The following is a 60,948-nucleotide window of genomic DNA, read 5'->3' on the forward strand; positions in this document are numbered from 1 at the left end:
AAATTACATTCAAGCGTAAGAGTTTATATTAACGTTTTCTATCCATGTTATACTGCGACCAAATACAATTGGTTTTGTGATTTTTCAATCAAGTGCTATTAACTAAGGATGACAGCTGCACTTTTTTGAGCATGAGAAAATAGTGCAACTTTTTTCGAGACCAGTAATATTAACAGAAGCGTTTCTTTTGAGAATTGCGCAAAATGATGAGAAGTGTTTATATTTCTAGTAGCTTTAAGCCACCAATGTATGACTCTGTATGCATGCTATGGCGAACGCTTGTTTGGCGCTCGGTTTACGTTGTACGAACGATGCCTAGAGGTGCAATTGCACTGAGGCAATACTAAATAACATGTAGCATGATGTTTGATACTTGCAAGTATTGTCATTGTTGTTGTTTCCATTCGGTGCCAAAGATATATTTATGTAGTTATGAGATGTGAAATAATGGTGCTGGTGCAACAAGTATATAATCGACTGTAGCCGAGTCTATGTCAATTGTGAAAAAGGCCACCGAAATAGCGTTCGAGGTAAATTTTCAATGCAATGACATGAAACGAATTGAGACATACGATCAGCTAGTGTATTGTTTTGCGAGGGCGAGAATGAATCATCAATGATCGTCAATTATTTCTACTAAACAGTTATTTCTAAAATTTTACAGCATTTTAAAATAATATCCGAAGTTATACACAAGCGACTTATATAAAATAGCAGCGCAGTTTTACGCCAACAATGCGGTCGTATCTTGGATACAACCTCCTATAATTTTTGACGTAGAACTACGTCTTTCAGGAAGGGTGCCAAATCAGAAAACAGGTCACATTTTTATGAAATAAAGTTAACGTCAATAACTATTTTCACTGTGAACGAATTCTCATGACTTGCATACCAATCGTATCGGAAATTCTTTAAGATTTGTTTGATATGCTATACATTACAATTCGCTAATCTTTTTTTTTTTTTTTTTTTATCTGTATTATAGTGATTTTCAACTCATTTGGCTGGTTCGTCACTTTTACTTCCATTTTAGGAAGAATGTCGGGAGTGAGAATTGAACTCGTGACCTTTAGCGTGAGAGGCATGGATGTTACCACTACGCCAGATCGCCTCCTCAATTCGCTAATCTCTAAACGGTCTAAATTCATGAAAATTGAAAGAACTTTCTTTTTCCCATACATTTGCTCTGCCGTTTTATGTGCTAACCCTACCGTATTTCGAATGCTTATAACTCGAACATTTCTTAACAGATCGGAAAGTTGTTTGCATCTATTGATTGGAAATATTTCTACGCGTCTATCACAATTAATAAAATATAGTATTATGTTTCATGAGATGAAAAATTGAATAACTGTAAAATGTCAAGCGTTATCTAATCGCCCTAACTGCCAAGTTCTGATTGGCTCGATTTACGGTTTCCCCAACACAGACTTAAAAATCGATGTACCTGTGGAAATTCGCTCTGCAAATATACATGCAAGTTAGTGGTATTTTCGTTCCCACCGAGCTGTGTTTCCCTAACACAGACTTCAAAATCAATGTGTCTGGGGAAATCCGCTTTGTCAAAACATGCAAGTCGGGGATATTTTTCCCCACTGAGCTGTGTTTCCCTAACACGGACTTCAAAATTAATGTGCCTGGGGGAATCCGATTTGCAAATACATGTAAGTCGGGGGTATTTTTTTTGGTGTTGAGTACTTTTGTACTCGCTTGTCGTTGTGCAGACCGGAATATGTTTCACTAAAACGTACTTTTAAACTGAGAAGCCTGGGAAAATCGTCATTCCAGATACTAGAGGTGAATGAACTTTCGCGGTTCGAAAACTACGTAAACGTGAGAGATGCAATAATTTCAGAGGGAAATGTAAAATACAATGATCGTTTGACAATTCTTGCGTTCACATATTTTGGTAGTCCTAGGCATAATATCAAACGCAAAAGAACGTTCATCAAATTTATTTGTAACAAAGAACATAATCTATTACAAAAATTTCGATTCATTCTGAAATCATATTCGAAGTGGTAAACAAGTGGATTGCATAATGTAATTGCGTAGTTCTACGTCGAAAATATGCGGTCGTGTCGTACATACAACTCCTTACAATTTTTTTTTTCAATAATATTATCATGTCAACGCTTGGATTCTGAGAATTTTATCGATTTCCTGGACAGGGTGATGCCGTCTTCTTTTAGTTGATGTATTGAATTGGATCTATAAAAGAGAGTTGAAAGGAACAGTAGTTATTTAATTATCAATTAAAGAATCGAAACAGTTGAGTTGTGTTCTAAAATTATCAGAAGGTGAATTTTAACAACTCGCACCTCTATTACTGATGATTCTCGCCATGATGTAGTTATGCTGTAATAACACAAGATTATCATTTTACCGGCTCTGACTCATGATCGTTCCTAAGTAAGCTGACGTGAAACCATTATTAAAAGTTTGTTAATATCAAGATTATGTTGATTACCAACGAGGATCTGGAAGTAAAATTTCAGAATTGATCTGTCTTTATAGAACGAACCTTACCGTAAATTCATTGCCTTGCAGATGGAAACGACGGATTCTTTATTGTCATTATCTACAATTAAACAACATGTTTGGCACTCCAATTGCTTAATTAATTTTCGAAGCATTTCTATAGAATGGATATTCATTGAAGCGTTTCGGCCGGCGTCTTCAATGAAATCGAAATAATTTATTTGATAAACTCGTGGATCTGGAGTAAGTGCATTCAACGGCTGGTGTTCTTTGGAAGGCTGATTTTTTTTTTGTAATCGTTGCGAACATATTTTTGGTGTTGTGGAAACTTTGGCAATTACCATCGTGTTGATTTCATTGTAAACAATACATCGTTTATAGCTCGCTCGAAATTGAACGGTGCTGGGGTTATTGTTCGATCCATTCTCTAGATAATCTTGGCTTAATCGATATGTGAAAATATGATTCAGTTCTTTGGTTCCCTCCACATAAATTTGATAAATGGCCTTGAAACTTACTAAGTTAACTAGAAAGCCCAGAAACCCGGTGTTCGATAGCGGGCGGATGCTGGAGTGGAATGGCGGAGAATCGGCGCCACTGTATGTAAAGGGTTCTTCAACGTCTTGAATTGCTAGAAGGTTTTCGGTTTGTTGGAGTTTTCTGAGTATAATTGGACTCGCTTTCAAAACTAGCTGAACACAATTTTATTTTTACGTCTGATACTATAGTTACGGCTAACAAGAATTTTCACATATCGCCTCCTGCGACGCCTTTCCTGGATTCGCTCTTTATGGGGTAACGAACGAGTTTCTGGTAATTGATGTCGTCCTCATGTATCATAGAGTATGTGATACGAACACCCTGTTTTGCATTTCGCATGCAAAATATCGGATCCATTCGGTAGCCTGAGTTTATTTATATAGTCTTCGATGTATTTGAAGGCGCCGCAATAAAGGTCGGAATTGGACAATGGTTTTTTAAAATGATTTGCGCTTTCGTCCATGCTATTCATGATCTCGAATAGATCGTTGAATAAAAATACAAATTCCACGGTTGCTGCACAATCTTCAAAATCTGAATCTATATTTTGTAATTTATCAAGTGCAATAGCGACACTGCTGCTCAAAGTTTGAACAGCCAATCGCACATTCATCTTTGAATTTAAAAAAAATGGGCTGGTCAGTGAGTTTGGGTGCTAATTTAATTTTGCTGGTGTTTCGATAATCGTTCAGTTTCTCTACATATTCCCACTTCACTTAGCTATTCTGTGACACCAAAACCTGATGTGAGTGGAAGGTGTTTCGCACTAATTTAAACATGTGCACTGCATCAAGTAACACATACACATTGTTTTCTGATGCAGGATGTCGGAAGAACGTTTTCAAGGTTCGAGAATTTGCACGAATGTTGCACCCTAGAGCGTTTGCTATCGCTACGTTGGTAACTGTGGCATGAAATGTAAATGCCATGATTGTGACACCGGCATCGTGACGGTGAATCAGCACAGTGTCGACTATACCTTTCTTCTCTTCTGCAGAGAGTCCGTTGATTAGGAAGTAAGCAACTGGGATTTTCCAGGAATCCTGAATCTTTCGCCGCATTATCGTTGCAACAACGATTCTGTGTCCGTTCCTTGGAGTTTATGATCCCGAAATTGAAAGGGACAAAGTGGCAAACATAGGGTGTTCGAATAGAATAGCTGTTGTGCCGAGAAAATTTATGGCAAGTCATCGTGGACGAGACCCTGAAGAGAATGCAGTTGATGGCGCTGTTTTCGCCGAGTGGAAAGCCGTTGATCGAAAAGCGCGAGCCACGCTAGTGCTGCTGTTGGAGAACAGCCGCTCGTGAAAGGAAAAGTGACCGCTAAAGATGTGTTCAATGCTCTCAGAAGCTACCATCAGAAAACTTCCAGATCTCTCCGTGTGAGCTTACTCAAGAAGCTTTGTTCGACCAATCTTCCGGAGAACGGTGATCTTGTGCAGCATTTGATGGTGATTGATGAAACGATAGATCACCTCAGCGCTGCGGGTACGGAGCTGGACAAAGATACAAAAAATATGCATGCTGCGATCGAGCGATGTGACGTGAAAATAAAATCGGAAAAGGCGATGAAAACAACGGAAAATAAGTCAAACAATGGTAAGGGAACCCGAATCTGCCATCACTGCAAGAAGCCCGGTCATCTGCGCCGGAATTGTAGGAAGCTGATTGTCTCCAAGAAGGAGGGCGCGAGTAAGGTTGAGGACATAGTAAACGAGGTGCGGTGCGACGCGGAGCGATGAATTGGGGTTCATCGCGTGCTATGACATACTGATCGCTTCAGATCGCGCGTTTTTTAATGTTTCATTCCACATGTAAACAACCCAGCACAAGGATGCCTTATGATAACATGGCTTCATTTTGTAAACAGTTGAATTGTGAAATCGTTTTTATCTGTGAACATGGTAAATCGAAAGTCCTTAACGTTACGTAACGTAGCGTTTTGATTATATGTATTATGTAAATTAGAATCAAGTTACATGATTTATCGAACAAAATGAAAATAATAAGTTAACAACTCAATCTTCATTTTCGTTCGATGAGTTCGATTATGAAGATATACATGAAAATCGTCTGGCAACCACCACTTGCGTTCACTCGCGGCAAAACATTATGTCAGGTCCGAGCATCGCATCGCATTCACTATGTCCTCGGTCTAATTTGAATGGCGAGTCGAAAAACGAAGGGGCAATAGCCGCCCACAGTGATAGCCGCAATGTAGCGTTTACTGTTGATGAAAAGTGTTCGTCGTGCGTCATTGATAGTGGAGCGAGCGCCCACATGACCATGTTACCATGTTATGGGTTACCATGGCGGATGTAAATTACGTACCGGTACTGTCTACAAGTCTAATATCCGTTCCAAAGCTAGCACAGAAAAAGCTGTCGGTGTGTTTTGATGATGCTGGTTGTCGTGTAGTTGATGCTGCGGGTGACGGTGTTGCTGTTGGTGGTCGTTGCGGAAGTTTATACTATCTGCGATGCGGAGAATCACCGTTGAAGGTGAGCGGAGGGCATCATCGCAAGTACTGTAAGCATCAGTGGCATCGCCGGTTAGGCCACCGCGATCGGCTAGCCATCGAGCGTCTCAACAAGGAGCGAAGTTCCTGGAACTCGGAAATGATACGTCTTCTGTGAAAATGCCAATTGCCTCGGTTCCCACAGAACGATAAGCAGTGGATAACGAGATAGTACTGATACCATTTGAGGAGGAGATGAGAAACATCCGGAGTGTAACAACTCAGACAATGAAGCTGAAAATTAAGAAAACGAATCTGCTGAGGACGTTCGATCCTGCCGACGAACACGAGGAGGGGTGTGGAACTTGGAACCTTGTTCCGTTGCAATCTGGAAGGAAGGCTGTGGGTTCGAAATGAGTTTTTCGACTGAAGCAATACGAACGTGGTGAGGTGGTGAAACATAAAGCCAGAATAGTTCCACAGGGTTTTTTCTCAACGCCATGGTGTTGATTTTGAGAAGACGTTCGCACCGGTTACGTGTCATGCCACGTTTCGTACGTTTCTTGCTGTAGCAGCCAAAAGAAGACTAGTTGTACAGCACTTTGATGTGAAAACAGCATATCTCTATGGAACTCTAGAAGGGGAAGTTTATATGAGACAACCTGTTGGATATGAAGCGAAAGGAAAGGAGGAGCTGGTATGTCGGCTCAGACGTAGCATATACGGTCTGCGGCAGTCGGCGAGGTGTTATTACCGCAAGCTGAACGAGATCCTGACGAAGTATGGATTCAAAGCAACAGATTTCGATCCATGGCTTTATATTAGGCGAACAACTACAACTACTGTTTTACTGTCGGTCTACGTGGATGACCTGCTCATCGGATCATCAGAATAGGCTGAGATCACGAAGTTATTCAAGACTTTGCAGCGAGAGTTTCAAATGACCCGTTTAGGTGAAGTGCGCCATTTCCTTGGCATGGAAATAGAACGTGACGAAAATTGTTTCAAGATGCGTTTGGGAACCTACATCGATATTGCTGATGCAAAGCCGGCGGGATCGCCTATGGAGGTGGGATACCAGAAGACTGAGGATACAAGCCAGCCTTTTGATAACATCACGAAATACCGAAGCCTTGTAGGAGCATTGCTCTATTTGGGTGTAGATCCAACGCAAGATTTAATCGGTTATTCCGATTGAGATTGGGCAGAAGATTCAAGCACAAGAAGATCGACGTCGGGGCTTGTGTTCCTGTACGCTGATGGACTTATTTCCTGGGCCAGCAGAAGACCATCGAGTGTTAATCTTTTGAGGCGGGGTATGTGGCGCTCAGCGAGGCCTGCTAAGAAGCCATCTGGCTGAGACAGCTGCTTCAAGATTTCGGAGAACTTCACGACCATGATGGAGGACAATCAATCCTGCTTCACTTTTGTGAAAAGTGAGAGACAAAGTCGTCGATCCAAACACATCAACGAAACAGCGATTCGTTCACGAGCTGTGTGTTACGAAGGAGATAGAGTTGCAGTATTGCCCTACAGAGGAAATGTCTTTACCGATGGCTTTACCAACCCTTTAGGTCCGCTGAAACATAGAAGATGTTGCGAGCTGTTAGGATTTGGAGACCATCAGTGAAGCAGTTCCACATTGAGGAGGATTGTTGAATATGCACTGTTACACTGCTCCACATCAACGCGCCCCTCGGTTTGCAGTGTACGGCAAAGTACGTAGAATAAGAAGGTAGTCTCCTCCCTGCTTTGTTCAAGTAGTGGTAGGCAAAGAAAAAAAGCAAAAAATAGTAATAAACCATCGATCGAATCCATAGAAATTTCAAACATATTTTTATTTTTTTAAATTGTAACACAAGAACTGCCTAAAAATATGTTTCGAAATGATGAAATGGCAGTTGACTTAATCATTTTAAAATTAAAAACAGTGAAATTATCGCACCTATATTATAACAATAATTCGAAAACCGATAAACAAATGTGTGGAGAGGTTATATCGAAATAGTGTCGTTCCCGTTCCCGATCCAAGGAGGGAATGCATCTTCTTCTTTTTCTTCTTAAATGTCACAAACGTTCCTAGAGCAACTTCACCGCCTCAACGTAGTATTACTTGCGTCATTTTCATTAGTACTCAGTTGAGATTTCAACGCCAAATATCACGCCTTGAATGCATCCTGAGTGGCAAGCTTTAGAATACGCGTGAGCACAGTGCAATTTTTTTTTACGAAAAACTTCCCCGACCAGAACGGGAATCGAACTCGAACCCCCGGCATGTTAAGTGTGACGCTAACCACTCGGCGACGGGAGCACAGGAGAGAATGCATGGGATAGCCGAAAACATCTTCGATTAGAATATCTCATTCAAAATTATTGTGCTCCGTCATCGCGGACCGTGGCACTCCGACATTTTACTGAAGTAAACAAAAACTGTTCAGCATGAAATCGATAAAAAATCACATAAAACCTTACTTGCAGTGAATATGCGGTACGTCATCGTGTTCATCGTCGGCTCGACTTGCGATTTTGTCACTTTTTTATGAATTTTAGAACTTTAAAAATCAAGAAATATTGAAAATACTTCAGAACTGCGGATTTTTTCATTACTAACTTCGTTGTGTGTGTAACACAGTAATTCATTCCAGAAGTTTTCATCGCCGCGTGTGAACGCGTTTTATTCTAATCGTCGTTTCTTTTCAATAAACTTATCGTAAAGTATTCTAGCGTGTTAATTCCTTTTTGCACTTCCTATTCCGAATTCCGATATGCTGTTTCCTCTACTGCTGTTTTCACCTGATCCGCCGTCACGTCTAAGGTTTCTTTCTTAATTCCTGGCTTCCCGTCAAGGCTTTTGTACCATCTAACTAGAGTTCGAGGATGTGGTAGTGTGTCATTAAATACGCTACGCATGTATGAATAGGCCTTGGGGGAATGAAAATGAAGTGTGGTCGCGAAGTTCCGCATGCTTTCACTACAAGGGTGACTTTTCGTTCGCGAGTGCAATTCCTCGAATACATCCTGATTGGATGAATATTGCTGAAAGATTCATAGAAATGTTTAGCTTTTTTATTCATAGAAATGTTTAGCAAGTATTCCAACCAGGATTATTTACCTGTGAAGCAAAATTGCTTTCATCGGATAGGAAGCTCTTCGATGCGATATTGTTTAAATGTTCCTGCATACTGTTCAATTTATTTCTCATACGTTTGTTTTCGTTCCTCAATAATTTGATTGCTCTTCTAGATTGTAAAAGCTTTGATTGTACTTTGGGCAAAATTATAATAGCTTCTTCAGGTGTTATTTCTTTATTTTTAATATCACCGGCATATCTCAAGGTCCTAGTAATGTATATATAAATATACAATATGATTAGAATTATTCATCTACTACAGTCAAATCTCGATATTAGGCAACTTTGTTTTATATTTCCTTATGTAATGGCAGATTTTTTTTTCAAACCATACATTCAGGTAAACATTGCGTTATATCGAGGTAAACCTGTAATTGAAAGCTCAAATACCTTTTACGTTTCAATTTTTTATCCTCGCTCGACTCTCCAACGTTAGGAGTCACTTTGACATCCGGTACACGAATTTCGTCACAGCTTAGAAGTTCGCTGCAAATGGATGAAAATAAAAGAGTGAACCGACATATTCGACAACATCAGGAAAAACATCTAAAACATTGACATCAACAAATCTTGAATCATGAAATAATAAGGAATAATTAATATTTTAAAGCATAAATGAATATAAAAAAGGTATTGCAACATACGTTCCAAAATCTCCGTCTCTAGCCTGATTACTTCCAAAAACAACCGGTATCGCAGTTTTTTTTAGCTGCCTTTTTTTATGCAAAACATAAAAATCCGCATCGAGGAAGTGTTTCGAGCATACCCGATGCGCATTTAAATTAATTTCATCGACAACATAAGCCTTATTCTCAGCATTCGCTATTGACTGCAACCAAGCAATACGTCGTTCCAGTTCCTTGGGGAATCGGTGTAGGGAAAGCGACTCATTTTCTGTACCATCCACGTATTTATCTTTGGGAAAATCACTAGCACAGGAAGATATGAAACATTTCATTTCGATTTACTATTGTTCCGGACTCATTAAACTACGACAACGATATAAATTTCACAAAACTCGGCAATCAAAAAAAAATTCATTCGTAACTTTCACAGCTGATCGAATTGTGTCGATCAAAACAAATAAAACGAACAAAACGGGAAACACGAAGAAAACAAATACTTTTGACGTTTAAGATGTTGGCATCAAGATAAGTGAAGTGGAAGGTAAAACGTAATGTCAGAATTGCCGTTCGGACGTATCCCGTAAGTTTGAACTTATTTACATAGATGGTATCCAATCAACACTAAACATTGACTACAGTTTCGCCGGCACGGTTGATTGCCGTTATGAACCAACACAAAAAACAAAGCTGCAAATTATGCGCCAGTGGCGGTACCACGATCAAAGCATTCCTTGAATCACATTAGCCGAGCCAGCTGGCGGAAGCATATGTATAAAGGTTACTAGGTTACAATTTTCAACGACAACTGTTTATTTATTATACTGCTTCAAATACCTTCGACGAAATCAAATGTAACCATATCAACGTAAGTAATAATATAAACAAATCCAAACTTTTCGTCTTGCCATTCCTCATACGTCTTTTCTAAATAGTGTAAATTACGAGCCACCTGTTAACTCCACCATCTTGGTTGGCATCAAAAACACGGCGGCGTGCCTTACAGCAAGGCGCCTAGAAGTATATCCTAAGGTGAGGCCGTTTCGTCACTAAGTTGGTTAGGGGAGCGGTATATGAAAACAGTACGGAAGAAAGCAGAAGAGGAATTATTTGCCTGTAGCGTGAAAGAGACAGACTGATCACGAGCGGGCTTCGGCACTAGCGTATTGTGTTTTGTTTACAAACAAAACACAGTAGACTTCCAAGATGGCTGAAGAGTGGTTTTAGCAAGTTGGCCCACCTTAGGATATACTTCTAGGCGCCTTTCCTTACAGCTGAGATGTATTCAAGAGCATTGAAAAGTTGAAAGGTAAGGTTTTACGGTTTGTCGGGATCGATTAAAAAGAAATTACTGAGTTAGACAGCTTTTATTTTGCGTGCTTCAAAACTACAAAATATAATAGGTTTAGTTCACAAAATTGGGAAAAAAATAAATTCAAAGCTTACAATTCGGTAACCTTTTATGAATTCAATCCCGATATTTAATGAATTCACCGTGTGCTAAATTATGTAATTTTTATCTCATACGCAATTGGACCAATCTACAATATTTAATCCAAGCTTCTAATGTTTTAGATTCTGCGTGACATTTGTGGTTACACCGTAGCTATCGGTGCTATCTCGACACGTTAATTGTTTGCCAGTGTTGGCAACTCCATTGCTACTGCGGCAACACGGTTAAGGTGCGATTCACATACAACATCCACGTCACGTTCACGTTCCGTCCCGTCACGTTGCGTCCGGTTCCAAAATCACTGTTGTACGGTTCCTCGTTCGCTGCGGTGGCCCGATGAAGATGATGCGCCGCAACGGTTTTGTGAGAGTAGTAGTGTTTATGCGCTTTTGAAAGGTGTAAATAAAGCAAGCTTAGAGGCGAATGAACTGCAAAGTTTAAAGCCTCTTAAAAACAAAGAAAGAAGAAGTAAATAAAGCAAGGCAATAATAAATATACTATCAGGTGAACCAATACGTGAAAACCACTCTGCGGTCATGTAGCTGCGGATACTCGTATTCCATCCAAATTGTCGAGAAATGCAATATTTCAGACGTTTGTGATCAACTTCTATCTCCCTCTCGTTCAAGTAAACATCCACTCTTCCGTTTTCCTCAATTCTGTCTTCATATACCACCCCCCTAATCGACTTACTGTCCCAACAGTTGTACCTTTTACCACATACTCGTCTTGCATCCGTCTATAAAAATATAATAACGACAGATAGTGACACCGTCGAAAGTCGCTGAATGTGTTTTACATGAAGCTCCTGCTACGACTTGTCATTGAAAAAATCGCGCGGTAGAGCCGTCTAGTGTATTTCCACGCATAGGTAAGGGCTCCACGCCCAGAAAGTTTCATTAAGTTCTGAGAGGGTCATGCCAATCCCATGGACGAGTTGGCGCGAAATCCGTCTATATCGTCTTCTATCTTTATAAATAAAAATGGATCACCGAATGTGTTGATGAGAGCAAAACTCGAGAAAGGAATTGTCCTATTTAGGGCTGTCTTTATTCTATCATATTTTCTTTATCAAACATTTATTCCATGTAACGGAGAAACATGTTATTTGCAAGTGGTTAAAAAATCTTGAACGAGATTTGTGTCTAAAAATAATGTGATAGTACTAGGAATTTTATAGTACAAGGTAATTTTAAAGGGTACATTAGAAGAGTTGGACGTGCGCTTAGTACACTGAGAGAAATAATTAGTAAATATAACGAATTTTTTGAAAATACTACCAATCTATAGTCATTTTCGACCTTACTAATAAACACATATGTCAAGCAGAACCATGATTCGGAAGCCCAATATCGGCTACATTTTCTCGCCGAAAATGCACGTATCAGAATTATATCCTTATTATACCTCCGTATTGCCTTATGGGAACAATGAAAATGGTTAATAAGCGCTTTTCTCACCAGTTTTCAGATTTGACAATATCCAAGCTTACTAATGTTATCGAGTAAAATATACTAATCTCTGGTAGGGATGCGGGTTTGTTGACAATATGTACAAAAAATATGTACATTCTACTAATTTTGCATTACCAAATGTATTTGGTAGTTTTCGACCGAGGATTTTTCTAAGTGTAAGAAAACGTGAATGTGACAACGAAACATAAATTTTGGGCGGGACGAAGTTTGCCGGGTCAGCTAGTTTAGAAATAAAAATGGTATCTTGTTACTTAACGATCATGATGAATCTGAAATCACCAACATTGTTTTTCGTTATCACATCCACGTTTTCTTACTAAGCGCTGTTCATGGGTCCAATCACAGAATTATTCATTGATTGATCTTCTAATCCACCCTTTAACATGACCTTTTACTATAAAATTCCTAGTACTTCTACCAAAACTCGACATTATAATATCAGATTATTTTCAGACACAATTCTCGTTCAAGATTTTTCAACCACTTGCGAATAACATGTTTCTCCGTCACGTATGCACACCCACCCCGCCCCCCTTTTAGAGAGGGGGATGGAGTGTCTCACTACCGTAAAAACATTTATTGCACCCTATAACCTCCACATGCCAAATTTGGTTTCAATTGCTTGATCAATTCTCGAGTAATGCAGAAATTTGTGTTTCATTTGTATGGCAGCCCCCACTTAGAGAGGGGGTGGAGTGTCTAACCACCATAGAATTATTTATTGCACCCTTAAACCTCCATATGCCTAATTTGGTTTCATTTGCTTGATTTATTCTCGAGTAATGCAAAAATTTATGTTTCATTTGTATGACAGCCCCCCGTAAGAGAGGGAGGAGGGGTATGACACCACCATAGAATCATTTATTGCACCCTAAAACCTCCACACGGCAAATTTTGTATCATTTGCTTGATTAATTCTCGCGAAATTTAGGAATTTGTGTTTCATTTGTATGGGAAGCCCCCACCTTAGAGAGGGGGGAGGGGTTTCAAACGGCCACGAAAACCTTCCCCGGCCCCAAAAACCCCTACATACCAATTTTCATGTCCATCGGTTCAGTAGTATATATAAGTTATAAGCGAAACCAGGCTTAACCTTCAAAACCATCAACACAGAGCACGTGTTGTCGAGCGGGTAGTCATTGAACGAGGGTAATGATTTAAAGCAGGGTAGTTGAAAGTGTAGTCAACGGGTAGATTAGTCAAGTTCTCGCTGGATATAAAATATGGAGCAATGTCAAAATAAAGTAGTTCTAGCCTAGAGCTCAACCATCCAACATGTTCTTGTTCAACCATCTTTCAGAACCTTAGGTGATTATAACTGGCGCAGTCGGTAGGATCTCGTTGGTTGTTTCCTAGTGCTGGTGAGTGGAGCCTGTTCGCGACCGGAAAAAAGTGAGCATAACTTCAGGGAAGGAAGCGTCGCTAAGGGAATATTAGCGATTTGAAGCAGTTCCCCACGGGCACCGAGGGCAGCAACCGACGGGACCAACATTCTGTTTACGAAAATATCGATCTTATCACACCCGGAGAAACTTACGATTGGCACCCGGCGAAAATCGTCACCTTCTTCCAAATCCTGCAGCATACATCAGAAATCGGAACGAGACGTTCCTCGCTTGAAGAGGGAGTAGTTATAAGCGAAACCAGGCTTAACCTTCAAAACCATCAACACAGAGCACGTGTTGTCGAGCGGGTAGTCATTGAACGAGGGTAATGATTTAAAGCAGGGTAGTTGAAAGTGTAGTCAACGGGTAGATTAGTCAAGTTCTCGCTGGATATAAAATATGGAGCAATGTCAAAATAAAGTAGAGATTCATTCGACTCTCTGCTGTTGTGTTGAGCAGTAACGACGTGTTTTAGCTTGCTCGTGTGTCTAGTAAAAAAAAAAGTAAAAGCGCTGGACGTCGACGTCCCCATGAATCAAGCCGCAGGCAAAACGCGCGCTGGCGCAAGTGGTAGCAGCAACGGGAAGCGCTCCCGGTCTACAAACGTCGCCGAACTATCGGAGGAATCTCCTGATCCGTCGGCTAAGAAGCTGCTGGCGAACAATCGATATGCTGTTCTCGAGAATGGTGACGAACCGAAATTGGAAAAAAAGGAGAAACTGCCGCCGATCTATGTGAAAGGCTTCCCGGAGGGGCTTCATGCTCGAATTGCCTTTTTCATCGAGAAGGGTTTGAGGTGCACCATCCGCCGTAACACGGAGGGTTTCAAGTTGATGGTCCCTGGCATGAGTCACTACAAGGCCGTGCTGGAGATACTGAAACAGCGGAATTGTGAATATTTCTCTCACGACATCGAGGCTGAGAAACCGCTCAAGGTGGTGCTCCGCGGTCTCCACGATATGGACTCCAAGGAATTATCGGCTGAACTCGAGAAAAACGGGCTCAAGCCAGTTCAGATTTTCAAAATGAAGCGGCACGACCAGACCCGGACGTACCGTGACCAACTTTATCTCGTTCATTTCGCCAAGAACTCGACATGCCTGAAGGACCTCCAGAATATTCGGGAACTCTTCTATATCGCAGTTGTGTGGGATCGCTACAAACCGGTCCACAGAGACGTTACCCAATGCTCGAATTGTTTCATGTTTGGGCATGGCACACGAAACTGCCACATGGCATCCCGCTGCATTAATTGCGGCAAAACCCACGATGCTGATGCTTGTCAACACATGAAGGACGGTGTCCCTGTCTGCGCGAACTGCGGAGCCGGTCACAAACCCACCAGCAGTACGTGTCCGAAGAGGGCGGAGTATATTGAGATCCGAAAGCGTGCCTCCGTCAATAACCAACCAGGACGAAAGCGCAACCCACGTCCACCAGCAGCCAACGATGCGCAATTTCCCGCACTTCAACAACGCCGTGCAGCTCCAAATCTGCCCCCTCTTCCACTCCACAATGTTCGGAACCGTAGCGAGCCCACCGCCCCCACCGCAAGCAACCAAGTGGTTCCTAGCGGTTCCTCAGTGCAGCATCGGCTCATGGACGCAGCATCTCAGCAGAATCAAACCCCCCTCCCGGGTCTGTCGTACTCGCGTGTTACATCCGGCACGACCGCTGAGGGCGCACCTTTGAATGATAAGGAGCTTGTTCTGCTAGTCTCCGAGGTCATCAGGATTCAACGCACATGCAAGACTTTGAATGAACAGCTTGAGGCTGTTCTTGCCCTCGTCTCCAAGTATGGACCGTAACATCCTACGTATAGCTAACTGGAACGCTTGCTCGCTCAAGAGCAAAGCCATTGAGCTCGTTGACTTTCTCAACGAGCACAAGATAGACGTTATAATTATCACGGAAACGCACCTTAAGCCTGGTATAAACGTCTTCCTACCAGATTTCCGGCTCGTGAGGCTTGATAGGACCAGCTCCAGGGGTGGTGGCGTGGCCATCGCACTAAGGCGAAATATTTGCTGTCAGCTGCTTCCAACCTTTGAGCTGAAAATCATCGAGGCCGTAGGGGTGGAAGTCTCTACCCCCGTCGGTCCCCTCACCATAGTAGCAGCTTACTGCCCCAGACAATCAAATGCACGGGACGGCTCGGCAGCAATTCTTCGAAGTGACATCATCAAACTGACCCGGCGGCGACAGCAGTTCATCATCGGTGGCGACTTAAATGCGAAGCATCATGCGTGGGGCAACAGCCGTAGTAACCAGAACGGTTTGATCCTGCACAACGATCTACAAGAAGCACAGTACACCATTCTGAGTCCGGACGGTCCCACCCGGCTGAGCCGGTCCGGTATTCATGCGACCATTGACATATTCATCACAAACACGATTAACATCTCGGAGCCTGTCGTCCATCAAGAACTCAGTTCTGACCACTACCCGGTGGTGATTGAAGTGGGCTCCTCCGCCAACAGATTCCAGATTTCGCGACGCAACTACCACCGAGTCGACTGGTCACAGTTCCAGCAGTGCGTGGACACCGAGATCGACTACGACTTCGTACCTGAGTCAACCGACGACATCGATCAGTGTCTTCAGACCATCGACGTGGCAATCTCCAGGGCTAGAGACCGGCACGTTCCAACTTTAAGACTGGTGAGTAATCCTCTGAACCGTGACAGGATAACTAAAAATTTAATTAGACTCCGCAACACCATCAGACGCCAGTACCAACGTACTGGCCTTCCCCACCTGAAGACCAACTGCAACCGTCTCAAGAAAATCATCCATGCCAGGATGGTTGATCTCAAAAACGAACATTTCTCAAATCATCTTCGCTCCCTCCCAGATTACGCTAAACCTTTTTGGAAAACTGCCAAGATCCTAAAAAACAAACCGCGACCCGTTCCTCCACTCAGATCATCGGATTCGTTTTCATCTCTGCTCTGGTCAACACTTCGTGGAATCTCATAATATTGATCGCTCCATGGTGAGTCCCCACGAACCTATCGTCGAGGAGGTTGTGGCTAGTGTCGCTGAAATCCCCATCGTTCTACCCGAGGAATCGAGAATAACGGCTGATGAGGCGATAGCTGCGGTACGTAACACGAGAAATATGAAGGCTGCCGGGTTTGACAGTGCGCTCAACCTCGAGTTGAAAAACTTGAGCGTTCGCTTCTTTGCGCACTTGGCCACGATTTTTAACAAATGCTTTGAACTTGGTTACTTCCCTTCTCGCTGGAAGTTGGCAAAAGTAATTTCCATACATAAGCCTGGTAAAGACCCTACCAGCGCCAAAAGCTATCGCCCCATCAGCCTCTTGTCGTCCATCTCGAAGTTATTTGAAAAGCTGATTCTCAGTCGTTTGCTGGATTTCGCAAACCAGAACAACATCTTCCTCCGTGAACAGTTTGGTTTTAGGAAAGGTTATTCCACACTCCACCAGCTTGCACGAGTCACGAACATCATCAGGCGGAACAAGTTCGTATCCAAAACATCTGCCATGGCATTGTTGGACGTCGAAAAGGCGTTTGACAATATCTGGCACAATGGTCTTGTGTTCAAGCTACACCGTTTCAACTTTCCGATCTTTCTAGTCAAGATAATCGGTAACTATCTTTCGGATAGAACTTTTCAGGTCTCTCTGAACAACGCGCTCTCCGATACGTTCAACGTTATCGCGGGAGTTCCTCAGGGTAGCCTCCTAGGTCCTATCCTGTTCAATGTCTTCACTTCGGATGTTCCTCCCCTACCTGATGATGGTGTGCTGTCGATGTTCGCTGATGACACCGCCATCATCTACAGGGGTCGAGTGATACGTCCGCTAGTCAGGAGATTACAGAGAGGCCTGGATGTCCTGTTCGACTACTTAACATCCTGGAAGATTCGCATCAACGCGGCGAAAACACAGACCATTATATTTCCGCACTCAAAATCACCACGACTTGTTCCACCTGATGATGTGAACGTCCACCTCAGCAACACTCCCATTAATTGGTCGAGTGAGGTTGTCTACCTTGGTCTCACCCTGGACAGGAATTTGAACTTTGCATCCCATGTGAAAAAAATATCCACGAAGTGTTCCAAACTCATTAAGTCGCTATACCCGCTCATCACGCGAAAATCCACTCTGTCGCAAAGAAACAAGCTTGCGATACATAAACAGATCATTCTACCGGCGATCGAATATGGTTTGCCAATCTGGGAGGGATGTGCAAATTGCCATCATCAGAAGCTGCAGATCATCCAGAACAAGATCCTTCGGATGATCCTGGATAGTCCACCAAGGACCCGAAATACTGAGATCCACCGTCTGTCTGGTCTTCAGGTGCTGGAAGAACGAAAATCTCAAATCCTGTCTAGGTTCAGGGGGTCTTGCCAACAGTCTCCGCACGCAATCATCCGGGAACTGGTCCCATAGTTTTCAAATTTTTAATTAGATTTTAGTTAGGTAGGTTATCAAATTTTTCAAATTTAGAATTAATACATCCCTCTTTACGGGAACATATGTAAACTAGGCTCACAACCAAAAATTTCAAACAATTAGTAAATCCAAAATGTACCAAAGATGCCGGGCCCCTAAGGCTGAGAAATTGATCTGTAAACCAAATTTTGTAATTTAAAAAAATCCTCAAATAAATGAACTTTAAGCTTTAAAAAAAAAAAAAAAAATAAAGTAGTTCTAGCCTAGAGCTCAACCATCCAACATGTTCTTGTTCAACCATCTTTCAGAACCTTAGGTGATTATAACTTATATATATATATATATATATATATATATATATATATATATATATATATATATATATATATATATTTATATATATATATATATATATATATATATATATATATATATATATTTATATATATATATATATATATATATATATATATATATATATATATATAAGTTAACAGTGCTTCTTTCGGTTGTATCAAATAACTGAAGTCGATGAAACTGCGTTTAACAAAGAGTTTATTGGATGAATGACTGATCACACTTGTGGTTGGGGATAGACTGACTGCTGACTCTCTCTGTGTCTGATCTGCATTCGTGTTACTATCATATGCGCGACTCGTGTATCTCTCGGAGGTTCTTTCGTTAACTACTCCCTCCCTACGAAAAGATTCGTCTCGAATCTTGAAAAAAGGATACTCTTCTATCTGTTCTAAGTAGTTTGGCGACTCTAGCACCTTTTTCCATCATTGAAACATTTGTTTTTGTTTTTCAATAGAAGTAGTTACAATCATACAATATTTTCTAGAATTCCTTCGATATAACTCTTCAACACGAACTTTTATTTAGAACTGTTATTTATATAAAATCATTTGAACTCTGTTTTGAAACCGATTTTAGTTTCCTTAATTTTTTAATATTTTTTTTTTTTTTTTTAATCCTATTTGAGCTTGTTAGTCACTTTCCTTTAATATTTCCGTTATATAATGCAACGATACATTGACTAAGAAAATAATATCCGTATGTAATACATAATTTACACTGTTTCTAGCATATTCGTATCTGATTTGAATTTAATTTTTCAATTAAGTTCTCTTTTCTCTTTTTTTTTCTTCCTTAAACGACATTGTTCAAAATGTATTTGAATAACTCAATTTTCATTCACCGTACCGCTCCATCTCGACACGCAAATGATTCGATTCTCAGGATTCCTGCTGAAACTCCATGGTTCATCTGAAAACGAAATATGTTTGAATTATTTAAATAAAATAATTTATGTTGTGTTTATTTGATACTACTTTCGTTGACGTCTTATTTTCGTTTTATGGATTTTCCTTCCTCGTTCATCCACGAAGGTCTTGCTGTTGTCTTCTGTAACCTGGTGTCGCCGAAACCGGACTGCCGTTTTACTTTTGATTCCTTGACGAGATACGTACGTCGTCTCTCCTGTTTGAAGTGTAGGATCAGCTTCCTTATTCTTATTATGAAATTCGAGGTCCTTCTTCTGTTTTTTTCTCAGGTTAGCCATAGCTTCGTCATAGATTTTATCTCTCTTTTCAATCATTTCAGCAACATCAGCGGATCTTGTTTCCCCTTCTTTCACACCGTAGAAAATTTCCCTAGGTCGCATGTTTGTTGAAGAATGGATAGTGTCGTTATATAAGCCAACACTGACGCGAAACAATTCCTTCTGGCTCAATTCTTCATGGTTCCCTCTGATGCATCTAAATATTTCATTTATAGTTGAATGAAATCGCTCAACTATACCGTTAACTTCACTTTTATTGGAGGGCGTGAAATACATCTTAACACCAAGCTCCTCTAGCATACTTCTTACTTCTACTGATCTTAACGCTGGCTCATTGTCGCTAACCATGAGCTTCGGCAGACCAAAATTCGATATTAGCTTAGTCAGTCCTGAACGAATATCAGGAATTGATCTTGATTTGATTGGTATCAATATTCCAAATTTGGACAATTTATCCACTGCAGATAGGAAAATATTGGGGTGGCAAATATAAATATCAATATGCACAGTATCTAAAGGTTTGCTGGGTATCGGTGTTGCGGCAAAGCTGAGTTTATATGGATGCCTCTCGTATTTGGCAGTTTTGCAAGTTTCGCATAACATTACGTATTTTCTGATTTTCTTTTTAATACCGGGAAAAAAATATCTATCACTGATTGCAGATAAATTTTCATCAATGCCTCTATGCGCTCTTTTATGTGTAGCTTCAATGATTTCATTTTGTTCTTCTTCGGTTTTTATATCAACTAAAAACTTTTGAGAAATTTTAATTTTGAATACTTGAATACGTGAATAATGTTTCTTGTATATTACTTGAAGCGAATTTACTAGGCTTTCGGGACAATGGATACAATTGACTCTTTTTGGGTCCATAAATTTGCTGAAGATTCTCAATAAAAATGATTCTTGATAATGTGCTTTGATGAATGTATGTCTCAGTATTTTGGGAAACACTTGTTCTCCGGTAGATTCGAATTCATCTGGACCAATATTCAATATAATCTGATTTGAAAAACTATTGACCGGTTTTTCGGTGAATGAAATATATTCTGAAACATTTATGTCTGTGCAACCATGATTGGTATATTCCGGAGATAGATCATTTTCATGTTCATGTATATGAATTTCCTGCGGGATTCGTGAAAGACCATCTGCTACAACATTTTGCTTTCCAGCTCTGTAGCGAATATCATACGAGTAGTCGAGTAACGCAATCATCCATCGAGCAATTTTTCCTGACGAATCTTTAATATTCATAGCACACGTTAATGGTTTATGATCTGTGTACAAGATGAATTTGTATCCGAAAAGGTATGGGCGGAAATATTTTGTGGCCCAATAAACTGCCAACAACTCCCTTTCAATTGTAGAGTAGTTTTCTTCGCTTTTGTTGAGTGTACGTGAAGCAAATGCAATGGGCTTGTCCTTTCCGATAGGTCCTTGTGACAATACAGCTCCGATTGCATACTTAGATGCATCGGTAGTCAATATGAAAGGTTTGCTAAAGTCAGGATGTATCAGAATCGCACTACTGCTGAGAATAACTTTGCACTTATTAAAGGCTTTGATAAATTCAGGGGTGTTTCCAATATTACCCTCTTTTCTGAGGCATTGTGTGAGGGGTTTTGTAATGCAACTGAAATCCTTAATGAATTTCCTGTAATAACCCAGTGTTCCTAGAAATGATTTTATATCCCTTTCAGTTTTTGGTATTGGCCAATTTCGAATAGCCTCAATTTTCTCGGGGTTGGGTTTCACACCCTCTTCATTCACTATATGACCGAGGAAAGAAACTTCCTTCTTTAGAAATTCACTCTTATCAGGTTGTATTTTGAGGTTGGCTTTTTTCAAAGCATCGAAAACACGTTTGAGATTGGTACAATGTTCCTGCAGACTATAACTGAATACTATTATGTCATCCATGTAAACTAAACAAATTATTCCAGCTAGTCCAGAAAGAACAGCATTCATAGTTCTCTGGAATGTTGCAGGGGCGTTTTTTAGTCCGAAAGGCATTCTCAAATATTCATAATGTCCGTTTTCCGTTGAAAAGGCGGTTTTTTGTACGTCTTTTTCATCCATCAGAATTTGATGGAATCCAGAAGCCAAATCTAGCGTAGTAAAATATCTACTCCTACCCAATTTGTCAAGGATATCAGTAATGTTTGGGATAGGGAATTTATCATCTATAGTTTTAGCATTGAGTTTTCGATAGTCAACGACAATTCTCCATTTTTGGGCTCCAGTTGCATCTATTTTCTTCGGTACAACCCATATGGGTGAATTCCAAGGAGAGGTTGATGGTCTTATTATATTTTCGTCCAACATTTTTGACGTAGGACTACGTCTTTCATTTCTATACCGGGGTGTAAAATCAAAGATTCGAAAACCGAAGCGTTACGTCGGAGACCGAGATTTTGAGCGTTAATAGCTCCTAAACAACTGAACGAACCGGTATGATAAACACTTCATTCGAAAGATAAAATGTCTACGCGTTATATACTTGTTACTTTTTGATCCAAAAAATTGTTTCAATAGTCTTAAAATTGCTTTCAAAACAGGCTATTGAAATCATCAATCGCTATATAAACGAGCGTCGCTTGGAAGTCCACTCAGTTATAATTGAACAGCGATTGGAGCATGTTGTCGCTATTGTGGTGAAGCTCTTCGTTTATCATGAAAGCGCGGATGAACGGTGTCACCAAGAGCCTGTTTGTGCACCTTAGGCCAGAAGAGAATCCATCAGGAGGAGAGTGATGCCACAAACGGTTCCCCGGGAAGAGATCGGAGCAGCCGCCACACACACACATACATGTGCGGAACTCTTCGTTTGGATGCCATTCAGCATCGAGAAAATTCCGGAAAAATCCAATCGTTACTGTAAAATACATTCATGCAAAAGAGTTCATTTTAATGTTTTCTATCCATGTAACACTGCGACTAAATATTTTTCAATCAAGTGCTATTAACAGGTGGTTATCGAGTTAGAATTAACCACTGGTGGGCATCGAGTATCGAGGAAAATCAGGAAAGAACTAATCGTTGCTGAAAAATACTCTACCAGTTCCCCTGGGAATTGAAAAATACATTGATGCGAAAGAGTTTATTCTAATGTTTTCTATCCATAGAACACTGCAACCAAATACATTTGGTTTTGTGGTTTTTCAATCAATCGCAATTAACAGGAAAGCTTCTGAAAATTATTCTTCCCCATGAGTAGAAAATTTTCGTATCCAATATTGTATGCGCACACAACGGAAAATGTTTCGCATCGTGAAAATTATATTTAATACTCAGTTGCCGAAAGTTTCAAACTCAGAGAGTTCATTCCCCTCTAGTTTGCCTTCTGAATTGCCATCGTAAACCACACCTTCTCTCCATTCAATCACGCACAAAAAGCATACTTAAGCGATATTCTGGTGGTGAAACGCATTTTGACGTGGGACTACGTCTAACCGGAATATATGGAGGGTAAAATGAAAACCTAAACACAGAACATGCAGGAAAAAATGAAAGATTTCGAATGCTTATAGCTCGAACATTTCGTACTGGATAGGAGAGATGTTTGCATCACTTGATAGGGAATATTTCTACGCATCTATCGCAACTAACAAAATGTTGTATTTCATTAGATAAACAATTGAATAACTGTAAAATATTAGGCGTTATCTAAACGCCCTAACTGCATCGTTTTGATTGGCCTGATTTACGGTTTCCCTAACACAGCCATCAAAACCAAGCAGCCTTGGGGAAATCGGCATTGCAAATACATGAAAGTAGGGGGACTTTTGTTCTCATCGAAAAATGTTCCCTAACACAGACTTTAAAACCAAGCAGCGAAATCGGCATTGCAAACACACGAAAGAGCCTAGAGGCGAGTGAACTGAAAAGTTTAAACCCTCTTAAAGCCAAAAAGAAGAAAAAGAACACACGAAAGTAGGGGGAGCTTTTGTTCCCACCGAAATGTGTTCCCTAATAGAGATTTCTAAACCAAGGTGCCTGGAGAAATCGGTATTTCAAATTCATGCAAGTCGGGGGTATTTTTGTTCCGATTGAAATGTGTTTCCCTAACACAGACTTCAAAACCGAGGTTTCTGGGGAAATTGGCTCTGCAAATAAATGCAAACTGCGAGTACTTTTGTCCTCGCTTGCCTTTGTGCAGAGTGGAATATGTCTGTCCTAACATGATCTTCTAAACTTAGGAACCTGTGAAAATCGTGCAGCCACTAGAAGCGAAAGAACTTCCCAGTTTCAAGCAAATTCGAGATTCGAGAAGTATGTACACTTTTGGGATGTAAACTTCAGAGGGAAATGTAAAATAAAATAATCGTTCGATAATTTTTTTTTGTCTTTATTGGAAAGATTTTCAGCCTTAGGCTGGTTCATCAAACGTTTGATAATTCTTCCGTACATATATTTTGTTCTAGTCATCATACCAAACGTAAAAGGTCCGTCATTAAATTTACTTGTAACGAAGAACAATCAATCACAATAAATGAATTGACTTTACACGGCATTTGTTCATTTTTTCACTCACAGAGCAAATATATTGAACTCAATTGAATTTGGAAACTGTTTCATTCAATCAAGAATTTAATCAATACAAACGAATGATTTCTAAGCTAAGGTAGTTCCACGTGAACCTTGAAGTTAAATCATAGATATAACCCACTCATTTTTTTTTTCGAGAGGACATCGATTAGGCAACATCGTAATTGAACGAGCTGAACGTGCTGGATGAGCTGGACGGCGAGGGATCGAGGGATCGAGGGATTCATTACCTGGCCTGACCTGACCTGAAAGACATGCAGTTTGTTTGGAACTGTGAGGGAGGGCAGAAAAGCCGATCGATCAGAAGGAGAAGAGAAGGTGTCCAAGAGAGTATCAGCGTCGAAAAACTGTTCCCCGGGAAGACATCGAAGCAGCCGCCACACACACACACATACACGCGCGGAATAATTTTCGTTTGGATGCCATTCAGCATCGAGAAAATTCCGGAAAGATCCAATCGTTGCTGAAAAATAATCTGCCAGTTCCCCTGGGAATTGAAAATACATTCATGCGAAAGAGTTTATTTTAATGTTTTTCAACCATATAACCAAATACCAAATATTTTTCAATCAAGTGCTATTAACAGGTGGTTATCGAGTTAGCATTAACCACTGGTGGGCTTCGAGTATCGAGGAAAATCTGGAAAAATCTAATCGTTGCTGAACATTAATCTGCCAGTTCCCTGGGAATTGAAAAATACATTCATGCGAATGAGTTTATTTTAACGTTTTCTAACCATATAACACAGCGACCAAATACATTTGATTTTGTAATTTTTCAATCAAGTGTAATTAGCAGGAAAGTTTCTGAACATTATTCTTCCCTATCAGTAGGATATTTTCGTATCCAATATTGTATGCGCGTAACGGAAAATGTTTCGCATCATGAAAATTATATAATTTTCAATCGATTATTGCTCAGTCGTCGAAAGTTTCAAACTCAGAGAGTTCATTCCCCTCTAGTTTGCCTTTCAAATTGCCATCGTAAACCACACCTTCTCTCGATTCAATCACGGACAAAAAGCATACATAAGCGATATTCTGGTGGTGAAACGTATTCATTTTTCATGAGGACATCGACAAGACAACATCGTGATTGAACGAGCTGAACGTGCTGGACGAGCTGGACGGCGAGGGATCGAGGGATTCATTACCTGGCCTGACCTGACCTGAAAGACATGCAGTTTGTTTGGAACTGTGAGTGAGGGCAGAAATGCCGATCCATCAGAAGGAGAAGAGAAGACGACCGAGAGAGTACCAGCATCGAAAATTGGTTCCGCTTGAGGTATCGAAGCAACTGCCACACGCATACACGCGTGCAACTCTTTACGTTCGCTGGTTATCGAGAAGAATCCGGAATGAAGTGATCGTTGCTGTAAAATAAACTGCCAGTCCCACTTGGACTTGAAAATTACATTCAAGCGGAAGAGTTTATTGTAATGTTTTCTATCCATTTAATACTGCGACCAAATACAATTAATTGTGTGATTTTTCAATCAAGTACAATCAACAGGTGGTTATCGAGCTAGCATTAAACACTGGTGGATTTCGAGAAGAATCGAAGAGAATCCGGAAAGATGTCGTTGCTGCAAAATAATCAGCCAGTTCCCCTTGGAATTGAAAACTACATGCAAGCGAACGAATTTATTTTAATGTTTTCTATACATATAATACTGCGACCAAATACATTTAGTTCTGTGATTTTTCAATCAAGTGCAATTAGCAGGAAAGCTTCTGAAGATTATTTTTCCCCATCAGTAGGACATTTTCGTATCCAATATTGGATGCATAAAACCTTGTACCTCCAACGTAACGCTCTCGTTTTCGAAGTCCCCCAAATATTCATTTATTCATTCATTCAGAATGAATTCAGATTCAATTTCAAAAAAATTATCACTAAATCAACGATAGTCCTACGTCATCATTGCGGTTATACCATAGATATAACCCACTTCCTGTTTTTTTATTTGTTTACACACTTCATTTCTGTGGCAGTGAGGATATCTGTAGCTTTTTTGATAAATGGGTATATTGTCTTTCGTCAAAATTTGATGTTTAACGGCGTTGGTTGCGGTTAGTGATTCACTATTCAAGTGAAAAACATTTTGGTTTCTACTGATTAGAGAAATAAGTTTATTCTTCTCTTCAATGTTTAGATGATCCAATCGAAGTTGATTGACAAGTGTCTGGTATCGATTTGGACTAGTTTCAGTGTAGTTGAACTCGTTTCCCATTGAATGAGTTTTGAAATTATTTGTAAATATTTTGAATGGATAATGTAACGACAGTATCTGGTTTTGCACCGAGTTATTTTGTAAAACAACAGATGCGTTGTTGTTCTCAGCATGATAAAGTCCAGCACAGATGTACACATTTGGACAAATTTCATAGTCATCGTCTAACAGGAAATCACCAGAATTTTCAGAAACTGGTATCTCTGTATTGCAAATCGATTCTCCTGTAATTTCTTTTGAGAATAGTTCGGGATATTTCCTATGCATTTGAATTTTTCTTCCCAATATTGTTATAGAATTCTCTCGTGTTTCAATTCTTGCTTTTAACTTTTGAAGTGTTTCGTAACCTATCAGACCATGGAAAAAATTATGGAATTTGAAAATATGGAATACAAATGACTCATTAGTCAGATCAGGAAATGGGTTGAAGTTGACATATCGATCAATAACGTGTTCTCCAGAAATATTTGATATTACTGTAGGAGCATGAAGTTTCAAGGATGTCTTAACAAGTCTCGGGCATAAATAATTCTTGTTCGCCCCTGTATCTACTAACAATTTCAGTTGAAACCCTTGCATCGTTGGAAGGCTCAAATAAGGTATAAAATTCATTGATTCTACCTGGGGAAGCGTATCCATGGTTCCATTTGAAAATTTATATTTTGAACATTTCTTTGTCCAATGTCTGGTTGGACATATTTGTCAATAGAAGCAGTTTCATTATTATTGTCATGTTGATAGTTCGTCGTATAATGATTATTCGCATCTATATCGGATGTCGCATGATGGTTGTCGTAATTTTCGTATTGAAGAGCAGCATGAGAACGTTGATCATATGCGCTTTGGTGATATTGTTCCATATTTCTCAACTCTTGAACTCTTGAGGGCTTTTTAGAAATAAACCGACTTCCCTGAGAAAATGATTTTTGAGAACCGTTGTTAGGTCTGTTCATGTAATTTGAGTTAAATGAACCATCCGCATTTATCGGCTCTGGAAGCGCAAATGATCGTACAGGTTGTCTGAAGTTTGGATTATAATAAGGCATATTTGGACGTGAAATGAAATTCGGCCTTCTTGGAGACTTAAATCGGAATGCTGATTGTTGAGATAACAGAGGTCTGAATTGTTGCTGCATTGGTTGAAAATGGTCATTCATTGGTATAGGTTTTTGAGATGATATCGGGGGGTTTGAATTTAAATAACCAATCCGGTTTCGGAAATTGCGCTCTTCTATGGCAGCGTCGAACGCTTGTTTAATTTCTCTTGGTTGCCGAGCACGGACATTTCCCCCAATTGGCTCTATTAGACCGGCAAGGAAAACTTGTAAAGCGTTTTCTTGGTGAGTACGAATACGGTCCTGTTTTACATTTTCGTCATATGTTGATATTTGAGTATGATTAATGAGCAAAGATAGTAAGTTTTGCACTTGCCCAAAAAAGTTTTCTATGGAGCTGGTTTGCTGAATTTGAAATAATTCTCGCGTCAGTGTTACAGGATCACGTTTATCATTGTAATATGTGATTAGATTGGCTTTGATTGACTCCCAATCGAGGGAGGTACCATAAGTCTCTAAAACTTGATCGGCACTATTAATGATTTTTCCTCTAATGGCTTGAAGCCAAATTTTCTCGAAAAGCGTATTTTTCAACTGTTCAATGATTGGCAAAATATTTTCAACTGATTTAATGAAACTATGCAGTTTAACGGGGTTTCCGTCGAATGGCTGTAATTCCCGTACCGCTTGAGGAGTTTGCAAAGATTTTAAGATTTTTTCCGCTTGTTCAAACATTCTATTTGTTTCTGTATCTCGTTCATTTTCAATACTACTTGATTGGTTTCTATTTCGATTAGGCACGGGTGAAGGATCCGAACGGAGAGACGACGGAGGAATTAGTTTTTGATTGGTGGATGTATCCATTTCGCTTGAATCGAAATCTCGATCCTGTAGATTATAGGAACTGAATTGTTCCATTGGATAGCCTATAATTAAAAGTTATAATGCAAGAAAAATATTTTTTTAGAATTATTCATGCTGCTTGTTTTTTTTTTTTTTTTCAAAATTTATTTTTGAATTTCAATTGATGAAAACTCTAATTTTATTTCTGTTCTGAGCATGTCGACAATACACATTTCCTCTTTTACGCGTTCACTTTATATAAATGGAGGTCTGTTTTCACTCACGCATGCCGCAGATATGTGTGATAGTGTGAGAGAAAAAATAGTGAGACAATTTTATCGATTAGAAGATTTAAACACCGATTCTATGGAGGTTCATCCATATTATGCAGATGGTGATCTGTCCTACACACGTATACAGCAGATATTCATTCTGCCACGTGGATATATATTTTTTAAATTATTAAATTATTTATTTAATTATTAATTTAAAAAAGTTTATTGTTTTACAGATTTAAACACCGATGCTTTGGTGGATTTGTTTTCTATTACGCAGATAATTATCTGCCTACACACGTATAAAGCAGATATTCATTCTGCTACGTGGTTAATGGTTTCAAAATATTAAAAAAAATCGAACATTTTATTATTTTTATGGTTTATACACCTTCTCTCGATGGGCTTTTCGAGTTACACACGAGTTACAGTTGCACTGTTCTACACACATATAACGCAGATATACATTCTGCTACGTGGATGGTTTCACAAATAAGAGATGGCTTTTAATTGGATTAATATTTTAAAAACACTTCGGTGAATTATTTCATTCAATCAGACCGTGCTCTGGATTGCTCATGCTTTCTGCAAACTCTCTCTGTTGCATGATTTATATACAAAAATTGTAAAATATGATTTGATTCATTGATGAAATTTGATAATGTTTATGAAGAAATAATTTCGTACCTCTAAAACGATAAATTCTGTATAATGGCTTCAAAATAACTTACGTTTTGTGGATCACGAATTTCCCTTGTAGTTAGCAGGAAAGCACACTTGTGTTATTGTAAAAATAGTTTACAATAGTTTCAGGTATGGAATATTTCGAATATATTTACTGGCAGACTTATCTCACTTCTTAACTAGGCGAACCTAGCCAGAATTTTCACCTGCCCCCGGGCTTCTGAATGCCAAAGGGGGACTAGGCTCTGCGGAATGCACGTATCTGCATGCTCGTGCTGTTTCAGTCCTGACCGAGAAATTGTCGGACAATCGCGCAGGTGCTAAGGATGACCGACTTTTGGATGCCGGCCAATTCCTTCTCCATGTTCAACACCTTTAGCGCTTCCAGAAGTGTCTTCGGGACAATTCCAGTTCCAGAGAGAACGACTGGAACAATTCTTGGGACCTCCCTTAGCCCCCACAGTTCCTTGAGCTCCACGGCCAATGGTCGGTACTTGCAGATTTTGCGACCGTGGGTCTCCTCCAGATTCTGGTTCAGTGGAATAGCGACATCGATGATGGTGACTTTGCGGTCGCTCTTGTCGTAAACCATTATATCTGGGCGGTTGTGGTGGATCGAGAGGTCGGTCAGAACAGTGCGATCCCAGTACAGCTTGAAACGGTCATTTTCCAGGACAGGTGCAGGCAGGTACCGGTAGTTTGGTACGTTGTCTTCCAGTAGAGCACATTGGAGCGCCAGTTGTCGATGAACAATACGGGCCACGTTGTTGTGGCGCTCGGTGTAGGCTGCGTTGGCCAAAACGGGACAGCCTCCCATAATGTGCTCTATGTTTTCACCTGGTTGATGGCACATCCGGCAAATGTCATCAACGTCTTGATGCCAGACGTACCGCCTGCAGTTTCTCGTCGGCATTATCCTGTCCTGGATGGCTATCATGTCGGCTTCTACTACTGAAGAGAGTTCACCACGCGTTAGCCACAGATTAGATGCGGCCTTGTCGACGTGTGGCCGATCCAGTTGATGGGGGTGGGCACCATGCACTGCCTTCTGCTTCCAAGCTGCAATCTTCTCCTCCACTGTCTGCAGATTGCAGTTGAGTTGGTACTCCGCTTGCGCCAAGTGCAGAGCGCTGTATCCTCTGTCGGCGGCGCAGACAGCCCGGTATAGCGCGTTTTGGTTGGCGCGTTCTGCGAAGTACTCGCGCAGTTGTCGTACCTGGGCAACACACAGTGCAGAAATGTCGACGATTCCAAGTCCCCCTTCTTTGCGTGGTAGTGAAACTCTCTCCAGTGCCGATTGAGGATGGTGCATTCCGGCCTCTTTGAATGCTTTCCTCATCCTCCTCTCAAGGTCCTCTAGGTTAGTTTTGCTCCATTTGACTACACCAAAACTGAAGGTCAGCAGGGGAACCGCGAATGTGTTGATCGCGCGTACCTTGTTCCCCGCGTTGAGGAAAGTCCTCAGGACACAGTTCACTCGACTCAAGAACTTGTCTCGCAGCTCCGTCTTGATGTCGGAGTGGCGAATCCCGGTGAGCTGTCGGAATCCAAGATATTTATAGGATTCGCCACGAACCATGTCTCTTATAAACTCGCCGTCATAGACCTCGTAGCCTCCGGATTCGGTAAGTTGTCCTTTCAGCAGGTGGACACAGCGACACTTGTCGAGGCCGAACTCCATACAGATGTCCCTGCTTATGTCTTCGACAACCCGGATAGCTACACCTAGACGCTGACGTGAATCAGCGTAGACCTTGAGATCGTCCATGTAAAAGGTATGGGTCACTTCTTCGTGGGCGCCGTCGCCATACCTTATTTTATAGCCATGACCGTTTCTATTGAGCGTCCTACTGAGGGGGTTCAGTGCCAGACAAAACCAAAGCGGGCTGAAAGAGTCGCCTTGGAATATCCCCCTCTTTATCTGCAGCGTTCTAGACTGCAACACATTTTCCCCATCACTGAGGTGCAGAGACGTACTCCACTGCCTCATCGCATGCTGCAGGAACCTAACGACGACGGGATCAATTTTGTAGAGCTCCAATACCCGGACGAGAAACGAGTGAGGTATGGAGTCATAAGCCTTCCTGTAATCGATGTAGGCCATACTTAGGTTCCGCTGGTTATATACCGCCTGGCCGACTATGGCTGCGTCGATGATGGCCTGGTCTTTGCAGCCATGCGTATTTTTCCTGCATCCTTTCTGCTCTTCTGCGATGATGTGATGCTGTTCGCAGTGAGCAGAAACTTTGGCGGTAATTATGCTGCTCAGTATTTTGTACAGACTCGATAGGCACGTTATCGGTCTGTACTTTGATGGGTTCAATGTGTTGCTGTCTTTCGGGAGGAGGAAGGTGACGCCACTGGTGGCGAATTCAGGAAGGTTGTGTGGGTCACGTAGCACCTTGTTGAAGCACTCAGCTATCTTTGGATGTGCGACGGTCAGCTTCTTGTGCCAAAAGTTCTGGACACCATCGGGGCCCGGTGCTGCCCAGTTCCTCAGGTACCGCGAGGCTTCGCGGACATCGTTCTCTCCGACGATGATAGCTGGCATCTCTCCAATTTCACCACAACTCTCCTCCTCCCGTCTTAACCACATTTGCCCGTCGCGATGTTCTACTGGGGTCTCCCAAATACCAGCCCAGAAGTTCGTCACATCGCTAATATCTGGCAAACCTTCGCGGTAGTCGGGCTTCTCGTCGCTAATGTGGTCGTAGAACGCTTTTTCGTTATCTCTGAACATCCGATTTTGTTCCTGGCGCTTTGCAGAGTCAGAGTAACGTTTCAGCCGTTTAGTTAGGACGCTCAATTGCTGTACCAGTGTGTCGAGTTTTTCCGTCAGCTGGTGAGCTCCCAGCTGGCGAAGTTCAGTAGGCCGCACGATCACAGCAACTTGGCGACATAATTTCGCCGATCTGCTGCCTCTTTTGTACGCCATCAGTCTTCCAATTGCGGCGCGCTTGTTTAGGATCCGTTGCTCCAATCTCCTTCGCCATGGAGGCTCACGCCTTTCACGGAGATGTTGGAGCAGTCCGCCTCTTGGCCTAATACGGTATCCTAAACTTTTGGCGGTCGCCACAGCAGCGCAGTAAACTTTCAGTTGCAGCTCCTCCATGTTCTCAGCATCAACCAAGTGCAGCGGAAGAACGTGCTCGTTCATGAGCTTTACTGCACTTGTCAGCCTGCGGGAATGCTGCAACTTCGGGATCCTGGGGCGCGACAATGGGTCTGTGTCGCGGAACTGTGAGATCGCCTCGTCGTAGTGGAAGACCAGATCGCGTAGTAGTTGTTGATCTGGCTGTGGGTCTTCCGGCTCAGGGGGTTGTTGTACTGTGGCCTCCACTGGTGCTGATTCGCGTGCCCCACTCGCGAATGAATTGCTCAGCCGTACTAAACTTCGTCTCGACACATCGCTTGCTCTGTTGTTCCTGGAGCTTATTTCTCTCTGCACCTGCTGCTTGATCTCGTCGATTTGCGTTTGGGAGAGCATGTTGTTGCGTACAATCGCTCTACGCCTCGCGTTCATCGCGTTTTGGTCAAGCCTCCCGACGAACTCTGGATACGCTTCCTCGAACATTGCGAGTATTCGAGGGCGACCGCTCATGTCCGTCTCCAAAGCAGTGCAGATGTAATAGGCGCGGATCACGAATTCGTTCATTTCGTGTGTCCACATGATCCGGCGCCTAGTGGTACCCACAAGTGTGGACGACTGTCGTCTGACAGTCGCAACACGCCTCGTAGGCGCAGCGTTTCTTGGGTGATGTCGATGGCTGCTGTTTCCGTGTGGCGGTAGCTCTTCGGGTTGAACCCGGCTGGTGGCCCGCTCTTGCACATCGCCCTCCAGCCGCTGGCCGCTCGCTCTTACGCCCGTTCCAGGACCAGCTCCAGTTCGGGGACCCTCCTCGGGTGATCGCATTCGTAGTATTCGTCTTGACCTTAGCTCCATTGTCTGGGTGTATCTCCTTTGCCCGGGAGACAGCGGGTTGGCAAGGCCTCCATGACCCGGGAGGCCTTCCCCGGGAGAGATATAGCGCTCTGACTCGCTCGCACCCCCTCACTTAGCCACTTTCGACACCCGTTCTCGGAGCCAAGACCAGGTGTGTGTTTCCAGTTCACGCCCGATCTAAAAATGTCGTCATATGATCTTCGTGGAGGCGTGAGATAGGAACATTTGAGACCAACAGGTAGGCTCCTACCCTAGTGTTGATCCCCATTTGAGAACCTCTATATATTTGGCAGACTTATCTCACTTCTTAACTAGGCGAACCTAGCCAGAATTTTCACCTGCCCCCGGGCTTCTGAATGCCAAAGGGGGACTAGGCTCTGCGGAATGCACGTATCTGCATGCTCGTGCTGTTTCAGTCCTGACCGAGAAATTGTCGGACAATCGCGCAGGTGCTAAGGATGACCGACTTTTGGATGCCGGCCAATTCCTTCTCCATATTCAACACCTTTAGCGCTTCCAGAAGTGTCTTCGGGACAATTCCAGTTCCAGAGAGAACGACTGGAACAATTCTTGGGACCTCCCTTAGCCCCCACAGTTCCTTGAGCTCCACGGCCAATGGTCGGTACTTGCAGATTTTGCGACCGTGGGTCTCCTCCAGATTCTGGTTCAGTGGAATAGCGACATCGATGATGGTGACTTTGCGGTCGCTCTTGTCGTAAACCATTATATCTGGCCGGTTGTGGTGGATCGAGAGGTCGGTCAGAACAGTGCGATCCCAGTACAGCTTGAAACGGTCATTTTCCAGGACAGGTGCAGGCAGGTACCGGTAGTTTGGTACGTTGTCTTCCAGTAGAGCACATTGGAGCGCCAGTTGTCGATGAACAATACGGGCCACGTTGTTGTGGCGCTCGGTGTAGGCTGCGTTGGCCAAAACGGGACAGCCTCCCATAATGTGCTCTATGTTTTCACCTGGTTGATGACACATCCGGCAAATGTCATCAACGTCTTGATGCCAGACGTACCGCCTGCAGTTTCTCGTCGGCATTATCCTGTCCTGGATGGCTATCATGTCGGCTTCTACTACTGAAGAGAGTTCACCACGCGTTAGCCACAGATTAGATGCGGCCTTGTCGACGTGTGGCCGGTCCAGTTGATGGGGGTGGGCACCATGCACTGCCTTCTGCTTCCAAGCTGCAATCTTCTCCTCCACTGTCTGCAGATTGCAGTTGAGTTGGTACTCCGCTTGCGCCAAGTGCAGAGCGCTGTATCCTCTGTCGGCGGCGCAGACAGCCCGGTATAGCGCGTTTTGGTTGGCGCGTTCTGCGAAGTACTCGCGCAGTTGTCGTACCTGGGCAACACACAGTGCAGATATGTCGACTATTCCAAGTCCCCCTTCTTTGCGTGGCAGTGAAACTCTCTCCAGTGCCGATTGAGGATGGTGCATTCCGGCCTCTTTAAATGCTTTCCTCATCCTCCTCTCAAGGTCCTCTAGGTCAGTTTTGCTCCATTTGACTACACCAAAACTGAAGGTCAGCAGGGGAACCGCGAATGTGTTGATCGCGCGTACCTTGTTCCCCGCGTTGAGGAAAGTCCTCAGGACACAGTTCACTCGACTCAAGAACTTGTCTCGCAGCTCCGTCTTGATGTCGGAGTGGCGAATCCCGGTGAGCTGTCGGAATCCAAGATATTTATAGGATTCGCCACGAACCATGTCTCTTATGAACTCGCCGTCATAGACCTCGTAACCTCCGAATTCGGTAAGCTGCCCTTTCAGCAGATGGACACAGCGGCACTTGTCGAGGCCGAACTCCATGCAAATGTCCCTGCTTATGTCTTCGACAACCCGGATAGCTACACCTAGACGCTGACGTGAATCAGCGTAGACCTTGAGATCATCCATGTAGAAGGTATGGGTCACTTCTTCGTGGGCGCCGTCGCCATACCTTATTTTATAGCCATGACCGTTTCTATTGAGCGTCCTACTGAGGGGGTTCAATGCCAGACAAAACCAAAGCGGGCTGAAAGAGAAAGAGTGATATTTTTTTTTTTGTTTTTTTTTTTTTTTTTTTTTTTTTTTTTCACTCCTACTGGCGTTAAATTTCACTAGATAGAATCGCGTTAAATTTCATTAGCTAGAATCGCACTATATAATACTTTTTCACATTTTATTTCGCATCTACAGCGTAAATATTTAACAGTCACTGAAGAAAATTGCGTAGGGTTTCACTTCCTTTGGTTTTTCAATCGTTCATAATCATTGGAATTATTTTATTTTCGCTTTTCGCCTCCTTTTGTGTTAACATCGTAACGGTATCTTAACGGTTGCGAAGCGGATCAACTGCAGCGGTTCATGATGGAAAACTCTATGTAAACTCTTTTAACCTTGAAAAAGGCAAATGGCTGAAACCGCAACAGAAGACCACAACTTTCACTTCCGTTTTGTTAACCAGTTACGTTCGTAATGGAAGACGCGCTGGCTTTTCTTTTCACAAAAGAACAAAAGCGGTAACGCTCGATAGCGAAAGCGAAAGAGAAGCGCTCATGGCAAAATAACTGTTTTAGCACTGCACTTTTTTAATAATCGCACTGAAATGAGAGCTCCCGCTGTATTTAACTTCTTTTTGCATGAAACCATCTGTATAGCGATAACAATGGCTGAATTTTCGGGTGACGCTTGAAACCGAAAACTGAAATCACTCACGGGAACTTTGTGTCTTTATGACTGCACTGTTCGTGCGTTTGCACTGGAATGAGGCTTCCCGTTGCGTTGAGCTTCTCTTTATGCCTTTTCGTATTGTGATGTGATCCGTATAGTGAAACCACAGGGTGTCGTTTGCAACCGAAGACTGAAGCAAATGAATTACTTTATGACCGCACTGTTCGAATGTTTGCACTGGAATGAGGCTTCCCGCTGAGTTGAGCTTCTCTTTATGTTATTTCTATCGGCGTTGTGTCGTTCGCTCTAGACCGAGAACGCTGAGCTTGTACGAAAGTACTCTAACGTTTTAGCTGTCCATTTTGTTCTGGCCCACGTGTTGTTGAGTGCGGTAATATTTTCTAAACTAATTTCGCGGAAATCGCGGGATCGCAGAAACACACAACCACAGTAGCTAGTGCACAAAACGGTCCTTTTTGTTTTCTCAGGTCTGCATTGAAATAAGAGTTCATTAACAAACTCATGCATCCTCGTGCTTCGTCCATTTTGATTTTCACTGGACAATGCTTTTTGTTGAAAACTTATGTCGATATGAACTTATTTGTTTAACACTACTTTAAATTGTTTAATCACTGTTTCACTGTATCACTACTTCCGCGGGAACTGGTACGAGTACCGACTGCGCCAGTTAACAGTGCTTCTTTCGGTTGTATCAAATAACTGAAGTCGATGAAACTGCGTTTAACAAAGAGTTTATTGAATGAATGACTGATCACACTTGTGGTTGGGGATAGACTGACTGCTGACTCTCTCTGTGTCTGATCTGCATTCGTGTTACTATCATATGCGCGACTCGTGTATCTCTCGGAGGTTCTTTCGTTAACTTATATATATATATATATATATATATATATATATATATATATATATATATAGATAGATGTGAGTGAAAGCGAAATCGGAACAAAAAACAAATATGACACATGACTAATTTCAACCAGATTCTTTATTAAATAGGGTCTCAACGCACGTTTTTGCAGATAAAATAACATCATTCACACCCACTCCGTCGTATGATGCACCACATAATGCGATCGGCAAGTTGTTTTCTCGTATATACTGTTTAATTTTTTCCACTCGTTTGTGGTGCCCGAATACGTATTGGGGAATACATTTCCTTAATATGTTCACTTTGTAGTGATTTGGTGTCTGATCAATTTTTAGAATATTGTTGACATGTTTCAGGGCAGTATCCAGCAGTTGCTCTTCACTGGGATTATCACCAAACCATTGGTGAAACCAAGCTCCGCCCATCATTACCGTCAGAACTGTATTTTGTTTCATGTCAAAGCAGCAACTATCGAATATCACACCCAGAATCGGAAGATTTTCTATGGGCGGAACGAGGAAACCGAATCCTTCATGTTTTTGTAACTTCGGAGAATTATAACGCAAATTTATAACTGCAACGTCTACAAATGGAATCGCATCAAGTCCTTTCGAAAGATTTGGATGCTGTTTAGCAACACATTTAGCCAACTGATGACTTGGAATGGCACTTATAAGATGGTCAACAGTTTTCTCCTGTCCGTTCATCAGCAGATGAACTTTTTTACTATCGAATAGTATCTCCTTGCAATTTACATTTATTTGTATATCAACCTGTTTCTGACTGAGGATGGATCCGACCTTGTCAGGTAGTTGCTGTAATCCACCGTTCAAGGAATAAATACTCCAATGTTCATTCTTTGCTCTATTGGCTAAATTCGTAAGCGAGTCTTCTCCCACAAGTGTTTTCTTTTTCCGTGCAGACATTGATTCCTTGAGCAAACCTATAAAGACTCCGCCATACTTTTGTTCCAGTTCGAACAAATGTTTCAAAAGAAATTTAACGCTGATTTGTTTAGCATCGCCAGCGCATATCCCGCATATCATTGCTCCTATAGCGTAATCAGCAATTTCCTTGCCGAATCGTCTCCTTGTAAATTCATATATTGTTTCATCTTCTAGTTGCGGTTTGGATCGCCCAGTGAAAAGATCCTTGATTCCAGCAAAGAACAAAGGTTTAGTGAACGGAGGAATAACTTTTATCAATCCAAACACATCGGAGGGCAGCATGTTTAACTTCCCTTTCGCGTAAACCATTCTGTTGCGTGCGGCCACATGATTCGAGTGAATCGGACGAACCTGATCGGCAAGACCCAACTCATCTATCAAGTTCAATGAGTTGATGGCCGCCGGACCTTTTGTGCGCATTGTTCGAGGTCCCCCCTCAAATATGAATCCATCATCGTCAAATCGTTCGCTGCGAATCCATCCCCCAATTCGGTTGCTTGCTTCATATATAGTCACCGCTGAGGGATGGCGCTGTTTCAGCAGATAAAATCCGGCCGAAAGCCCGCTCATTCCCGCGCCGAGAATCGCCGTCATCTTACCGGTTGAGGGGAGTGCTAATTGAGAAATGACATTATGGAAAGAATCATTTCTATTTGCTCAAAAATGTATGGCAAACATTTTGTAGAATAATAACTTCAACGTTTAATATTCAAATTCAAATTTTAATACATGTACTAACATAGTGGTCCATTTCATTATTGTAACAATATCAATCTATAGGAAAAAAAGCAACTAACAAGAATGCGATGCGATAAAAATCACAGAACACTTGAAAACTATTTAAAGAACCAGTATACATACCTCATCCACTTCCAGTATTTACATTCGCCGACCGGTCAAACAAAATAAGCAAAAAAAACTTAATTCCAACGAAGTGACAGCGTTGAAGAACAAGTGCTTTGATCTGGAAATTGGTTGTTGGTTGCATGCAAGTAAAACACAGACATCTAGAAAAAGACTGCCTGGCAGCATACGCCATGTCAGAAAACATACGCTCGAGTTTAAATCTCGCCTGCCCGCGTTCATAACAAACATGTGTTCTCTTTTGAAACGAAGTCTACTGAACTCACGTGGGTGACGTCCAAATTGAACCCCTATTGGACTGACAGGACAACATATCGCTTGCAACAGTATTCACGGCATTTTTTTGACGTAGGACTACGTTTTACATTCTTCTTTTGCCGTCTCAACGTATGCATTAACTAGCGTCATTTATTAATACTTAGTTGAGATTTCTTAAGCCAAATAACACGCCTTGAATGTATTCCGAGGGACAAGCTCTAGAATACGTGTGACCACAGTGCAAGTCGAAGGAAATTTCTCCGACGAAAAATCCCCCGGCCAGAACGGGAATCGAACCCGAACACCCGGCATGATAATGTGAGACGCTAACCACTCGGCCACGGATGCACTAACTACGTCTACGTCTTACATTAAGGGTGCCGAATCAGAAAACAGGTCACGTTTTTATGAAATAAACGTAACGTTAATAACTATTTTTACTGCGAACGGATTTTAACGATTTGCATGCCAATCGAATCGGAAATTTTCTAAGATTTGTTTGGTATGCTAAACATTACAATCCTACAGTCTTTATATGGTTTAAATTGATGAAAACTGGAAGCATTCCCATTTCCCCATACATTTGTTCAACATACAACAAAGGTCGCTTATTCTGTTCGTTTTGTGTTTTATGTTTCCCCTCGAGCTGTGAACGCTAGCGAATATTTCACTTGATGTGCATCTAGCATTGCAATAACACAACCATCTGAGCCATAGAAAAGCAGGCGAAAAAAGAGAAGAGTGCAAATGATTATAGGTCGTTCCTAGCTATCAATGTTTGGCTTTGTGTGTCTTGCTTGGTTTCGTTGCTCGAAACTTAGAACTTCCTGTAGGGGAAAAGGGGGGAATTTGGGCCACCTAAGCAAATCACCTAATATCTCCAAACCAATACGGTCTAAATTAAAAACGTCACATTGTACACTGAGCTATACTTGTTTTCTCTCAATCATCAATGTTTGATAATCATATTAAGCTTTAAACTATCAAATATATAGTAAAACAAAAGTGATGTTTTTTGGACATTAAATTTTGATGAGGGGTGATTTGGTCCATCTGTGGGGTGATTTGGTCCATCAGTGGGGTGATTTGGTCATAGTTGTCGATCATATGAATAATGTTAAAAATGTGTGTGTTTCATCGAAAAAACATACTTATGTTTATGTCAAGTAATTCAGGATTCTATTTCAATGAGTAACAGTGTTCTGGAATTGATACCAGGTGTCTTGGTCAGAAGCCAGACCAGAAAAATTGCATAGAATCCATGCAATTCCTTTTTCACATTTTATGGCATTACCCAAATTTTTTTTATTTCAAAATAATTTCGAAGTTATCCGTTTATAATACCATGTTCTTTATTATTATTTAACATGACTTGGCACTCTTTCATTTCATTTCACATTGATTTACAACATACATATGGGGCATGTTACGCTTTCATTCTCTGTGCATTGATTGTGATACCATACTTTACAACTAATGCACAGCATCCACCCTAATTGGGACTGACTGAATAATGCTGCGCAATACTCGCATAAAACATCCTCTGTGACATCCGAATCCATTCCCTTCCTTTTACGATTTCTCTTCGGAACAACTTTTTTCTGGACTTTACGCATAGCTTTGATCGACTTTTGAACTTCAGCTTCTAACAAACTTTTACGATGACTTGTTGCTGTCAACTCGCAAGATTTATCAGGTATTCGCTTCCTGTCATTTGATGCAATTGCTTTCGGTAGAGGAATGATGTCTGACGGGCCAACTTCGAAAGAATCATCCGCAGCATCCACAGCTTGATCAACACCGTCGAATTGGGTTTGATCGTGGGAAGATATCGTTTCAGTTTCTGGTTGATTAGTAACTTCTGCGGGTGCAAAATCGTCCACTTCGAATATTTCCCGATTGAATGGACAGATTCCTGTAGCAGAAAAACCGTTCGCAGCTATCATTTGTGTCGCTGCACGCGGAAAAGCGATTCCGACCAAACCCGCTATGTCGTATTGTGTAACTGCTTTGCCTGGAGTTTTCTTCAAAAGTAAGCCGGTAGCATCTCCGTAGAACTTTTTGAAAGGACCCATGAAGCTTACGTCCAACGGCTGCATACGATGACTGCAATGAGGTGGAAGCACGATTACTACAACGTGCATCTTTGCAGCAGTTTCACAAAAATCGAAATTCTTGCTGTGGGAAGAATGACCGTCAAGAATCAACAGAAGAGGGCGTTCCGATGTGGGTCGTGCATGTTGCACAAAATGCTTGAACCATTCCGAAAACAATTCTGTGGTCATGTATCCAGAAGGATTACAAGCAAATGTTGTACCGTGAGGAGCACCAGTTTTCAATTGATCGTTCATTCTCATGCGGGGGAAGATTATCATTGGTGGTATGTAATGTCCCGACGCAGACATACACATTACCACTGTCGTCGACTCGCCTCTTTCCGCACTTGTTATGATGCCCACACGCTTCTGGCCTTTCTTTGCAGCTATTTTTATGCTGCTGTTTGGAACCTTGCGAACCAAAAACAGAATATTAAATTCATATTAAGAAAAATAAAATAAAATAGTTTTATACTACCGTGGAAACACTCGTTTCATCAACATTATAAATTTGTGATGGTGTGTATTGCATTACATTCAATTTGCTCTCAAGAACATCGAAAAACCGTTGGACTGATGGTTTATTGAATGCTCTAGCTCTTGCTACTGATGTTCCTTCTGGCGTTCGCATTGAAATTGTTGGATGGCGCTTCATGAATCCGATGAACCAATCTCTTCCGGCTAAGCGAGTTTTTGGATTGAACGGATGAGGAAGTCTATTTTTTTCGGCTAATTCAAATGCCATTTTCCGGATATCACGTGCCGTCAAACCATATAGCCGACTTTGCAGGTTGAGAACATGGTTGAGCATCTCCTGTTCCTGCTGGGAAGAGAAAACGGTTCTGTGTGTTTCTTCGGATGCGGCCGACGAATTTTGCACAATTCTCATCAATGTTGTTCGAGGAATTGCAAACACTCTCGATGCTTTGCGCAGAGAAAATCCGTCCTTGATGGCCTGCGTTGCCTTTTCAAGTTCCCCCTCCTTCCAACGTTGTCTGTCCATCTTTTTTTTGTATTTCCGCGGCATCTGGAATCAATTAGACCAAAAAAAGCTTTAAACTTGTAGGACCAATTCACCCCACATAAACGTGACCATGTCACCCCACACATCATGCGAAAATTTAAATGCAAATTATTTCATTTGTTGTTATCAAACTTACAGTTTTTCTGCATCAAATAATTCCTCTTCTGTAGACGAACCGAAATGTACTGCACAATACGCGAAAAGTTTGTATAATCAGTGGGAAAAAACCTTAAAACCACGATTGAAAAACTTCTAATTTCATTCAATCAAAGTGCTTGTTTTGTTTATTTCCCGTTTCTCTCCACCTGTCAAATTTTACCAAGGTTTTTTTGCGTTAGGTACGTACGGTTCAACAATAAAAGGAAATACCGTTATAAAAAATCCAAATTGAGCCGTATTTTTTGAGATAAAGGGGTGGTCCAAATCACCCCATATGTCCAAATCACCCCATGTTACCCTACATGTGAATAGCACACCTTCGATATTTCTAGTTGCCATTCGTATTTGCTCTCGTGTACATCGGCTCTGTTCTGATGCAACAAGCTCCTAGCTTTATTGATGGTTTTGACCGAGAATCGAGAAACGATTTTTCATAAACGATCGCGCTGTTTCATTTTTATCGCTGCAACTGTGTGCACATGTTAGACGCGTGTTTCATGCTTGTTGAATGGCGATGCACGGAAGATGTCTCTCGTTAAATACTCAGTGCAATGCGTGCATTGATATTATTAGCATCCCTAGTTGCTTTTACTATAGTAGGCATGAACTAGGATGATTACCATTAGCAACGTGATTTTTCACTTCAGTTAGTTTGAGCTGAGCACGAAATAAAGATAGACGCTTTACTTAACACGTGTTCTTTTCAATTGCAACAAATTTTGGCGACGAGGACAAAGTGAAAATCGGAGTCAATAGAAGCTTACATCATTTAAAATGGCACACGGAGGAGGAGAACCAGCCGGAGAAGCGATCCAGGACATGCAAACGGCGATTTTGAAAATCACCCAACTCTTGCAGCGATTTGCAGTTCCCAGGCAGCCAAATCCGGAACACACGTTGGAAGCCCTTTCTTCCAACATCAGCGAGTTTTCTTTCAACCCAGAAAATGGCGTCACAAATGGCGTTCGGCTGTTGCTGCGAAAATTGGACACCACTTCCCACAGTCGGTATTTGAATTACATCCTTCCAAGGCTCCCTAAGGATGTTACGTTCAAGGACACCGTGGAAACGTTAATCAAAATTTTCGGAGAACAAACCTTACTTTTCTGACGCCGGTTCCAGTGTCTCCAACTGGCGAAAAGCGAAGGAGACGACATCATAACCTACGGCGGAAAGGTAAACCGAGTGTGTGAAGATTTCGATTTTGCGAACCTAACAATCGACCAGTTCAAATGTCTGGTTTTCGTGACCGGACTGAAGGCATCCAAGCACGCTGATATTCGGACGAGATTGCTCACCCGGATGGAAAACGAGAGACCGGACGCACCAGTGACTCTTCAAACTCTCATCGACGAGTTCCAGCAGCTCGTTAATCTGAAAGCAGACACCAACTTGATTGAGCATCCAGCCAGCTCGAAAGCAGCAGTACACGCCATCAGTGAGAAGAAGAGACCATCAGAAGTTCCCAAGCCCTCGTTTAAACCGGAAGCCAAATCTCCAAAGACGCCGTGCTGGCAATGCGGCCAGATGCACTTCGTGAAGGATTGCACATACAGCAGCCATCTGTGCCAATCTTGCAACCGTGTGGACACAAGGAAGGGTACTGCGGATGCTTCACCAAGACTTCAAACGCGCCTGCTGGGGATAATTCCAACCAAAAGGGTAAGAAGAACCAGAAGAAGAAGACCAAGTACCAAGCCAACATAGTTCACACTGTAAACCACACCGGTAATCTCACCGGTTTCGTCACGACAATGATGAACGGACGTCAAGCCACACTGCAACTCGACAGTGGATCACCAATCACCATCATCAGTGAAGAGACCTGGAGGAAGGTTGGATCACCTGCACTCAAACCATCGTCCTGTGAAGCACTTTCTGCAACCAAAGATCCTCTGCCGCTGCTGGGGGAATTCACCTGTCTCGTAGGAGTCAACGACGTCATCAAGCCTGGACTATGCCGAGTAACGTCAGTCAAGGGACTCAACCTGTTCGGCTCAGAATGGATGGACCTCTTCGAGATGTGGACAAAACCATTGTCATCGTTCATTAATCAAGTGAATCAATCCAATTCAAATTCCTTTTCTGGAAAGCATTTCCTCATGCGGTTTCCCGAAGTTTTTCAGGACACTCTTGGGCATTGCCAGAAAGCTCAAATCAGTCTTCACCTGAAGCCAGATGCCAGACCGATTTTTCGACCCAAACGCCCGGTTCCATACAACGCCATTCCCTTGGTCGAAACCGAGCTCAATCGTCTGCAGCAGTTGGGCATTATCTCACCAGTAGATTACTCCGACCGATCGTGGCAGTTCGGAAGCCGGGTGGCAAGGTTCGAATTTGTGCCGACTACTCAACTGGGCTGAACTCGATGCTGGAGGCGCACAATTTTCCGCTTCCCACACCGGACGACATCTTCTCGAAGTTGGCTGGAAGCAAAGCGTTTAGCATAATCGATCTGTCGGACGCTTACCTACAAGTTGAAGTCGACGATGCATCGAAGCGACTCCTCACCATCAACACCCACCGGGGCCTATTCAACTTCAACAGGCTGGCTCCTGGTGTAAAGTCAGCACCCGGTGCTTTCCAACAGCTAATGCACACCATGATTGCTGGGATTTCCGGTGTTGAGGTGTTCCTGGATGACTTCATCATCTTCAGCAAAAACGAGGAGCAACACTATCGGACGTTGTGCACCCTGTTCAGTTGCCTCCAAGAGTATGGGTTCCATCTGAAGCTGGAAAAGTGTCATCTCTATCAGCGGGAAATCAAATATCTGGGGCACATCGTCGACGCAAATGGCCTACGCCCGGATCCGGAGAAAACAGCAGCAATTTCCACGATGCCACGTCCAACCGATATTTCCACACTGCGATCGTTCTTGGGCGCAGTGAATTTTTACGGAAAATTCATCCGTGAAATGCATCAACTCCGAAGACCGCTGGATCAACTTCTGAAAAAAGATGCAAAATTCGTTTGGAGTGCCGAATGCCAACAAGCCTTCACCGACATCAAGCAAGTTCTTCAGTCGGACCTAATACTTACCCACTATGACCCAGCGTTGGAGATCATCGTGGCGGGTGATGCATCCAACACCGGCATTGGAGCGGTCATCATGCATCGTTTCCCGGACGGTCGTATCAAGGCAGTCGCTCATGCGTCCAAGACTCTGTCGTCGGCTGAACAAAACTACGGACAAATCGAAAAGGAGGCGCTCGCTCTGGTCTATGCCGTCACCAAGTTCCACCGCATGCTGTTGGGACGAAGGTTCAAGCTACAGACTGACCACCAGCCACTGGTGAAAGTCTTTGGATCGAAGAAAGGAGTTCCCATCCACACGGCAAATCGGTTGAAGCGTTGAGCACTTACACTGGTTGGGTACGATTTCGATATCGAGTTCATATCTACCAACAATTTCGGCTATGCGATGTACTATCGAGGCTCATCAGCAGCCACGAGCGACCAGAGGAAGAATTTGTGGTGGCAAGTGTCAACATCGAGCCCGATCAGCAGTGCATTCTGGACAGCACCATCGAACACCTACCAGTCACATTCGATATGGTGCAGAAAGCTACGTCAGCAGACCCAATGTTGCAGCGACTCATCCAGTACATCAACTCCGGCTGGCCCATGAACGGAAAATCGATTCAGAATGTAGCATTGCAGACGTTTTTCCATCGGCGTTGTACAAGGTTGCGTGATGATGATGGAACGGTTGGTGATTCCGGAGTGTTTCCGGAAGAAACTATTGAAGCAGCTACATCGAGGTCATCCCGGGATCGAACGAGTCAAAGCCATCGCTCGGAGCATCATCTACTGGCCGAAGATCGATGACGACATCACTGAGTACATTCGAAGCTGTACCAGCTGTGCGAATGTGAAAAAATCTCCACCACAAGCAGAGCCACATCCGTGGCAGACCGCAGAAGGTCCATGGGAACGTATTCATGTGGACTATGCCGGACCGATCGACGGGTTCAGCTATTTGGTCATCGTCGATTCCTTTTCCAAGTGGCCAGAGATGTTCCAGACGAAATCAACGACAGCTTCTTTGACGATCGGGTTCCTCACTGAGAGCTTTGCCAGATTTGGCGTACCGAAGGTAATTGTTTCTGATAATGGAACCCAGTTCACTGGATTCGAATTTCGTTCCTTCTGCGAAAAGCTGGGCATCATCCATTTCTGCACCGCACCGTTCCACCCCCAATCGAATGGTCAAGCGGAAAGATTCGTCGACACGCTTAAGAGGTCACTGCGCAAAATCCAAGAGGGGGAAGGATTACGAGCATCTGCAGCACTACAAACCTTTCTGCAGGTATATCGAGCAACTCCGTCCAATCTGCTCGAGGGCAAATCCCCTTCGGAAGTGCTGAACGGCAGAAAAATGCGGACAGCATTGGATTTGCTGAAGCCTTCAAACATACTTCCACAACCACCGGTAGCAGCCAAGCCTTGCCTAGCACGGAAACTTGCAGCCGGATCACTGGTATTCGCGAAGGTGCACAAAAACAACACCACCTGGAAGTGGCAATCTGGAGTCATCATTGAGGCGATTGGGAATGTACATTACAATGTACTTCTTGATGCACCATCCGGACGGAAGCGGCTAATTCGTTCTCACATCGATCAACTTCGGACCAACGACACTGGAAAACAAGAAAAAACAGAAATTGAACTACCGCTGAGCACTCTTTTGGGCGATTTCGGAATGACAACAAATGCGGAGTTTCCCGACGAAAATTCTTCTTTTGTTTCAGCACAAGAATTTCCTGACCTTCCGGACGATCAGGAACTTCCAGACGATCCTGAACTGCCGGACGATGAACCGAAGCCTATTCAACCTGGACCATTTTCTGCAGTACATGGTTATACGCTGGCACGATCAAAGCCAAAACGAAACATGAACCCTCCACAACGTTTTCAAGACTATGTTCTTTCTTAGGGGGGGGGGGGGGTATATTACCATCCCTAGTTGCTTTTACTATAGTAGGCATGAACTAGGATGGTTACCATTAGCAACGTGATTTTTCACTTCAATTAGTTTGAGCTGAGCACGAAAAAAAGATAGACGCTTTACTTAATACGTGTTCTTTTCAATTGCAACAGATATAAAGAAACAAATTGCGACATATGATCAATTAGTGTATTGTTCTCGCAAAGGCAGGAAAGAATCGTTGCTTCTCGAAATGAATCTACAAAACCACGCAAGCCATTCAACAATTTCAAGGTCCCCGGAACTTTTTTACTGAAGAAATTTCGATTCGTTTATTTTAATTCTAACTTTCAAGAACGAAAGGTTATCTGTGTTTCGATATAAGGTACAGTAAGTTACATTTATTGTGACATTTAGCTAATTGGACACTATTGAACAGACCTGTAATGCGACACGTTTAATTGGACATTTTTACCTCTAATTGTACATTTTCGTAAACATCGAGTTCCGGGCCCAAATTATGGTCCCATATTGAAAGTCGCCACCAGACGTCGACACTGTACCACTCTCATCGCTAATGTCCAATTACAGGTCAAAATCGCCTCCAATGCATGGTGCCTCGGCATGTCGTATTAAATGTCTCTAGTTGCTAACACTACCGTAAAGCGTTGTAATTATTCAAATTTTTATGTTTTTTAACGATTTTCCTCAAAGAGAAATTTTGATCATAATTTGTCCACCTCTGATCATGGTTTGTCCAAAAAATGATCATGGTTTGTCCGGTTTTAGAAATCACCATTTGTAAATGAAAAAATTCGAATTTTCAAGTAGATTTTGCATTTCTCATTGCTTGAGTTTACTGTCATCATATTGATCCATTCATGATTTATGGTTTATTCAGAATATTGCATTTTCTTGGGTATTTTAAAACACTCAACACACTCAACATGGAGTAACTTTATTTCTGCTGTGCGCGAAGGACACAATAAACAAACTGCCGCGCGCCAAGCGGTTGCCATAGAAATCATGTGGACATAACAACATTAGTGAATCGGACAACTCATGATCAGAATTGAGGTCATCGAAATGCGTTAATTACATGATTTAGTTATGTAAATCTGATACAAATGGTGTGCGAGCATGATGTTTACAATATTTGTAAGTGTTATAATCTAGAATAGATCTGAATACGTGCCAAATAATCATCTGGTGATTGTTTAAAAGTTAGCTCAAAGGGACACATTAACACCAATAGAAGGTGGATTTTATAATCCTTTAAAACATTTGAAATCGTAAAAATATACTATAAAACCACTGTAAATCATGAAAAAGACAGTTTTATTCATATGTTTTGAAACATTCGAATACCTGATGCGCTGAATAAGAGCATTCAAAAAAGTGGACAGACCATGATCATATTTTCGACTTGGTTTGTCCATTATTTACCTTACATATAATTAAGTGACCGGATGGTCAGAGGTCTAACGCGGGACACAAAAAACAAAACGCTATGTATATACGTTATGTGAACATAAACCATAGTTTAGCGAGTCTAAACTGATCAGTATTATTTCTTTCTGAGTATCGGCACTCAGTTGTGATTTTTTGGTGGTTTAGATTTTGTTTACGTCCGAAAATCACTCGATCAATCAGAGCATTTACGCCTGGCAAACACGATTCAAATTCTACAATTTTCTTCAAATCACCGAATGGAATGCTCGAAAATTTCAATTCATTTTTCATCGATTTTAGTGTTCACGCATGCATTCAAAAAAATGGACTAATTTCGGATGGCGATGAAAGATAATTTATAGGAACAAATTTTCTTTAAATCTTACGTTTATTAAGTCTACAACAAAAATGATTCAATGATGCAACAACTTGATGATTTTTTCATACTGCAAGCTCCACCCCACAGCGAAGGAGTTGGACATCCTGTGGCACTTTGATATAGCCGATCTGATATTTACAATATCATCTCTTTGCCGCTCCTTAAGCCGGGAGATCGAAGCAATCGGCCAAACGGGGGAGAAGAATCTGGCCAAAATGGACATTTTTATGCGGAAGCGTCAGACGAGACCGACCGTATCTGAGCAGCAGGCAAGAAGGAGTAGCTTGAGGTGCTGGTGAAAAACTTTTTTCCGGCGAAAGAAGTGAAAAACTTCTTTTCGTACTCATAATGAAAGACGAGACGTACTTGATGCTAGAATTCAACGAATGCCAGGGGACCGGGTAATCTATGTTCCCCCGGGTAAGCGATGACGTCGAATATATCATTCACATCAAGTTCTCAAAGAAGGTCCTTCTTTGACAGACGTGAAGGCCGCTCTTCTTTCGAGTCATATGGTAAACGGGGAGATAGATAATACGAAGTGCTTGCCGGAGTCGGAGAGGTGATGTGGTCTTTATGCCGAACCTGGCCCATTATGCCACTGGAGGATGGATCGGCTGAAGATAAACATTGTCGCGAAGACCACCAACCTTCCCAACATTCCCCAGATGCGCCCGATAGAAAATTTGTGGGCGAATGGCCAAAATAGAGAGACAGACGACCACCAAAGCCACGAAAAGGTGAAATAACAAGCCGATATACATCTTTTCATCGGCCAGGTCAGGTTCCGGTTCAGGTTCCGGCCAACTTCCGTAAGACCGCCCAGCTCTTCATTTAACGATATTTCATCAAACAACTCTGCCTCTTCCTGTAGAGTATACACTAGTTCTTCCGGCTTATTTAAAACGTTAACCCCTGACCGAGGTAGGGGACCAAAGATGAACTTTTCGTCTGACTCACGATGGTCCCTGCGGATCACTTTTACTTTTATAAAAAATATTTTCCAATTTTGTTGCTGTCGCTTCCAGTTGACACACTCTAAACAAAAAGCCCAATGTCGGTGCGATGAAACCAGCTCAACGTATTAATCTTTGGATGCATTAGAAGCGCTCTTGAACAGCCTGCCAAATAAAATGTTTTTTTGAAGTTCATCCATTTAAGAAAATCAACATGATCAAATTGTGATATTAAAATATATTGATATCGCGGGACATTTCCGTTTCTTTTGCCAAATGCGGGACGTTTCGCGGGACGGAATCTTACGCGGGACATTTTGTTGAAATGCGGGACTGTCCCGCGTAACGCGTAACGCGTAACGTCTGTTCAGTTTACATATAATCGTCTGCCTTAAGGAGCATCTTCTAGTGCAGCGATTTTCCAACAAATTATGGAGCAAATTTTAGCAGAAATCTAAAATGTGTCGGTTTATTTAGATTATATATTGATTGCAGGGATAGATTTAGAGGACTGTAGACGAAAGTTGTACATTGTTTTGGAAAAATTATCCACAGAAAATGTTAAATTGAATTGGGAAAAAAGCAATTTTTTTGTATCCAGCCTACCATACTTAGGACATATCATTACAGATAGGGGTGTATTACCGAGCCCAGATAAACTAACAACAATTAGTCTCTAAAGTCCCTGCTAATGCATCTGAATTGAAAGCATATTTGGGATTAGTCAACTATTATGAGAAATTCATTCCACATTTATCTGCCAAGCTAAGTGCGTTATACAACCTTCTGAGGAAAAATGTGAGATTTTCATGGACAGATGATTGTCAAGAAGCTTTTGAGGTTAGCAAAAATCAGTTGCAAAACGCTAGCCTTTTAGAATATTTTGACCCTAAAAACCGTTAGTTGTGGTTTCTGATGCCTGTAATTACGGTTTGGGAGGGGTTCTTGCTCATGCGATCGAGGGAGTAGAAAAACCAATCTGTTTTACGCCCTTTTCATTGAATGAATTCCCAAAGAAATATCCCATGTACAATAAAAAAAAACATAAGTTTATCTACGGCCAAAAATTCACAGTATATACTGATCACAAGCCGTTAGTGGGAATTTTTGGTAAGACAGGAGGAAACTTTATTTATGTTACTCGACTGCAGTGATACATTTTAGAACTATCGATTTACAACTTTGAGATTGTTTATCGCCCTTCAGCAAAAATGGGAAACGCTGACTTTTGCTTACGTTTCCCTCTGAAACAAGAAGTAAGGAGTGTGATGTTGAATACATCAAGAGTCTTAACCTCAATAATGAGTTACACATGGATTTTTCTAAAATTGTTGCCAGTGAAACATTAAATGACCCACTGCTGGTAAAGTTGCTGTCGTTCGTTAAGAATGGTTGGCCACCCAAATTTGATAAAACATTTTTAAATATTCATGCGAATCAGCATGATCTTGAAATAGTAGAAGTTTGTTTGATGTTTCAGGATCGTGTTGTTATTCCATCAAACCTTAGAAACAAATTACTCCGCATGCTGCATGTCAACCATTCTAGGATTGTAATAATGAAGCAACTAGGAAGACGAACTATCTACTGGCCTGGTATGACTAAAAACATTGAAGACTTTGTAGGAAATTGTGATACGTGCACAAAAATATCTATTGTACCAAAACCAAACGTAATCACAAAGTGGATTCCAACAACGCGACCATTTAGTAGATTACACGCAGATTTCTTTTACTGTGAACAAAAAATTTTCCTACTCATCGTCGATAGCTTTTCTAAATGGTTGGAAATTAAATGGATGAGGAATGGCACTGATCCTTCAAAAGTTATTCGAAGGTTCACCAAAATGTTTTCTAATTTGGTTTACCTGACGTGGTAGTTACATTACATTCAATTTCACAACATCCATAATCTTTCTTGAGCGAAAAGGAAGAATAGTTTTAAAAAGTCTGCCTTACAATCCATCCAGCAATGGTCAAGCTGAGAGTATGGTAAGGCTGGTGAAAGATGTTTTAAACAAATATCTACTAGAACCAGAGATTCAAAAGTGGGATATGGAAGATCAGATTACTTACTTTTTGATAAACTACCGAAATACTTGTGTGACGAAAGATGGTATTCGTCCATCTGAGAAAATTTAAAATTTTAAACCAAAGATATTAATAGTTCTTATTCAAGCGTTATTCAAGACAACTGGTTAAAAGCCCTGCTAGTTGTGAAAACCAAACTGATATAGTGACAGTATCAAACGAAACACTAGTCAAAAGAGATTAATTTGATAGTTTGAAGCCAGGAGACAAGGGGTGGTTGAAAAATAATGACAAGAACACAGTAGAAAGATGGATCGAAGCAAAATTCGTGAGACGACATTAATATTTTCCAGGTGTCAGTTGGAAACGTGACTACAAATGCACATCGAAACCAACTGAAGATCCCGATGATTAGAAGTTCTACCTTGAACGTAATGGTCCCAATTACCTCAACTAAGAGTAAAAGGGTGGTGACGGTAGATGATGACTACGCAAGACAAACTCTGCAAAATCAAACTTCATCAACATCGAATAACAACGAAAACCCAGACACGAAACCATTGATAGAGCCAGCCACTACTCTTCCAACGCTACGAAGATCTTCGCGAATCAAAAAGCTGAGAATAAACCATGTGTGTACGCATGAATTGTACACTGTCATATCAGATGAACTTTCGTTCATTCGAATATTAAACTGAATATTATATTGTAATTGCTTGATTGTAGAATAATGGTTACTATTAGACATTTCAGTTCATTCGTGAATTTTGATTTTTTTTTTTTTAGGGCAAAGAACTATAGTATCAGTGATATCGACTTACGACCCGATACCGATTTTATATAGTTTTGCATGAACACATGAATTAGATGAGTGCTTCGAAGATAAGAGATGATGCGTGGAATAAAGAGATGAGTTGAGACTTGATCATCTAACTGATATCACGTGTATTTATCAACATATCAAATAAACCGAAACATTACAAGGGGGAGGAGTGTCTATAGATGTCTATAGATGTCAAGCAATGCTAACCCAAAAACATTAATTCTATAACTATCGTATACAGGAATTTTTAGGACTCCAGTAGTTCAAAAGTTATGAATTACTGAAAAAAGTCGTTTTTGGAAAAAAAAAAAACAAAGGGGAAAACTGAACATCTCTGATTTTCGGATATGTTATGAAAAAAACCCTCAGCTTTCACGAAAAACATAAAAAAACAGGAAGTGGGTTATATCTATGGTATAACCGCAAGGGTGACGTAGGACTATCGTTGATTTAGAGATCATTTGTTTGAAGTTGAATCTGAATTCATTCTGAATGAATGAATATTTGAGGGACTTCGAAAACGAGCGTTACGTTGGAGGCACAAGGTTTTATGCATTCAATATTGGATACGGAAATATCCTACTGATGGGGAAGAATAATCTTCAGAAGCTATCCTGTTAATTGCGATTGATTGAAAAATCACAAAACCAAATGTATTTGGTCACAGTGTTACATGGATAGAAAACATTAAAATAAACTCTTTCACATGAATGTATTTTTAAATTCCCAGAGGAACTGGCAGATTATTTTCCGGATCTTTCTCGATGCACCTTCTCTTCTCCTGAAGGAGGGATTGGATACGGAAATATCCTACTGATGGGGAAGAATAATCTTCAGAAGTTATCCTGTTAATTGCGATTGATTGAAAAATCACAAAACCAAATGTATTTGGTCACAGTGTTACATGGATAGAAAACATTCAAATAAACTCTTTCACATGAATGTAATTTTAAATTCCTAGAGGAACTGGCAGATTATTTTCCGGATCTTTCTCGATGCTGAATGGCATCCAAACGGAAAGAATTCCGTGCGTGTATGTGTGTGTGTAGCGGCTGCTTCGATGGTCACCTTCTTTTCTCCTAAAGGATCGGCTTCTCTGTGCTCCCTCACAGTTTCAAACAAACTGCTCGCGTTTCAGGGCAGATCTCGATCCTTCGCCGTCCAGCATCCTCAGCAACGATGTTGTCTTGTCGATGTCTTCACGAAAAATGAATGCGTCTCACCACCAGAATATCGCCAGTCACGATGTCTTCACGAAAAATGAATGCGTCTCACCACCAGAATATCGCTTAAGTATGCTTTTTGTGCGTGATTGAATCGAGAGAAGGCGTGGTTTACGATGGCAATTTGGAAGCAAACTAGAGGGGAATGAACTCTCTGAGCTCGGAACTTTCGGCGACTGAGCAATAATCGATTGCGGGCGCATACAATATTGGATACGGAAATATCCTACTGATGGGGAAGAATAATCTTCTGAGGCTATCCTGTTAATTGCGATTGATTGAAAAACCACAAAACCAAATGTATTTGGTCACAGTGTAACATGGATAGAAAACATTCAATTAAACTCTTTCACATGAATATATTTTGAAAATTCCCAAAGGAACTGGCAGATTATTTTCAGTAACGATAAGATATTTCCACATTTTCCTCGATACTGGAAGCCCACCAGTGGTTAATGCCAACTCGATAACCACCTGTTAATAGCCGCGCGTGTATGTGTGTGTAGCGATGTCTTCCCAGGGAACCGTTTGTGGCATCACTCTCCTCCTGATAGATTCCCTTCTGGCCTAGGGTGCACAAACAGGCTCTTGGTGACACCGTTCATCCGCGCTTTCATGATAAACGAAGAGCTTCACACCACAACAGCGACAACATGCTCCAATCGCTGTTCAATTAGAACTGAGTGGATTTCCGAGCGCCGCTCGCTTATATACCGATTGGTGATTTCAATAGCCTGTTTTGAAAGCAATTTTAAGGCTATTGAAACAAGTTTTTGGATGAAAAAGTAACAAGTATATAACGCGTAGACATTTTTTCTTTCGAATGAAGTGTGTATCATACCATTTCGTTCAGTTGTTTAAGAGCTATTAACGCCCAAAACCTCGGTGTCTGGCGTAACGCTTTCGTTTTCGAAACTTTGATTTTACACCCCGGTATAGAAATGAAAGACGTAGTCCTACGTCAAAATATGGCGCCCTTGGTCCCGGGACCGATGGAAACATGCACACTAATGAAAAAACTAGAAGTGGGTTATATCTGTGATATAATCGCAAAGTGGACGTGGCACTACCGTTGGCTTAGTAATCAATAAGTAACACGCTTATAGCTCTGAGACATTTTATCTTTTGAATATAATGATTACAACACCGGTTCGTTTAGCTGGAAAATAATTATCAACGCACGAAGGAGGAATCGATTACTCTTCGAAGATATCCAGTACAAATAATACCTTCCCTCCAATTAGAATCAACGATCGAATGTGGCGTACGTCAACAAATGGTATTAAAACACCTGCTTTCATCAAACAACATGGTTTCTTTGATATGGTGGAACATTCTCTACACCATATCAAACATTTCATTTTCTCCACTATCAAATCCGTTTGTAAATAATCTGTATCAAATTGTCATCCACACATCGTTTTTCGATGAAGGCTCTGTTCACTCCGGCTGCAGAAAAGAAGTGGAATCAGTATAGTGTATAGAGTATAGTGTTTAAGCGAGCGAGCGAGACTACGGTCACTTTCCAATCAAAACTAAATGAAATTTCGAGCGGGCGCCAGCTTATATACGGATTAGTGTAATTTCAATAACCTATTTTTAAGCTATTGAAACATTTTTTCGAATCTTTAAGTAACAGAATATCTAACGTTTAAAGAAGGAATGTATTCCTCCTTGGAATTACTCAGCAAAAATAATGCCCTTTCTCGACAATTGGAAGCGACGATCGATTGCGACATTCACATACAAATTATCTTATAACACTACTTGCATCTCTATGATCTCTTTGATATGGTGAAATATTCACTACACCATATCAAATATTTCGTATTCTTCACTGTCAAATCCACAGTCAATGGTACCCATCGGTATCGAATTATCATCGATATCTCGATTTTCGCTAAATGTACAAAATGGAATTGGTAGAGAACCGCATAATGCATAGGTCTTTGAGCGTGACCTTCCTCATCTCACTTCGCCATAACGATTAAATGGATTTCCGAGCGGGCGCAAGCTTGTAAACGGATTCGGGTGATTTCAATAACTTGATTTCAAAGCTATTTTTGAGCTATTGAAACAATTTTTCGAGTAAGTAGCAATTATATATTGAATGCAAATCTAGGCACTGAACATGTAGGAAAAAATAGAAGATTTCGAACAGTTAAATAATTGATAGATGTCAAGCATTGTCCAAATGCACTATGTGCCTCGTTTTGATTGGTCCAATTTGTGCACCTCGAATGGGTCCGACCAAAAGGAGTAACCAGAGTAACAGCAGAATATTATTTGGATACAAACAAAGAATTATATTGTAAGCCATTCCCCTTGTTATTCTACCGCCAAATAACAAAAAAAAAAATGAAATAAATTTGGCTGTTGCTTTCCGAAAACATTTAGAGGCAAATGCACTGAACATATTAAAGCCTCTCAAAAACAAACAACCAACCAACCGAAAACATCATTCATTTTCGCTAAGGACATCATTCTTGCATATAGCGGCAGCAGTGACAGGAGAGGCAGGAACAGCGGCATGAGTGGTAGAAGCGGCGACAGAAGTGGCAAAAGCGGTTTCAATTTTGCTGCGCTCGTATACCAAGAACCTCCGCAAACTGCAGATTATATTTGTGCTGTTTGGACAGGTTGGGCTAGTGCGACCCAACTGAATCGATGCATTGTGTGCGAATGCATACCTCTCCGTACTGATCAAACTATTGGACAATATAAAGTATGCAGTCTGCGGGGACTTCAAGGCCATTGATCCACGGATATCATCAGCAACGACCAACGACTTTTCATAAAATGGACAACCGAAACCCAACCGATCCAACACACCATGGCCTGTGACTACATTCTGTTTGTCGAGAAAACTGCCTCGGCAGAATGAGGACAAAACTTTCGGCATCGTGAGAACGATAATCAATCTATTGGCGCTTTTCAAGGCCACCAAACCTCTCACAAAAGAGTTTTTCAAATCTATCTACAAAATATTCTAAAAAATTCTAAAATTATATCCGAATTACATTATAAGTAACTGAGATTATTGGTGGTACGATCAATCATTCTGTTTTTACGAATTCATGCATGGCTTTCAAATTGAAAGTGGCCAATTTGGGCACTCCATAACAATTCATAACGTCGAAGAAAATAATATAGGGGAGAGGGAGGCACATTCGAACACTTTTTTCCTTGATTTTTAATATTTTTTGTAAACTTAAAAAAAATCCTGAATTCATCCTGGTTGTCATTTGGACATCAATGTATCATATGAGCGTGTTAGAGGTGTGCGTTGCTGCGAATACGAATGGTTTATTCGAATTTTTGAAAACAGCCTTTGTGTCCGAATGTGCCCTACGTGCGGGACAGTTTCGGACAGTCCTGAGGCACTTTCGGACAACGAAAAAATATTAAAATTTTATGTTTATCAACAATTACTTTCGTTTCCTCTTATTTCCAGCATATTCTGCATTTTTCTGTCTATCAGTATTTGTCTGAAGGAAACTGCTTGCTAAGAGAGTCAGTAAAAATTCGTGATTTTGCTTTCTTCCGTTTTCGAGTGGTGGTCTTCTGCGGTGAAGTTTTTGGAAAAGGTTCAACATTTTCCGGGGACAAAGTTGCCAAAGTAAAATCTATCTGTGCTGTAGACGCAATGTTTTGCAGCATTGTTGTATTACCCGATGAGTCAGTTGCTACCTCCGCTCCAGTAGGTGGAACCATTTGAGCAATCAAAAGCCTTCGCTTGAAAGGGCCCATAACTGAAACATCCAGCGGTTGTAGGCGATTTGTGACATCTTCTTTCTTCTTCAATGGCACTAACGTTCCTAGAGGAACTTCACCGTCTCAACGTAGTATTACTTGCGTCATTTTTTATTAGTACTTAGTTGAGATTTCTATGCCAAATAACACGCCTTGAATGCATTCTGAGTGGCAAGCTCTAGAATACGCGTGATCACAGTGCAAGTCGGAGGAAATTTCTTTGACGAAAAATTCCCCCGACCAGAACGGGAATCGAACCCGAACACCCGGCATGTTAGTTATGACGCTAACCACTCGGCCACGGGAGCACGCGATTTGTGACATAAGATATATGAATTGTGCAATTTTCTCGGCAATATTTAATTGTTTCTAAAGTGCAATGACTTTTTGATTGATTTTTGATTTTTTGAAATTGATTCGTTTACGTTGCTTTTTGCTACCTTTTTCAAATGTTCCAGGACATTGAGAAACAGTTTTCCCGTTATGCAACCGTTAGTTGAGAAACTTGCAAAGACAATGGACCCAGTTGGACCACCTGTTAGCTACAATCATGAAAACGTTCTATTCGAAACAAGTTCGATAGCTCTTTCCATCTCATCTTCGTTGATGCTGGTTCTATCGGTTATCTTTTCGTAGTTTCGAACCATCATGAGAATCAGACTAAATTGATGTTTGTTAGTCAAACAATCAGATACAAATTTTATGAGGTTTCAAACAGTGTCCGAATGTGCCCCACCACCATCCGAAGACAAATCATAATTTCATCTAATGAATAGACCTTTATTTCCCCGTTTTACGTTTTTTTCATTCCATATTAGTTACTAACTGATGTGGTGTACTTAAATTTCTAAATCGTTCACCAAGGAATTAGAGAAATACTTACAACTTAAAGCTCAAAAGTCTCGAAACGTGTATGAAAAAAGGCACTGTGTGGTTTCCGTAAGTAATAAACGATCAGGAGATGTCAAACCATATGACAGCTGTTGGTGGAAGGACTGTTAACTTACTTATATTTTTAATTTGGTTGAAAATTGTACCACACAAATTTTACAAGCGTTGTCCGAAACTGTCCCCCTTTCTTCTATATCATGAAACTTACTATCGAACAATAGAAAATTCTCAACAACTATCCAAACGGGAATACTCAGTTCTGATTGGTCGAAATCGAAGATACAAGCTTCCTCTTGTACTGAACTCATTTCATGATGGATTTACGAGATGTTTGCGCCAATCGATTAGAGCACTCCATAATGATTCGTTACAATGAATAAAATAATATATTTAATGAAACTACCTATGAAACAATATAAGTATCTCAAGCTCTAACATCCAGTGCATCTGCACTCTGTAAAAGTTAGAACACGAGACTGTATAATTAAAAATGAACACGGGTGCACGGTTAAGTGGTGCAGAATGAACCGAATTTATCTGAAGAAAATTGAATAAATGTGATTGATTCCTTTTCCGGTAGAAAACATGACATTTCTTGAGATTCTTTGCCTTTTCCTTCTTTTTTTCTTTTCCTAATAATAGATGAAAAAGCGAATCACATCCAAAACACAAAAGTCTAACGCAACTACAAAACAGTGCAATAACGAAAGTTGCGTTGATGGATTGCAAAACTGTACCCTAATCACTTTTACTCATTGCGAAGTGCAGTGAATGCAAATTCTTTCTCTATCCGATGATGAAATCACTTTCGATTTTAATCAAGCTAACACACCATAGCGAAGACACGGTTACGAATGAGTCACCATTGATAGTGATATATACATCGATCAAGCGATGTTTTGTAGGAGGTTTTGGAAGACGATAGAAGGTGCTTCACTGAGTGTTTGACTGATACATTTGTTGGGACCTTAACTTAGTTTTCGCCCAAAAATCACAGGCACATACAAGGGAAGACAAATATTTACCACATGCATTCTCTTGAAATGCTTGGCAAAAATAGAGTCGTCTGTGCTGCATTGTGACTGATGAATGGTTCATCTACTACGATAGTCCCAAACGCCAGGACCAGGAGAACCATAAATTTTGTAGCCGAAACGAAACATCTATAGCCATGGAATAATGATTTACATTTGGTGCGATCAACAAGAAATAGCGCGTCACAGGCGCAAAGTTAGCCTCCTTTAGGATAACGCTCGTCCACATACTGAAAAACCCACCAAGGAAACACTGACGATCATTTTTGTAATGAATGCCTTCTCTCTGCCATTCTCGGTAAGAAAACTGAATTGAGATCCCAATACTTTCACCAGGGCACCCATTATACGGTGCCATGGTGAAAATATTGCGGTTCTCAATACATTTAGTCAATACGATCGAGTTGAACACATATTTCATTATACTACAGTAATCTTCAGAGCAAATATCTATCACGAACCGGGACATATGCTGACATGGGAATTTTCAGGTCACAGGAAACGATCTTCGATATTTTTTTTCTTTCATGCATAGAATGAGAGTGCCAATATCAGAGATAATAATGCTTTTAGAGAAACTTCTCAACGATTTTCTTGTGTAAATTTTTATCAATACTTGATGGTGATTTGTACGCTAAACAACGCGCCTTTAATGTATTTTGAATAGCAAATTCAAAGATACGCGGCCATGCAATACGCGTAACGCAAATAAGAAGAATTATCTCCAGCGAAAAACATCTTTCACCGAGATATATGTGCCGATAACAACCCGGTCACGAGAAACACACTCACTTGCTACTATATCCTATAAATTTTCGAAAAACGGATGCATTGTTTCAGCGTTATTTGAAACATTATCACGCGTGCCATCATAACGCACTTTCCCCCAAACTAACTCTATAAATATCGCCCACAAACTGTTGTGCTATATCCGTTTGGTCGAACACATTCGTTTCTCTACCGGACACAATTGAAAATATTATTATGGTAACTTAGTCATACCTTACCGTTCTTATGAAGCTTTCGTAAAACGTGAATACCGAAACAAATAGCTACCGTTTCAGCTAGATATGTGATGGCAGCGGAAAAAATAACTCCCACTTGTCTTTCAACCAATGCTACCACATCGCATACTATCTGTTAGTGTAGCTTAAATACGTGACTGAATTTATATAGCCTTGTGACTTGGTTCATTGGACGCGTTTTCACTAGCTTTGTGATTTCTTCGGTTTCTGCATTCGATGAGAGACATAAAAATAATGTTAAGATGAGTGCTGAATAACCATAACCTGTGTAAACAGTTAACTAATGTCTCTCGTTTACCAGATGTACATTCTCACTTCTCACCATCTTCCCGTCACATGGGTTTTGCTTTCCACTGAACGTTGGCCGAATGGATTGATAATTACCAATTCGTATGTATCATACATACCTGCTTGTGGCAATTAAAATCTCCCAGCCA

At 41.4% G+C, this 60,948-nt stretch overlaps 5 protein-coding genes across 6 annotated transcripts; 2 read left to right on the forward strand and 3 right to left on the reverse strand.

Moving 5' to 3' along the window:
• Positions 1-8,127: 8,127 nt before the first annotated feature.
• On the reverse strand, positions 8,128-9,719 carry LOC129763003 (uncharacterized). Its single transcript, XM_055761700.1, has 4 exons — positions 9,254-9,719; positions 9,000-9,095; positions 8,592-8,817; positions 8,128-8,515 (listed from the first exon to the last, which is right to left on the reverse strand). Exons 1-4 carry the CDS (start codon positions 9,565-9,567, stop codon positions 8,228-8,230), a joined length of 924 nt encoding a protein of 307 aa, XP_055617675.1. The 5' UTR covers positions 9,568-9,719; the 3' UTR covers positions 8,128-8,227.
• A 27,047-nt stretch (positions 9,720-36,766) lies between these two features.
• On the reverse strand, positions 36,767-38,583 carry LOC129763000 (protoporphyrinogen oxidase). Of its 2 annotated transcripts, none has more exons than XM_055761697.1 (2): positions 38,476-38,583; positions 36,767-38,228 (listed from the first exon to the last, which is right to left on the reverse strand). In XM_055761697.1, the coding sequence occupies exon 2, from the start codon at positions 38,206-38,208 to the stop codon at positions 36,772-36,774; it is 1,437 nt and encodes a 478-aa protein (XP_055617672.1). In that variant the 5' UTR covers positions 38,209-38,228; positions 38,476-38,583; the 3' UTR covers positions 36,767-36,771. The 2 variants fall into 2 exon arrangements, with proteins under 2 accessions (XP_055617672.1, XP_055617673.1); XM_055761698.1 differs by having other exon boundaries at positions 38,354-38,477.
• Positions 38,584-39,585: 1,002 nt separating this feature from the next.
• Positions 39,586-42,205, reverse strand: LOC129762999 (uncharacterized). The gene is made up of 3 exons (XM_055761696.1): positions 41,993-42,205; positions 41,311-41,859; positions 39,586-41,243 (listed from the first exon to the last, which is right to left on the reverse strand). The coding sequence occupies exons 2-3, from the start codon at positions 41,857-41,859 to the stop codon at positions 40,140-40,142; spliced, it is 1,653 nt and encodes a 550-aa protein (XP_055617671.1). The 5' UTR covers positions 41,993-42,205; the 3' UTR covers positions 39,586-40,139.
• Positions 42,206-42,789: 584 nt separating this feature from the next.
• On the forward strand, positions 42,790-44,378 carry LOC129782535 (uncharacterized protein K02A2.6-like). Its single transcript, XM_055789667.1, has 3 exons — positions 42,790-43,077; positions 43,138-43,453; positions 43,519-44,378. Exons 1-3 carry the CDS (start codon positions 42,790-42,792, stop codon positions 44,376-44,378), a joined length of 1,464 nt encoding a protein of 487 aa, XP_055645642.1.
• A 1,334-nt stretch (positions 44,379-45,712) lies between these two features.
• Positions 45,713-46,954, forward strand: LOC129782536 (uncharacterized protein K02A2.6-like). The gene has a single exon (XM_055789668.1). It carries the CDS (start codon positions 45,713-45,715, stop codon positions 46,952-46,954), a length of 1,242 nt encoding a protein of 413 aa, XP_055645643.1.
• The last annotated feature ends 13,994 nt before the right edge of the window (positions 46,955-60,948 follow it).

Source organism: Toxorhynchites rutilus, chromosome 1 (genome assembly GCF_029784135.1).
Source record: "Toxorhynchites rutilus septentrionalis strain SRP chromosome 1, ASM2978413v1, whole genome shotgun sequence".
In the NCBI taxonomy this organism is placed as follows: Eukaryota; Metazoa; Arthropoda; class Insecta; order Diptera; family Culicidae; genus Toxorhynchites; species Toxorhynchites rutilus.

What these genes read in the sequence shown, in the direction of transcription:
- LOC129763003 (XM_055761700.1), bottom strand. Translation starts at nt 9,567, where the DNA reads ATGAAATGTTTCATATCTTCCTGTGCTAGTGATTTTCCCAAAGATAAA. An exon ending in AGAGACGGAGATTTTGGAAC is followed by an intron (nt 9,096 to 9,253) that starts GTATGTTGCAAT and finishes ATCCATTTGCAG; the next exon opens with CGAACTTCTAAGCTGTGACG. An exon ending in AAAAAATTGAAACGTAAAAG is followed by an intron (nt 8,818 to 8,999) that starts GTATTTGAGCTT and finishes ATACATTACTAG; the next exon opens with GACCTTGAGATATGCCGGTG.
- LOC129763000 (XM_055761697.1), bottom strand. Translation starts at nt 38,208, where the DNA reads ATGACGGCGATTCTCGGCGCGGGAATGAGCGGGCTTTCGGCCGGATTT.
- LOC129762999 (XM_055761696.1), bottom strand. Translation starts at nt 41,859, where the DNA reads ATGCCGCGGAAATACAAAAAAAAGATGGACAGACAACGTTGGAAGGAG. An exon ending in ATGAAACGAGTGTTTCCACG is followed by an intron (nt 41,244 to 41,310) that starts GTAGTATAAAAC and finishes TTGGTTCGCAAG; the next exon opens with GTTCCAAACAGCAGCATAAA.
- LOC129782535 (XM_055789667.1), top strand. Translation starts at nt 42,790, where the DNA reads ATGGCACACGGAGGAGGAGAACCAGCCGGAGAAGCGATCCAGGACATG. An exon ending in ATGTTACGTTCAAGGACACC is followed by an intron (nt 43,078 to 43,137) that starts GTGGAAACGTTA and finishes CGCCGGTTCCAG; the next exon opens with TGTCTCCAACTGGCGAAAAG. An exon ending in AGCAGCAGTACACGCCATCA is followed by an intron (nt 43,454 to 43,518) that starts GTGAGAAGAAGA and finishes AAATCTCCAAAG; the next exon opens with ACGCCGTGCTGGCAATGCGG.
- LOC129782536 (XM_055789668.1), top strand. Translation starts at nt 45,713, where the DNA reads ATGATGATGGAACGGTTGGTGATTCCGGAGTGTTTCCGGAAGAAACTA.